This window comes from Cervus canadensis, chromosome 11 (assembly GCF_019320065.1).
Source record: "Cervus canadensis isolate Bull #8, Minnesota chromosome 11, ASM1932006v1, whole genome shotgun sequence".
Lineage (NCBI taxonomy): Eukaryota > Metazoa > Chordata > Mammalia > Artiodactyla > Cervidae > Cervus > Cervus canadensis.
The window spans coordinates 45,518,243-45,590,331 of NC_057396.1; the positions used below are offsets into that span (position 1 = coordinate 45,518,243).

At 40.1% G+C, this 72,089-nt stretch overlaps 4 protein-coding genes and 1 pseudogene across 4 annotated transcripts; 3 read left to right on the forward strand and 2 right to left on the reverse strand.

Annotated features, from left to right (window-relative positions):
• The first annotated feature begins 9,548 nt into the window (after window positions 1-9,548).
• LOC122449194 (olfactory receptor 51S1) lies at window positions 9,549-10,519 on the forward strand. The gene is given in 2 exon segments (XM_043480707.1): window positions 9,549-9,687; window positions 9,690-10,519. Coding segments are annotated over 2 exon segments (969 nt in total).
• Window positions 10,520-16,143: 5,624 nt separating this feature from the next.
• Window positions 16,144-17,284, reverse strand: LOC122450637 (annotated as a pseudogene).
• A 10,030-nt stretch (window positions 17,285-27,314) lies between these two features.
• Window positions 27,315-28,421, reverse strand: LOC122450339 (olfactory receptor 51F2). Its single transcript, XM_043482622.1, has one exon. The coding sequence runs from the start codon at window positions 28,336-28,338 to the stop codon at window positions 27,388-27,390; it is 951 nt and encodes a 316-aa protein (XP_043338557.1). The 5' UTR covers window positions 28,339-28,421; the 3' UTR covers window positions 27,315-27,387.
• Window positions 28,422-43,676: 15,255 nt separating this feature from the next.
• LOC122450418 (olfactory receptor 52R1-like) lies at window positions 43,677-44,621 on the forward strand. The gene has a single exon (XM_043482750.1). The coding sequence runs from the start codon at window positions 43,677-43,679 to the stop codon at window positions 44,619-44,621; it is 945 nt and encodes a 314-aa protein (XP_043338685.1).
• Window positions 44,622-68,210: 23,589 nt separating this feature from the next.
• Window positions 68,211-69,169, forward strand: LOC122449312 (olfactory receptor 52R1-like). The gene has a single exon (XM_043480838.1). The coding sequence runs from the start codon at window positions 68,213-68,215 to the stop codon at window positions 69,167-69,169; it is 957 nt and encodes a 318-aa protein (XP_043336773.1). The 5' UTR covers window positions 68,211-68,212.
• The last annotated feature ends 2,920 nt before the right edge of the window (window positions 69,170-72,089 follow it).

Below are 72,089 nucleotides of genomic sequence, written 5' to 3' on the forward strand. Positions count from 1 at the left end.
CTTTTTCCCTTTGGTAAATATAATTTTTTTTTTTTTCTGTCTCTGAGTCTGTTACTGTTTTGTAAAGAAATTAATTAGTATTCTTTTTATTTTTTTTAGATTCCACATACATGTGGTACTTTCTGATAATCTTAAATGGTCTTCCTGTTTCCACTTTTGCCTGCTAAATCCATTCCTACTCTACATGGCAGGTAGATATAACTTTTTAAAATCACAAATCATGTCTTTACATTTCTCTACTTTGAAAACACCCAAGAGTATTTCCTTGGACTTCAAACAAAAACTTAGTCTTGCCTCACTGCTTGAGAACTTGCCTGAAACATGCTTTGTCCATATCAGCACATGGCTATTTCATTCTCAATATTTAGATTTCAGTTTAAATATAACCTTCAGAAATATCCCCCTTTCTATAGTATTCAGCCACTCTCCATTCATTATCCCATGATCCTTTTCTGTTTGTTTTATAGACCTTAGATAGAGCCATCTGGAATTGTCTGAATTGTTCTGAATTGTTTATTCATTTATTGTCTATCACTCTCCCGGCTGGAAGATCTGTGAAACAAGCAACCTGACTACTCTTATTTACTCCCTTGTTTACTACTGTAGCCTATAATAATATCTGATATATATCAGGTGCTTATAACTCATCTTTGAGAGAAAGCCACTTTGGACAACAAAGAGGGAAGATTGGAGACCTGACAATGATGGGCACAAACAGCACATAATAGGAGTTACACATATTCTGGACACTTCACTAACCTTACATACAAACTCTTTTTACTGATGAGGAAACTGAAGCTTGGAGATGTGAAGTGGCTTGTCCTGTATTATAGATAGAAAGTAGAAAAGCAGGGATTTTTACCTAGACAGGTCTAAATATGAAAGTCATAATGCCATATTGTGGGCTCCTGAAATATGATAGCAGATGACAGACATGTTGATCTGAGATAAAGAAGTATCTACGAATGGTTTAATTCTGTCACTTCCTCCAAACTATTAGGTCAGATTCACTTGTCACATTAGAAAATAGTTATCCTGAACATTAGGAAGACCAGAGCACAGAAATATGGGACCATTTCTATGGTTTAGAGATGAGAGAAGAGACAACCCTGATTCCAAAGGCATGAAAGTATAGAGAATGGTACATTGAATTGAACAGGGAACCTATGACAGGACTGGCTATGGGACAGTGGGTGTTCTGAGGAGGTAAAACTGACTTTATCAAGGTCCTAGTTCCAATCCCCAGGGATTAAAAAAAGCTTCAGTTGGAGAGTTTGAGGGCAGCCTCCAGGTCCAATAGATCACACCTACTGGAATTTTCTGGAAGAAAATGAGAGGAAGGATGCAGTAACTTGAGTCCAGGAGAAATTTAGTTGTACCCTGGGGATAAAGACATTAATGCACAATCTCTTCAAGAGGAGTAAAAGTAACAGGAATAAGCCAGTATAAACCCACAAGCTGGAATCTGGTTACCCAGGTCTGCCTTAGGGATTATAGGAACAAAAACATCCCTGAAAGTCTTCAGGTAGGGGAGGAGCAGTGGGTGGCATGACACACGTGAGTCCCTAGGTTCTTTACAGAGATTTGTGCTAATTATGCCCAAGGTGTGAAGGAAAAGCCACAAGCTGGTGTGGGGAGTGGGGGTGCCTGATACTTGATCCCCCAGACAACAGGATGTTTGTAAAGAATGAGAAATGGCAGGGAAATGAGAGAGAGCAAATATAGGGAATACAGAGAAAAAGACTGAGCCCAAATGACTTGATTTGGGCCAGAGGAGTGAGGGGACCCAGTCTAACTCATTGCTGTATTTCAGAGATCTGACTTTATGTGTAGCAGAGTGTGGTTGGGGATGAGCATCAAACCATAACGAGGATAAAAGGTCATTCAACAGCCCTCTTTGAATGGATCAATTATTTGAATCGATTCAGCCACTAGCCTAAGTTACAAAGCAAAGTGACTAAGTGACCTTTGTAGAGATGGAACCTGTACCCTTAGGGCCATTAGCACCCTGTGGTACTCCACTGAGCTCATGGCAATTAGTCAAAACAAAGACAAGCATCAAATCCAGAAGGTGTCCCTATGGACTAAACCTGGGATACTCTCTTCGGCTCATTATCTGCTCTTTGAAAAAAAAGGCTTGGGAGAGGTTGTAAACTGCCGAAGAGCAGAAAGGCCAGGACAAAACAGGGCATCAGGACCTAGTGGGCCTATGAGCTCAGGGTTAGTGTGGGGTGGAAAGAGATTTATTTTACAGGCTGTGAGAGCAAGACTTGATGCTGGGGATGGAAGGATTCTTCCATTCCAGCTACAGTTCAAAGGTTATCATGATGCTTCCTCTGGGCAGAACTACAGACCCTTAACTAACTACAGCAGTCTCAGGATCCCCATGGGGCTCTGGCAACAAGAGACTGGACCCCTGTGCTCTACTTTCCTGTACCCCACACCCCACCCACTCCCCCAGAAGCTGTACAACAAGGGTCGCATAAGGAGTACATCTGAGGCAGTCCAATAGAACCCCAAAGTGTGTGAGGGTCGCTGGGAGAACCAAGTGAGTGAACCGCACAAAGGGAGAAGCAGGTGTGAAAAGGACCATAAGACTTGAGGTAAGAGTGATAAAGTAAATGGGAAGAGGGTAGTAACTGGGGAGATGAAACAAGAATGAGGAAAGCAGAGGGTGAAATAGGTGTGAAAGTTACTATTTCTGAGCCTGAGAGGGCAGAAAGAAGATAGGGTAAATAATTTGACCATTTGCGTAAGTTACTTCCAGTTTTGAAGCATGGGAATGTAGATTTGGGTTGGAGAATTGGGATGGAGCAGTAGAAAGGTTAGAAAAGCACAATGACATTTAGAGGGAGCTATGGGCTCAGAATCTGGACAATTAGAGCAATTTTTATTTAAGCAGACTCTTTAAAACAGCTCATGGAATTCAACAAATTTATTTCATGTATAATGGAAAGATACCATTATTATATGAATGAAAAACATAAGAGATAATATGTCTGTATACAGCTCACAGAGCAGCAGCAAGGCATGGAAAGTGTTACAATAGTGCTCGAGTTTATGCTAGAGGGATGCGTAGAGTTAGGAGAATAAGAAGAAGTGATCTGTTTGCAGGGAGTAATATATTAACATTAGCAGGTCTATGGGAACTGGTAGCAGATGAGCTCTTATAAGAATAAATTGTTTCCTGAAATGGATAATGGTGTGAAGGTAGAAATAACTGTCCATGCAAAGGCATGGATTCTGAACCAGCTTGCAGTATTCAGGATTGGGTTAAAGTCTTGGAGACTAGACATAAAGGACTCTCACAGTTACCACCATACTTTAGAGATAGGAAGTCACTTGAAGCAAACTTTGAAGACCAAATATATCACTGAGAGATGTCTTAAAATTAATATGGTATAGTTTGTAAAACGCATAACCCACAAGGACCTACTATATAGCACGGGGAACTCTGCTCAATATTATGGGGCAGGCTGGATGGGAGGGGAGTTTGGGGAAGAATGGATACATTTACAGGTATGGCTGAGTCTCTTTGATATCCACCTGAAACTATCACAACATTGTTAATCATCTATACTCCAATAGAAACTAAAAAGCTATTGGAAAAATTAGTGTAGTATAGTTCTAAGCTTACTGGTGGCCAAAATCTGAATGGTAGAGCATGAGGAATCTTGAAAATTCAGTAGCAATGTATGCTATCCTCTATAGCCAGGCTTTCTCCTACCTTACACTCCTGATAAGATTACCAGGGGTCCTTTTCCCCAGATTCTTCAGAGCAAAGCTAAATCCCATGGGTGTCCTCACAAAGACACAGTGTGAGAAAAAATCTGAATATACGGAGTAGCAGAACTGATCCCTACCTTGTATTCCAACTAGCCACAGATTTGAGATCAAAAATAGAGAGCTTATTACCAAAAGTTAGGCTCTATAATTTACCAAATCATTTTTGTTCTCTGGATTGTTTTATTTCTCAATCCCACATGTGACACCCTTTATAAAATGTTTCTTATATGCCTAGGTCTCTTGTGTATTCAAATTTCATAACGTATCTGATTTGATCTCTTACTTTGTCATATGGATATACCACCTGTCCCCAGCAGATTCATTGGTGCTTGGCCCTGAAAATATCTCTTTCTGTACAGTCAAGGTTAGTATGGAGACAAGCAGAGGTCTCTCAGGAAATGGTGGGGCAATCATCACCTTGGAGAAAAGTCCAATCCCTTAGCCATTTCTTCCTTCGGTGATTTATCCCCTATGACCTAACTTAGCAATTTCTCAAATTGGCCACTTCTAATTCTGTAGCATTCATCTGCAACTGAAGACCCTGTCTGACACATACATTCTTCGATGCTGGTCTGGTAAGTAGCAAAGAGAATTATAGTGAGAACCCTACAACCAGTCTTGGTCTGGACACAACTGTAAATTGAGAACATTTGTTCATAATTCTCTGCCATCTTTATATGGCTGCTCCAATCTCTCCATTGCATGTGTGAGTGCATATGTATATGTCTGTGTTATGTGTGGGCATGCGTGTTGATTACCAGATGTGAGTGTCCTTTTGTGTGTGAATAGTGTAAATGGGAGACAATATAAGTGCTTCTTGTATACCTGTTAGGTATGTAAGAGAGGACTTTGACGATTCTGAAAAGTTCAGCTGGTAAAGAATCTGCCTGCAATGAGGGAGACCTGGGTTCAACCCCTGGGTTGGGAAGATCCCCTGAAGAAGGGAACGGCTTTCCATTTCAGTATTCTGGTCTGGAGACTTCCATGGACTATATATAAAGTCCATAGGGTGGCAAAGAGTTGGATATGACTGAGCGACTTTCACTTTCATTTTCATTCCTTAGTGGATTCGCCAAATACGGTGGCTTAAATATCCCCAAAACAGAAACCTGTCCCAAGCATATTTCTACCTTACATCCATCAAGCATAACCCACTACCTGACCTGTTTTAACGAACGGGGATGTTCTGTGAAATGTATGGTATGTAGCAGGAACCGTCCTTCTCCTGATTGCAAGCTGCAACACTCAGAAGCTCCATCTAGTGGTTAGAGAGGCAGAGAACCCAAGAAACAGGAGGGGAAGGTGTGAACTAGAAATAGGTTGGGAAGAAAGCACTCCGCTGAAAGAAAGAATAACATTTTGAAGAAATTTATATGAGATCTGCATTAGGGGTGGATGGGAAGATTTTGAGAAAGGTGATAATTATGGAATAACAAAACCAAGTGGGCATTTCAGAAAGTGATCAAATCCAGAAGAAAATTTAGAGAAATAGAATAGCAGAAGTGCAAAATAGTAGTACAAAAGACTTATGAATCAAATTTATTTGCAGCTTAATATAAACTATTAATAGAAGGGCTCTATAGGTGGCACAGTGGTAAAGAATTCACCTGCCAATGCAGGAGACACGAGAGAGGTGGGTTTGATCCCTTAGTTGTGAAGATCCCCTGGAGGAGAAAATGACAGAAGCCTACTCCAGAATTCTTGCCTGTAAAATTCATGGACAGAGGAGCCTGGCAGGCTACAGTCCATGGGGTTGCAGAGTTGGACATGAGTGAGTACACTGAACACCCACACATAAACTAGAAACTGGAATCGCTATAATGAATAAAATAAAGAACCATAGCTTGAGGAAGTAACAGTACATTGAGGAGGAAGGCATAGAAGGAAATATTAATAACTGAGAATGTTAGAGACTGTATTAGAGAATGTGCCAGAGTGTGACAGGAGAGGGTAAGTAATCTATCCCCAGCCCTGGGAGAAAAGGTGGTCCGCAGGGGTTCAGGGGAGAAACAGTATCTGTGCTGGAACTCCATGGTATATATGAGGCATGATGATACAGAAAGAGAGAAGAAAACTGCACTTATGTATTGTATTTTTGAAGATGTGAAAGTCAGTGACATACCTGAGAAGTCACAGTAGGGCTGGAAGGCTAAAATGGGTGAGTAGAAATAGAACAGAATTGGATTAAACAGTAAACGTTGTTTGGGGCCAGATGGTAAGGGGTTTTGGACTCTGTTTTAAAGCAGTAGAAAACCACATGGATTTGAGGAAAGACATCAAGGCCACATTATCAGACAGCAAACTGGAAATAACACTGTGTGATCTGTATGGTGGAAGGATTAAAAAGCAGAATTGGTAGCAGGAAAACCAATAGAGATAATGCAAATATAAGCTTCAGCAAAGACCACAGCATTATTGATGAGTGAAAGAATTGGATTAGAGAGAAATATCTGATAAGAAACAATGGAGCTTACCAAGTAATTGACAGTTACTCATTTGATACAAGAAGCTATCAGGTTGAAAAAATAAAATATTAGTCTTAAGGCCAAAGTCATCTTTGAATTCCTATCCTCAGTCCAGTATTAGTCCCTTTTTCACAGCCATTGCTACTCTTATCAAATGGACTGAATGCAAATCCTTCCAGGGCTTCTAGGCATTTAAATACAAATATAGCTATCAGGGAGACAGAGTACTTTAAGAGCGTTTTAAACTGATGCCATTGTATAGAAATCACTATACATTTTTTAACTCAACAATATATTTTCATTCTTAACGATTAAGATTTTTACTTATCACGACCATCTCCCTGATTAATTAGTTATCAGACTAATTAATTGAAGAGTTATAAAAAACTCTACTTCTTTTTTCCTTTTGCAAACAAAAATCTTTTTTATGCCTCTTTATGCATATGAGAATTGTTCTGTCTGATTAACATTTCAAGAACTAGAACTACCAAATAAGGTTCTTGTTTTAATGAGTTCTGCCAAATTGCTCCCAAAAGGGCCACACAGTTTTATAATCTTGCAGCCTTGATTAAGAGCAGGCCCTTAATCTTTTCCAGAATATAATTTTATCAGATTTTATGATTTATTCCATGTGATGGGTAGGAAAACTTTTATTATTTTGAAAATGTGTATTCTTTTTGTGACCATTGAGACTGATTTTATTGTACATTTGTTTAGTATTTGTATTTATCCTTATAAGGAAAAGAATTCATATTTTGCCAAATTTGATATTAGATCACTCATCTTTCTTATCTATTTGTAGTTTTTAAACGTATTTCACATTCTAAACTTCATTCAGTAATGTAAACTGCAAATATTGTTCCATTTAGGGACACTCTGTTCCATTGTTTCCCTAATCTTTTAACCTCATATAAAATACCACAGTTATATTAGATTTTTTTTTTTTTTGCTGTGAAATTTTTTACTTTAAGAATGAATCATGAGATCTAACCTCTTAAATTTTTAAGTTGGTAACTCTAGGTACAGAAGATTTCTAGAACTTTTTCATCTGGCATAACTGAAACTTTTTATTCATTAAACAGAATTTTCCCCCTCTCCTGGCAACCACCGTTCTCCTCTTTGTTCCTCTGAATTTGACTATTGATATACTTCATATAAGTGGAATCATGCAGTATTTGTCCTTCTGTGACAGGCTTATTTCACTTAGCATACTGTCTCCAGGTCCATCCATGTTGTTGTATATTGCAAGTTATTCTTCATTCTTAAGGCTGAATAACCTTCCTTCTAGGCTTCCCTATTGACTCAGTGGTTAAAAAAAAAAAAAAAATCCGCCTGCTAATGCAGGAGGCACTGGTTCCAGCCCTGCATGAAGAAGATCCCCAGGAGAAGGAAATGGTTACCTGCTCCAGTATTCTTGCCTGGGAAATCACAGGGACAGAGGAACCTGGCAGGCTACAGTCCACGAGGTCACAAAAAGTCTGACATGACTTAGTGACTAAGTAACAATAGAAAAAGCCTTCCTTGTGTGTATACCTTCATTTATCCACTGATTGACATTTAGGTTGTTTCCATATATTGACTATTGTGAATAGTGCTCCAAGGAACATGGGGGTGCAGATATCCTTTGAGATTCTGATCTCAATTTTTTTGAATGTATACCCCAAAACAGATTTATGGATCATTTAGCAATTCCATTTTTAATTTTTTGAGGAACACTACTGTTTTCCTTGGTGACTGCACCATTTCACATTCCCAGTAACAGTGTACAGGGGTTCCAATTTCTTCATATCCTTGCCAACTCCTATCTTTTTTAAAAAAATTATAGTCATCTCAACAAGTGTGAGGTTATTATATAATTAAGATTTTATTTGCATTTCCTTGATTATTACTGATGTTGAGTATCTTTTCATGTATCTGTTGGCCATTTGTACGTAATCTTGGGAGAAATGCCTACTCAATTCCTTTTCTGTTTTTAAAATGGAGTTATTCCTTTTTTGCTATTGAGCTGTAGAAACTCTTCATGCATTTTAGATATTAGATTTATTAGATATATGGTTTAAAAATATCCTCTTCCATCTTGTAGGTTACCTTTCTATTCCATTGATTGTTTCCTTTGCTATACGGAAGGTTTTCTGTTGATACGGTGCCACTTTCCTAATTTTGCTTTCATCACATGTGCTTTTAGTGTCATACTCAAGAAATTATCACCAATTCCTATGTTATGAAGCTTTTCCCTTATATTTTCATCTAGCAATTCCAGGTCTTATGTTTAAATCTTTAAACCTTCTTGAGTTGATTTTTGTTTGCAATATAAGAACAAAGCACAATTTAATATTTTGTATGTGAATACATTTGTTAAGATCTGATTTGGATTATTTGAATTTAAAATGCTTACAACATCTAAGTAGAGATTTGGGTGAGCTAAATATAGAATGATCTGGGGATATATTTATGATTCATCAATTTATAAAGTTTAGTTGAAGTCAGGAGGAATGCCACTGAGGAAAAAGGAAATAACCAAATAAAGATTCTCAAAAATACCAGTGTATAAATCGGATGGGACAGGGCATGGAGAGCTAAGAATATAAATTCTGGGAGGTAGAATTAAAAAAAGGAGAAAGTGTTTCATAAGAGCCAAAGCTCATTGAGAAATACATCAGCTTAGGATGTGTAAGTGCCCCTAGATTTAGTAATAAAGGAATAATGGATGACTAATGAGAGCAGTTAAAGTGAACTGAAATGTGTGTTAAGGCAGCACAGAAGTCAGATTGCCTGGGACTGGGAGGAGCAGAAAACATGTTTAGGGACTTCCCTGGTGGTCCTGTGGCTAACACTCCATACTCACAATGCAGGAAGCCTGGAGTTCAATCCCTGGTCAGGGAACTAGATTCCACATGCGGCAACTTAGTTTGCATGCTGCAACTAAGATCCTGCATAGCCAAATACATTTAAAAAAGAAAAAAAGAAAACATGATCATAGGAGTATAGACCCCCTTCTGGGTGTTTTCCATTAAATGAGCGACCAAATTAGGAAGAAAGCTACAGTGAAAAACAGGGTTGAAGAAAATGGGAAAATAATTTAAGAGAGAATCGGAGCTTTGTGGACAGCTATAGAAAATGCTCCAAGGCAAGGGATGACTATGGCATAGATACTAGAATGAGTATGTGTATGTGTGCTGAGGCAGGAGAGGGAGGGGGCAGGCAGTTTTAGAAAGCCTTATGCAAATGTGTCATAAGCTTAAATAAATCTTTCTAATCAGTTTTCAGTTTCCAGAGTTCAAAGTGGGATCCTGAAGTATGTCAACATTCCTCACCCACTCAGCTCCCAATACCAGCACTTCGATGGCCCCCACCTTCCTGTTGGTGGGCCTACCAGGCCTGTCGGCTGTACCCTCCTGGTGGGCAACACCCCTCATCACTGTCTACCTTCTCTCTGCCCTGGCAATGGTGCTATCCTCTGGATCATTACCCTGGAGCCCACACTGCACCGCCCAATGTACTTCTTCCTCTTCCTGCTCAGCATGTCTGATGTTGGCTTGGCCACAGCCCTGATGCCCACCCTGCTGGGCCTTGCCTTTGCGAATACTCATGCTGTCTCTGCCTCAGCCTGCCTCCTCCAGATGTTCTTTGTCCATGTCTTTTCCATCATGGAGTCCTCTGTCTTACTCACCATGGCCTTGGATGGGGCACTGGCCATTTGCCGCCCTCTCCACTACCCAACACTCCTCACCAGTGGTGTCATCAGCAAGATCTGTGTGGCCATTGCTTTCCGATGCCTGGGTCTCCACCTGCCCCTGCCATTCCTCCTGGCCCACATGCTTTACTGCCGTCCACAGGTCCTGACCCATTCTTACTGCTTGCACCCAGATATGGCCCGTTTGGCCTGCCCCGGAGGTGGGGGAGCGGTCTACAGCCTTTTTGTGGTCCTGTCAGCCATGGGCTTGGATCCTCTGCTTATTTTCTTCTCCTATGGCCTAATTGGCAGGGTGTTGCAAGGTTTGGGACCCAGGGAGGATCGCTGGAAGGCTGGCCAAACCTGCGCTGCCCACCTCTCTGCTGTGCTTCTCTTCTATGTGCCCATGGTCCTCCTGGCTCTCATTGATCGTCTCAGGATGCCAATCCCTCAGCCTGCCCATACTCTTCTCTCCTATGTCCACTTCCTGCTTCCCCCATTGGTAAACCCCATTCTCTATAGTGTCAAGATGAAGGAGATTAGAGAGAGAGTCCACAAGAGGTTGCAGCCCAGGAAGGTAGGTTGTGCTCAGTGAGAAGGATGTTCCCTTCATGTTTGGTGGTTACCTGACACAAAGGTTTCCATGACTGAGAACTCAGTTCATCATGCATAAAATGTCATTCATGTACACAAAAGTGCATGTACACAGATATGTATTCCTGACCCTTGAAGTGTGCATGTGCATATTGATGAAAGTTTATGAGCCCTAGAGAAGGGGAGTGGTCTATTGTAACCCCCTATTAATATCACGTCCATGGCACAGAAAGGGTCAGAATCTAAGTCTTGTCACAATCGTTCAGGTGTGTGGGAGCGTGCTTTTTCTGCATGCCCACCAGAATTCCCCTTACCATTATTCTTAAATTTCCATCAATTTTATTAGTGACGATAATATCATTTTACTTTACATCAGATTTTCCTAATAGAAACAGTGTCTTAGCCAACAATATCTGTTGGCTATTTTGTTTCCTCCTCTATGAAGTCTCTTCAAAAAGCTTTCATCCATTTTTCTGCTGGATTGTTTATGGTTTTAAAAACAAATGTGCAAGAAATCCTTTATATAAAATCCTTTTTTATACCTTTGCCAATATAGTATTTACCTTTTCTCATTATTTAAGCATCCAAATCTTAAGTAAATACAGTTTTACACAATAAAATCCATTTTATATATCTTTATAATTTTTGTGTTTCATATGTTGCTTTTAAAACAAGTGTCTTTAACCTGTTCTGCACATATTCTCTTAAGCCTTTTTTAAAAGAACTATATAATGACTTTTCTTTCTAAGTTCAATGTTATATTAACAAGGTAATTATGTACTTGTGGTAGCATCAACTATTAAATACATTCTCTTTTTCTCACTGAAATAAAAAACTATGTTTGTCATCTTTTTGGCTTCCCTGGTGACTCAGATGGTAAAGAATCTACCTGTAATGGAGGAGACCTGGTTCAAGCCCTGGATTGGGAATATTCCCTGGTGAAGGGAATGGCAACCCACTCCAGTACTCTTGCCTGGAGAATCCCATGAATAGAGGAACTTAGCAGACTACAGTCCATGGGATCGCAAAGACTCAGACATGACTGACTAAGCAGCATATATGTCATATTTTAGGTGTGTGCATGAATATGGACTTCGCTTTAGAAATCTTTTTATGAAGTATGATATATATGTGAAAAAGCTGACTTAAATTCAACATTCAAAAAATGAAGATCTTGGCATCTGGTCCCATCATTTCATGGCAAATAGATGGGGAAACAATGGAAACAGTGAGAGACTTTCTTTCCTTGGGCTCCAAAATCACTGCAGATGGTGACTGCAGCCATGAACTTAAAAGATGCTTGCTCCTTGGAAGAAAAGCTATGACAAACCTAGACAGCATATTAAAAAGCAGAGACATCATTTTGCCAACAGGCAAAGTAAAAGCTGTAGTTTTTCCAGTAGTCATATACAGATGTGAGAGCTGGACCATAAAGAAGGCTGAGCACTGAAGAATTGGATGCTTTCAAACTGTGGTGCTAGAGGAGACTCTTGAGAGTCCCTTGGACAGCAAAGGAGGTCAAACCAGTCAATCCTAAAGGAAATCAACCCTGAATATTCATTGGAAGGATTGATGCTGAAGCTCCAATACTTTGGCCCCCTGATGTGAAGAGCTGACTCTTTGAACAAGACTCTGATGCTTGGAAAGGGCAGGGGGAGAAGGGGATGACAGAGGATAAGATGGTTGGATGACATCATTGACTCAATAGACATGAGTTTGAGCAAAATCTGGGAGTTGGTGATGGACAGGGAGGCCTGGTATGCTGCAGTCCATGGGGTTGCAGAGTCAGACACAAATGAGTAAATGAACAACAACAATGTATGTGTCATATATATTCACATATCACTGATCTAATAGACTAGCTTCATAGTGTGATTTGGTTAATACGCAGTATAGAGTGATCCTCTCTCAAAAACAATGAAAAACTTTGAAATTCTAATAAGAATTACATTTTAATAGATAAATATAACCAAATCAGCATTCATAAGTTTCCACATACAAGAATTTATGTATTTCATTTATTAATACCTTTTTTACACTTTTTAATAAAATTATTCAGTTTATTTAAATCTATTTCTATGTAGTTTTTAAAATGCATGATTGTGTTGCTATTATAAATAAAACATTACCCCATTTCTGTGTGTGTGTGTGTGCTTAGCTGAAGGAGGAAACAGACAGAACAGGCTCCATCTTGAAATCAGGACTCCATCTTGGGCCAGACTGTGGACTTTAAGCTATATGCCCAGTATCTGTGGAAACGACATACCAGCTGGAAAACCAGACCCCCCGGATGGAAGAGCCCCAGGGCCCATACCTAGACTCTCCGTTGCCTAAAAGAATACCCTAATTATCTGTGTAGCCAAATAGAATCATAAATTCTATTATGCTTTTTGAGGTATGACCACAGGCCTATTGATAGTTGTCCACTGTTAACTACCTAGGCTTAAGGCATACAAATCACGGGTTTAAGGCATACGAATCATGGCTTAACTTTGTATCTTTCTTTTCCTTTGTTCATGGCTTAACTTTGAATGTATCTTTCTTTTCCTTTGTTCAGACTAGTTTCAGGGAATTTGGGGAGGTAGGTTTGAGCACATACACTTAGGGTATATAAGGTTTTCACAAAAACTGGTCGGGGTCCTTGGCTAAGAGGAGACGCTGCCTTGGGCCCACCAGTGTAATAAACTGCACTCCACTATCTGCATTGTCCTTCTGAGTGAGTGAGTTTCCCAGAATACATGGCTACAACACAGCCATGTCTGACTCCTAGCAATGCCAAGGACTATAGCCTGCCAGGCTCCTCTCTCCATGTGTTTCCCCAGGCAAGAATACTGGAGTGGGTTGCCATTTCCTTCTCCAGGGGATCTTCCCAACCCAGGAATCAAACCCATGTCTCTCGAAGGTTCTTTACCACTAGCACCACCTGGGAAGCCCTTAACATGTAACCACCTTGGGTGGTAAGGAGGAAAATTTTCTGTGGCCTGTACGGGGATCAAACCCATGACCTTGGTGTTATTAGCACCACGCTCTAATCAACTGAGATAACCAGCCATTTCTATCTCCACATATATATTGCTAGATTGAGAAAAACATTTTTATCTTGCATTAGTATGTACTTACCAAATTATCATAAACTTTTAGAAACAATTTTTTAATTTTTGTATTTTATTTGTATTTATTAATAGCATTCATAAGTAAAAATAGATAACAGGTAATGTTCCCCTAATAGTCATATAAATTATTTCATTTTCTTATTTTATTAAATTCATTGGAATCTCCAACCCGTTATGAAAGTTTAAGAGTGAACATAAAATGCTGTTTCTCATTTTATTTAAATGGCATTAGTGTTTCACTTACTGGCACAATGGTTGACTGCTAGATCTTTGAATAAACTTTATAATGCTTAAATATTTCATGTATGTTGCATTTAAAAAAATTTAATAAGCTTACTTAATGAATCCTATTAAATGTTTTTTCAACATTCACTAACACAGTAATTTTCTACTTTAATATGTTGAACAGTTGAAACATCTTTGTTACTTGTGATTACAGAAGAACACATTTTAAATGAAAAGTGAAAAAATCAAATTTTCAGATCAAATCCATTTAGTGACAAGATAAGAACACACAGTGATACATTAGAATATATTCTAGGAATACAGAAGCAGTTATAGCCTCATATTTTATCAAACTATTCTTTAAGATATATATTCTCTTGATTAACTAATTAGATGTCAATCTCTAAATTTCACAAATGAGAATACTGAGGGTGAGATTTTAAGAATGGCCCAAGTCTATAAAATTAGTTACTAAACAGAATTTATTTTCAGGTTTGTCTTAATTTAAAACCCCTGCTACAAAACACTCTTTTAAAATTATTAAATGGAGAAACAGCTTGGTCTTGAAGAACAGTGATGAGGTCTCTAAGAAACTTTTTTTTTTTTTCCCCCAAAGCCCACTCTTTCCTCCTCCCTGGAACACCTACCTCCATCTTCCAATTTATTTACCAAGAGTAGAATGTTGGATAGAAAGAATGTGGAGTCCCATAGGCCTGGCTTAGAGTCCTCAGTTCATTATCCCTGAGTGACTTGGCACTAGCTGTCCCATGTTTGCAAAATAGGTGTAATAGGATTTCATGCAGTCAAGTCTCTGTATCATAATGCCTGAACATATAAAATATTTAATAAATGATAGTTTTTTTGAGTTAATCATGGAAATTAAAATAACTATATTTAAACTTTGTATGCATATTCAATCTGAATAAAGAACTTTACATTTGGAAGTTTCTTTAAGTTCCCACCACCTCATTGTATACACGAAACTACTGAAAGCGTTTGAATGGCCCTTTGTAACTTGGTGGTAGATGAGCTAAATGCAGACTCAGACTGCCTCCATGTGTTTATTACTTTACTAAGAGATGGGAGCAAAGAGCTCTTCATTTACAGCAGGGCCTCAACTGCTCTCGCCTGCCTCTCACTCTCTCCTGACCACTGGCCACACCCGCATCAATCCTGTAGCATCTTTGGTTTTCAGTGCTCACTATTACCATTCGTAGCACTGTCCTCTCTCTGAAAATCATTCCACACCAACTTGAATGATAAGTTTCAGGAAGAACTCAAATGTTCTTTCTCCTCTCAACAGCACATACGGGGATAGAGATATTAATAAGAACTTCTGGAACCATAATTTGCCCTCTCATGTTTATTACACTTCTTTATGCTAGCCATTTTACCCACACCCTTTCATTTAGCCTATTCTTTTAGTTCAAATTGAGATACACCTGCCAAACATATACAGTGGATGAAGTATTTCATCTTGAAGAGACTTTTAAATTTGAATCATTCATAACTCTTTCCTTATGGAAATTCACGTGTCAATGAAAGAGATGTATGAATGTTGATGATGCATATAGGTCTCCATCCTTTGTGCCCCAAGGATTTCCTCCTACAATTTCCCCCCAAATTGGCTTTAGCAAAAGACACACTCTTAGGTTTCCCTTTCACATTACCCCAGGAAAATATTTTGTAATTTTCAACCATTAATGTACACACCAATCACCTAGAATCTTGTTAAAAGATTCTGACTTAATAGGCTTGAAGAAGGATAAGATCCTATGATTCTTATTATTTCCCAGATGCTACTGAGGCACATCAGTGCACCACCCTTTGGTTAGCAAGGAAGAAAACTTACTTAGACAAACCTAGTCACATTGGAAAAGGTTTAATGTAAATCACAAGGAGGAATCAAATGCTGAGAGGCAAATATAAAGATGCTAAATGGTCCAGAACCTTGCAGAATTCTCCCAATTACAGTTCAACTCCTACTTAGAAGCTTCTCTGATGTTAGACATCCTCTTTACTCTTTTACCTGAGGATAGATGTCCTCAGTCTCCCCCAACAACAACAGGATCACTACCTACTTTATAAATTGTAAATGTCTTCTTCCTTAATATCAAAAAACTGTGGTGTGTGACATCCCTGATAGATATTAATTGATTACTTAATTAATTGTCTAATATAATTAAGAATTCTAAAGTAAATGGAAGCATCTCCTATTTGGAAGAAATGTTGTCCTACTCCTAAGACAATTTGATGTAGAGAAAATGGAACTTCCACCTTTGCCTCATCATTTAGACTTCAGACCCAGGTTTTCCAATTTTTCCAGAACCTTCAGTCTAATCTGCTGAGTTTTTACACAGTACAAGATGGGATTCATCAAGGGTGGTACCAGCAAGAATGCATCAGCTATCAGAATCATAGCCAAAGGGGACATATGCTTGGGAAAGTGATGCATAATAGCCAAGGTGATGTTGGGCACATAGAAGATGAGCACAGCGCAGCTATGGGACACACAGGTGTTAAGAGCTTTAAGCCATTTCCCATGAGATGCAATACCCAATACAGTCTTCAGAATAAACACATAGAAGACAGCAATTAACATACTGTTTGACTTCATACAGAGTGCAACGAACAGACCATGGTAGAAGTTAACTCTATTGTCAGAGCACGCCAGCTTCATGACGTCCTAGTGGAGGCAGAAGGAGTGGGATAACAGGCGTTTATTACAGTATTAGAGTCTCTTTAAAGTGAAAGGAAGGGGAAGAACTAGGAGAATGCTTTTAAAAGCAAATGCATGAGACAAGCGCTCGGGCCTGGTGTACTGGGAAGACCCAGAGGAATCGGGTGGAGAGGGAGGTGGGAGGGGGGATCGGGATGGGGAATATGTGTAAATCTATGGCTGATTCATATCAATGTATGACAAAACCCACTGAAAAAATAAAGAAAGAAAGAAAATAAATAAATAAATAAAAGCAAATGCTAGTCCATTGTGGAAAACTCTGGAGCTAGTAAGGATGGAGCTGTATCTCAGGGGGTTGCGAATGGCTACAAAGCGATCAAAGGACATGATCAGGAGTACAGAGGACTCCATTTCTGTGAATCCATGGATGAAAAATTCCTGAGCAATGCAGGCATCAGCAGAAATCTCCATGGTGTTGAACAAAAAGATCCTCAGCATGGTGGGAAGAGAAGAGAAAGACAGGCCCAGGTCCGATAATGCCAGCATGGGGAGGAAATGGTACATGGGTTCATGCAGAGAAGGCTCTGTCCTGATGACAAATAGAATGGGTGCAGTTGCCCAGGATAGCCATGAGGTACATGAGGCAGATAGGGATGGAGATCCAAATGTGCACACCCTCAAGCCCTGGGATCCCAACCAACAGGAATGTGGAGACTGCAGCTTCTGAGGCATTGAGAGGAAGCATCATAAATAGGTCTCTTACATATCTGCTCCTGGTAGATAAATAATCATATTATTATTCTCTTAGTTATATTTACTGAACACAACTCACTTTAGTTGTCAGTTAAATTAAACACAGTTCACATTTAGCTGTCAAGAAATAATGTTATATAACTTTTTCTATGTAAAGAAAAATGAGTAAATTTTAAAAGGTTCTTCATTTTTGTCTAAGACCTTTATACTCTTCGAGTCTATCTTTATTCCCTTATATACTTCTAAACAACTCTAGAAGTGTGTGTGTGCGTGCTAAGTCTCTTCAGTTGTATCCGACTCTTGGAAACCCTATGGACTGTAGCACGCCAGGCTCCTCTATCCATGGAATTATCCAGGCAAGAATACTGGAGTGGGTTGCCATGCCCTCCTCCAGAGGCTCTTCCCAACCCAAGGATTGAACCCAAGTGTCTTCTGTCTTCTTCATTGGCAGATGGGTTCTTTACCACTAGCGCCACCTGGGAAGCCTGTCTATAGAAGTAGTAGAGTGCTTTAATAACTTTTTTATTTTTTAAAGCCATTGCATTTGGAGGTTTATGGATCAAGTAAACTAAATTGGAATATATTGCAATCTGGAAAAGCTATAACATCATGGATGTGGTCAATGGTCATTTACTCAAACAAACCACAGATGCTATAGTAACAGGAGTTAAAGGAGGACTAAATCTTATATTATTGTTCATGGCACATGCTTATGAAAATATAAAATCAATCTACCACAATCCTGAGGGTGCATTGTGTCTCAGCCTTTCAGATGTGGTTAATATTCCCTTGGCATGCGGTACATACCACAGTAGTTATTTGTTGCTGCCTAAAGACTCACATCCTTTCATGCAATTGCTACTGGTCCTGCTCAGAATAGCCACAGACTTTGCTCTTTTTTCCCTCTTCCAAGTTCTTTTCCCATTGTTCTTGGCTTCTCTGTGAATGCCCTTAAAGTGGTGACTTGACCTCAGGTTCTTATCTCTGCTGTTTAGACTTGGCCCTGCTCACGCCGCTGGCATCATCATCACTGACACCTTGGCTGACTCTCCTTTTAACAACTCTATACCAGAGAAGCCCCAGTGGTGCAGCTACAGTCTGCCTTTGTGGGGGAATGGAATTCAGAGGCAGAGAGAAAAGGGATAACCCCTTGTCCATTCTTACTCAATGAAACCCTTCAAAATGGGTAATTTCCAAAGTTCCATGTCTGAGGTTTTTATTGACAGGCTTCCAACCTAATTCAGGTAACTAAATAAATGAGCTACTGTTGATAATATCATTTTTTCAACTGTTCATTATGCAAATAGAAAGATGTACCCCATCCCACTTACAGACCCTAATCTTTTCAGCTATCAACACTGTCCCAAACATAATTTGATCCCTTGGCTGGAGAACCTATGAAACATTTTTATCTCTAGCCACCTGAAAGGCATTGGGTTGATGCCTATAAATTGCAGAGTTTTCCTTGGAAAACATAAAAGCATCTTAAGGAAGTTTAGTTTGAGTCTTCAGGACACCTGCCAGGCTCCTCGTTACCTTATCCCAGAACAATGGTGGCAAGGTTTCAGATTATTCAGGTTCGGCAGCTTCTTTGCTCCAGCGACCTGCTGGGAATCCGCATCCTTATTAATGCTCTCATACACCTCTCTAGGAAGCACAGGCACATCCTCATGGGAATGAACAGATACTGTACCCCTGGGAATACTGACTCCGCTCCCTTGATCACTATCTGTCAATAATAATCTCTCCTAAGAAAATGCAGAGAGCAAGTTTCTGTCTCACAGTCAGATTTAACTCCTGTGAGCCTGTTCCCACATCAGGTACAGGCTTTGGGAATGCCAGTCTCAGATGTTGGTAAGGCAGCCCATATCCAGCTGTAGCTCCAAGATAAAGTATATACTTAGCAGACTCAATGTGAGACTATCACAGACCTTATGTAGAGTTCTGTCCACAAAACTTTATTTGGTCATCACAATGTTTAATTTTAGCTTTAATGTGAATGCATTTAAGTAGTTTATGAACTCTCAAATTTATCAAAGATTCCTCCTTTTTTCATCGTCTTCACATTTACTGGCAACCAAAGGCATTTGATCTCATGAGCAAAAAGCTAAGGGTCATAAGTAGTCCTCATATCTTGGACCCTCAAGTTTAGAAGAGAAAATCAATTTTTATCTAGCCCTCAACTTTGAAGATTGAAAGTAGATAAAAGGTGTAATTTTGATAATATTTTATGGGATGGCATGATTTTTCAGGCAGAGAGTAGAAAATAAGATCTAGTAAAACATCTTACTCTTGAAAAAGTAAGAAGAGATAAATGAATCAGTTTTGATGAGCCAACAATGATGACTCTGTCTCCAGGTTAGTTGAAGAGTGGATGTGCTGGGGATGGGGCTACAGTCATCAAATTGGGTCAGGAACGAAATTGAACAAAAGATGCCTGTAAACTATTAATTTTGGTTTTCCACTCCCCTCCAAAAATGTTCATTCCAGTTGAAGCACTATATAAAGTAATGTAAATGTCTAGCCTTGATATACATATCACTCTAGGATCATAATGCAATTATATGGCTCAAGTTCAACTATGTTAGTTCTTCCCATCACTTTTTGACAGGTATCTGCATCATTTTGAGCTGAAAATCCATTGGTCTCCAGGTAACAAAATGGGACCAGGAGGAAAAGCAGCTGGAACAAAAAAAAAAAAAAGTGTGTTTTGTTTATTTGTTTGTTTTTTCAGGGAGGAAGGCAGGAGAATTATGGACCTATGGGGTCTATATTTAAGTAAAAGGTGCATTTATCTAAGTAAATTTAGGTAAAGTCAGGTAAAATATGAAATAAAATATATTATTTTCTTCCTATTTTCTTCCAATCCAAATTGCTGCGCAATCCCTGCCACTTTCATTTATTTTTTCCCCTTGTTTCTTTTTTTCTTATTGTTAATATTATTATTTTAATGGAAAAGTCCATGAAATTAACAATAAATATTTCTGATAAAAGGGACTGCTCTGAGTGGTCTTTCTGAGACCACTTCTGTATACATCATGTACTCATAGCACTTTCCCCATTGCCCTGGAGCTACCTTCATTCTTTTTAAAGCAGGTTGCCTATGAAAACCTTTTTCTGGATCATTTTTCTTCTCTGGGGTTTAAAATACAAAGGAACAGAAGTTTATAACTATATGACTCTAACTGACTTTATAGGGCTTCCGTGGTGACTTAGTGGTAAAGAATCTTCCTGCCAATACAGGAGACAAGGGTTTGATCCCTGGGTCAAGAAGATCCCCTGGAGGAGGAAATGGCAACCCACTGCATTATTCTTGCCTGGAAAATCCTATGGAAAGAGGAGTCTGGCGAGCTCAGACATGACTGAGCAACTAAACAACAGTTGACTTATGGGGATTTATAGGGGCAATACAACTTGCACAAAAAACAAAAAACGATTAACTTTACAGTACAACAGGCAGGATGGCCCAAACCTCACTCTGAAACAACCAAATCTTTCAACCTACAAACTCTCCAGGCTAGAATATCACAGTCTGAGTTTGCCTTGAAAGTCAGTTTTTTACAGTGTACAATTCAAATCGTTCAGCCTCTTTGTATAGTCACTGGTGCAGTAAGCAGCCCCATCATCCATTTATTTCACACAAAGAAAACAAGATATTAGACTGCTTTGGGCCTGCACCATGCACCTCTGCTTCCTGCCACAGGACTGACCCTGAGCAGTGAGATTTTCATGAGTACTATTAGGTGTTCATGCTGCAGTCCATAAGGTCACAAAGAGTCATACATGACTGAGTGACTGAACTGAACTGAACTAGGTGTTGCTGCAGTCCATAAGGTCACAAAGAGTCATACATGACTGAGTGACTGAACTGAACTGAACTAGGTGTTCATGAGGGCTTCCCTGGTGGTTCAACAGTAAAGACTCTGCCTGCTAATGCAGGAGATGCAGGTTTGATCTCTGGGTCCAGAAGATCCCCTGGAGAAGGAAATGCCAACCCACTCCAGTATTCTTGCCTGGGAAATCCCATGGACAGAGGAGCCTGGCAGGCTACAGCCCATGGGGTCACAAAAGAGTTTGACACAACTTAGTGACTAAACAACAACAATAGCTAAGTGTTCATGAATCTGCAACCCAGAAGTATGGGACAATCAACAACAAATAGGGTCGCTTTTTACCAAATAGGATCCAATGGAGAAATCTTCCCCACTTTATTTTCCTGGATAGAGTATCAAGAAGCATATCTGATAAGGCTTCAGAGATGGATCTGCAGGATTTGCAATAGTCACCCATAATGGTATCTGGCTTAATACTGATTTGTCATCTCTCAGCTCCAGATTTCTTTTTGCCTGCTCCATGATGATGGTGCTGGATTCTGTGACTATTTCTCTTCTGTTAGTTGGCACAATGTTAAGACTTGTCACTACAGGGTGGTGGGGGAACACCAGAGGAAGAGGGGTTTTTTCTTCCTGTTTTCTGTGTTGCTTGCAGGCCAGACTCACAGAACATGTTAATTCCCCATTGCCGGGCACCATGAGGCTTCTTCAGTGCTCAGTTCCAGCAGCGCATAGCTTCCTCCAGCATTTACACCCTGAGCTTTCTCCAGCTCTCCAATGGGACAGCAGGGGTATAACCAGGGGCCCAGCCAGAATGGACCAGCAACCCAGCTGAAACAACTTCCCTACGTCTTCTGATTAGCCTTGGCTATGTGGCTGTACATTGAGTCACTACAGGCTGAGCTGTCTAACAACCTGGCCACCGAAACCTCCTCCCAGAAGGGCATCCTGGAACTACCTCAGGCTGAGCCTGAGGCAGCCTCCCTGTATTCTAGTTCAAGTAGCACCTAACAGTCATAGGCTTCTCTGGAATCTAGAGTTCGGAGTGTCAACTAAAAATAAAATAACAACCTAAAAGTTTGAGAGTTGTGGGGTTTTTTTCAGCAGACATACTGAGTACCTCAAACCCATGAGGCAGCATCTCAAGTAACTGAGAAAACTGCTCTGAGTAGTTGGGGGAGGGGGGAGCAGGTAGCTAGGATATATAGGAATTTTGCAACAAAGGCAGGTAGTCAGATCAAAAGATTACTGTTAAAAATAGACTAGTCATCTCAAGTTACGGAATTTCATAGTTTTCTATATACAGGAAGATACAAGAGTTTGGGCATGTACATGTCAAGTATCTGGGGCCATATCTTGGGTTTTCTCATCCTGAATTCCCTTAGGGCTCACCCCACTGTGAGTGGCTGCAGTCTGGTAGCTGCTAGATTGCAAGTATTCCTTGTTTCCTTTCTGAGTTTTCACTGCTGACTGTGACATCCTTTGTTTGCCATTCTGGCAGGGAATATGTTATTTTTTAAAAGGCTTGGCAACTTCCTGTAGAAGCCCTTCCTTGACTTTCCCAGAGGGCAGATTTTTGGCAAGCCTCCCAAATAAGTCACTTTAGTAATCTCACAGGCTTAAATAAAAGAGAGGAAGGTTCTTCCTTGAATGCCCCACTTCAATTCTAAAAGTAGTGATTACTCCTTATATCTTCTTCTCTCATAGGTTCTTTATATTTCTCTTTTAACTTTTACTAGCCAATTTCCCCACTAGTATACTTCTTAGTAACAGAATTCTTTATATTAAAATTTCTCTTTTCCAAAAAAAAAAAATAATAATAAAATAAAATAAAATTTCTCTTTTCAAATCACTGTGTGGTCTCTGTCTCCTGTTGGACCCTTAACAACACAGCATCCAATTTAAAATAAATTTATTACCCTTCCCTCTTTGACTTCAGTTGTTTCTCATGCATGTTTGCTGAAATCACATTATCAATAACATGGTCGGTTTATAGCCAAGAATCTATTGCCGGTGGTCAATGGACTGACAGTGATTTCTGAAATGCAACAGTATCACAATTACTAAGACTCTCACTTGTGGTCAGTTGGATGAGATTCAGGTGGAAGGTGTGATGTTAAGTTACATGATGACTGTGGATCTTCAATCTAGTCTCTCATTTTTATCAAAAAACATTTGCTATCAAGATTATGGAATGAACTGACGATATCTGCACTGAAAACCTTAGGTAGGAAAATTATTCAATTAGGACAGAGGCGACAATTCAGGGCATGTGTGGAAATCAGAGGGCCACTATAGGAACTTTTAAAGAAACCTTTATCTCCTGCACCCAAAGATGATACAGTTTGAAAAAGATCCAGCAGATGGTGTAACTGAAAGAGTAACAGAGTTTCAAGGCAGCCCAAAAGTTCAGTTTTGATACATTGTCTTTCATTAAGTCAGAACACTGAAAAATACAGGGAATTAAAAACTGAGGAAGTAATGTGATCCTCACTCCCAGAATATGGACCTTTGCATGAATAAGCCCCAAAATCTCAAAATCTTTTAATATTTCATGCCAGAAGAAAGAGCTGTATTCTCATTTTACAGAGGATAATTGTTTTATCATGTCTTGACACCTCACAAAACCAAGCCTGCGTACAGTGCCTTACAAGATGGTGCTTCTCCCATGCAAGATCTGCCCCTGTAATTTCTCACTGTACCCAAGCCAATAAGCAAATATATCTCAGCAAACATGAACAGGGTACTGTTATTAACATTTTTGGAGAAAATGGCTTAACCACTTAAGTCACTATAGAATCTACCTAAACATACTGCTGCTGCTGCTGCTAAGTCACTTCAGTCGTGCCCGACTCTGTGCTACCCCATAGTTGGCAGCCCACCAGGCTCCTCCGTCCCTGGGATTCTCCAGGCAAGAATACTGGAGTGGGTTGCCATTTCCTTCTCCAATGCATGAAAGTGAAAAGTGAAAGTGAAGTCACTCAGTCATGTCCCGACTCTTAGTGACCCCATAGACTGCAGCCTACCAGGCTCCTCTGTCCATGGGATTTTCCAGGCAAGAGTACTGGAGTGGGGTGCCATTGCCTTCTCCACCTAAACATACTAGCTAGAATCAAATGAACACTTGTAAAACTGGATCTTGAAATTGTTAGATTTGAGACTGCAGAGGAAGTGACTTGTGGTATAAGTTGACATAGAGAATAATTTATTGACATGAGGACTTTCATACATGATTGGAGTTCACCATTACATCAAATAAGCCTGCAAACTATGATAATGCACTGCTGAGATGGTTGCTTGAAACTTTAACATGATGATTTACCTATAGAAAATTAGGTAGAGATGCCATATCTGCTTGGCAAAATATATAGAAATCTAATGGAGGTGAAAATATTAGAATGGATTTATCATGTAGGACCAGATAATTTACCACATGACTATTTTCTCTGGAAGGAAACAAAGGATATTCCCTCAATGAGGCAATAAAGAATGTATTTGTAAGAGAGTATCTGATATCTTTGAATAGTTCAGTAGTAGTTGCTGTTCTCTATAGTCTGGACTTGGCAGTGACAGCTGCTTCTGTGGAGCAACTCCCCACTGTCAATGAGAATAGAGAGATTTTGAGACCACATGGCAATACTTAACAATCAGAAGTAAACTAAATAACTGCAGTAGAGAGTAGCAAGTCTTGAATGACAATCAAGGTGGCAGCCTCCATAATGATCTGTTGCATTGCTGCTGCTACTGCTAAGTCACTTCAGTCATGTCTGACTCTGTGTGACCCCATCCCTGGGATTCTCCAGGCAAGAACACTGGAGTGGGTTGCCATTTCCTTCTCCAACGCATAAAAGTGAAAAGTGAAAATGAAGTCACTCGGTCATGTCTGACTCTTCGCAACTCTATGGACTGCAGCCTACCAGGCTCCTCTGTCCATGGGACTTTCCAGGCAAGAGTACTGGAGTGGGGTGCCATTGCCTTCTCCTCTGTTGCATTAGATGGTAGCTAAGTGAACAGTGACTAGGTATTACTTGAAATACATTTAAAACAGAGAGCTTCTGACCATCAGACTGAAATCAACCACTCTAACAGAAAGCTATGACTCCTCAGATTTAAGTCACTTCACATACTGGGTAGTCATCAACTGGATGAGTCTTTGTTCCCTTGATGAAATAACCTGCCATGTCATTATAGGTATGCAACTACAACAGCAAAAAAATACCCAGGTCTTTCCCCAAATAGACATATGTTGATTTACAAAAGTTCTTGTTCACTGGGGAAAGACAAATACCCAGATTCTTTGAGGACTATTGGATATAGGATGTAATATCTCACTGATAATAAGAAATCAAACATACCATCATGTTCTTGTTTGGTTAAAGTATGAGATTATTGAAGCAAAATGATTGATGGAATTCTGGACCAAGTTTATCTCAGAGTGAACCTGATGATCTTCAGCCCTACCTGTGGTTATGCCGTAGATGCCTGAGTATATAACTGGCAAGATTACATTTAGTAGCTGGTGAAATCTCATGTTATTACTCTATCTGGGACATTTAAACCATTAGGGTAGGAAAGACAAAGTGCAAGGCCCCATTCACATAATTTATTTATACAAAGCATAAATAAATTATGTGAATGAATGGTTGTCCTAGAATCCTATGGAATCTCTCACTGGTTTTATGGGTGGATTGGTGGACAATTTTGTGCTGAAAGAAAACTATAGTCACTCGGTCCTGTCCGACTCTGTGACCCTGTGGACTATAGACTGCCAGGCTCCTCTGTTCTCAAGATTTTCCAAGCAAGAATACTGGAGTGGGTTGCATTTCCTTCTCCAGGGGATCTTCCAGGCCCAGGGATAGAACTTGGGCCTCCTGCATTGCAGTCAGACTCTTTATGGTCTGAGCCACAAAATATAATACAACAGCAAAACAGTCCCACACATGGTGGTCATAAAAAAAAATTATGAAGAAAAATTCTCATAATGCACAGTTCTCTTTGTTGTCAACATTGTGTAGAAAGAGAGGTTATCTGATTTATGTGGATATACATGGACTTCTGTAATTTTCTGAAAGGTGTGGATAGTTGGTCATGGGATAGAATAAGCAACCTTGAAAGAAGAGAGAAAAGGAAGTCTGTAGAAGATGTATGTGAAGTACATCTTGAAGAGGTCATAAAGAGTGAAACTCTTTTATCTCATGCTGAAAGTGAAAGTGTTAATTACTCAGTCATGTCTGACTCTTTGCGACCCCATGGACTGTAGCCCACCAGGCTCCTCTGCCCATGGGATTCTCCAGGGAAGAATACTGGGGTGGGTTACCATTCTCTTCTCCAGGGTATATTCCCAACCCAAGGATCAAACGTGGGTCTCCAGCATTGCAGACAGATTCTTTACCGTCTGAGCCACAAGGGAAGCCCCTTATCTCATGCTACCACCCACCAAATCTCATGCTACTACCCACCAAACTGTACACACCTAAGTGGAGGAACTCGATAACCAAGCAGAGAGAACCTACATAGAAATATCACTTGGGCTTAGCTCCACTGCTGCTAGTCCAGTGGGCCCATAGATGGAGTCACAATGGCAGAGCTGGAAATAAAGCATGAGCCAAAAGTATGAGCTCTTTTTTCTCAAGGCTGATCATGGGGAAACAGTACAATCCTCACTCCTGGGATGTTAGAAATGTTATTATAAGTTTTTAATGTTCAGCTAGTAGCAGCATAACTGATCCAGAGCACTTGATATGACGTTTTACATTCACAGGTCCCTATAACATAATAAAGGGCAAAGATAAATTTACGTACATAAGATACAATGTTAAGTTACACTGATGTATATTTTAGGATCCACTCTATAGTGCATCTGTTTTGGAAGCATGCAGAGAGTTGAGAGTTTTAAGAAAAAAAGTTCAATTATTAGAAGTGCTTTTTGTATATCATTCAGAAAAGAACTGGCTTATTAGTAAAGCTTCCTACATAAATCTGAGCTTTTATTATTGCAGACAGAGTCTGATGAATATTTTATTCAGGCCTCATACTACTTTCAAATATATATATTTGTTTACATACATTATTTCACTTTATCTTAAAAACAATAATTTAAGTGGTATTAATATGAACTTACAGAATAAGAAAGCAAAGCAAATATCATACAACCTATAGGTTGAATAGTTTGTACTGTTGGAGGCATATCTAGGCATTTGTTGGACAGTTACACCATTCTACCAAAGCATTCATTCAAAGCACTTAGCTCTGAGACAACTGAAGATTAGATTTGGAGTTGCTTCTGAATTAAGACCTTGATAACAGCCTTTTGAATCTGCTTAGTCTTCACACTGTAGATGATAGGGTTGAGCACAGGAGGAATAAGCAGGAAGATATTGGCCATGATGGTGTGGACAAAGGGAGGTGCTGAATGGCCATAGCGATGGACAAGAGAAAGGCTGATGAGAGGGATGTAGAAGATGGCAACAGCACTGATGTGGGAAATGCAGGTGTTGAAGGCTTTCTGCCTGCCCTCTATGGAGGCAATGCTGAGGACAGATCGGATGATCAGGACATAGGAGAGCAAGATACAAGGACAGTCAAACCCTGTTGTGGAGAAGAGTGCAAACAGACCAAGGATGCTGTTGATTCTGTTGTCTGTGCATGAGAGTTGAATGAGATCAACATGGTAGCAGTAAGAATGTGAAAGGACCGTAGAACTGCAGAAGGACAGCCTCTTGACAAAAAGCACAACTGGCAACATGACAGCAACATTTCTTGTCAACATGCTCATCCCAATCTGGGCGATCCTGGCATTGGTGAGGATGGTGGTGTATCTCAGTGGGTCACAGATGGCCACAAAACGGTCAAAGGCCATGGCCAGCAAAACCCCTGACTCCATGAAAGTAAATCCATGGAGAAAGAACATCTGGGCAATGCAGGCATTTAAGTTGATCTCTCGGGCTTCAAACCAGAAGACCCCAAGGGTAGTGGAAAGTGTGCACAAGGATAAGCTCAGGTCTGTGGCTGAAAGCATAGAGAGGAAATAATACATGGGCTCATGAAGACTCTGTTCACGGAGGACCACAAACAGGATCATGCTGTTCCCAGAGAGGGTGACAGCATACAGGAGACAAACAGGGATGGAGACCCAGATCTGGGCTGCTCTCAGTCCTGGAATACCCGTCAAGAGGAAGGTCAGAGGCTGAGCACTGGTATTGTTGAGGACCCACATAATGAGGGGCTGAGAAGACAGGGATATTTGAATAATTAAACATAATGCATGATAAAAATGTAGCTTATCACTTAGACACTCTGAGAGTCACTAAATTACTACTGCTGGTTTAGGAATTTTAGTATTTTATGAGTTTTATAGAACCACAAATTTCTTTCCCTGTCCCTCAGTATTTCTCATTTTTGAGAATTGAAGATTCCCTGGATTATTTTACATCAAATTTTCTTAAGTCTATAATTGTCTTTGGTGGCAACAATAACATAGTTCAATCTTTCCTAACTATAAATAAAAGTCCCCAGTAGAATACCTAAACAATATGCTGATAAATCTGGTTTCCAGGATTTTTTTAAAATAATTTATTGATCATAGAATAAATAACCAAAAAATCAGCTCATATTTGAAATGTGGATATTATTAGGTTTTCCAGGGTATATAGAAGTATGTAAAGAATCTGACCACAATGCAGGAGACCTGGGTTCAATCCCTGGGTAGAGAAAATCCCCTGGAGAAGGGAATGGCAACCCACTCTAGTACTCTTGCCTGGAGAATTCCATGGACAGAGGAGCCTGGAAGTCTATTGTCAATGGGGTCACAAGAGTTGGACACAACTGAGTGACTAACACACATATGTCTAAGGCATCCCCAAGACTTACGTATTTATATGCATGATGATGGGCCAAAGAATCACACTAAGAAAAATTAGTATATCTCTCATTTGTTGAAATTTCCCTGTGTTGTTGACAAATTCTAGTAAGCATTATATGATTTTACCCATACACTAACTCTCGAAGGTAGGTAGTATGTATAAATGTATATATGGCATATGAGGAAATGAAGACTTAATTAAATAACCCCCAGATTAATCTTTAAAGATAAAGATAACAATTGTTGAGAGAAACCACATATTTAGGAAAGGTGGAGGAAAGAAGGAAAGTATAAAAGGAAGGAAGGGAGGGAAGAAGAAAGGAAGGAAGAAAGAAAAAAAAGAGAAAACTTTCCATTATTTTAACACAGTCCAATAACACCTCATTATGATAAATTTGGCAAACTACTGCTAAAATGGCTTCCCTGGTAGCTCAGTGGTAAAGGATCCTCCTGCAATGCAAGAGACATGGGTTCTATCCCTGAGTCGGGAAGATCTCCTGGAGAAGCAAATGGCAACCAACTCCAGTTTTCTTGCCTGGGAAATCCCATGGACAGAGGAGCCTGGTGGGCTACAGTTCATGGGGTCTCCAAAGAGTCGGACATGACTTAGTGACTAAACAACTACTACTGAAACACAAAGAACGACAAAGGCTAACATTTCTTAAAGACAAACCATGAGACAGATGCTATTATCTTCATATCCATAATCTGATCTAATAATCATAACTATCCAATCAAGTACAAAAAATGTTATCTTTAATATATAAATGGGGAAACTGATGTTTAAAGTGATTAAGTTAATTTCCCCCAAATTATGGAGTTAGACATAGAAGAGCTGAAGTTGGAACCTTCACGTATGACCCCAATGCACGTATGACCTCATTCAATGAGGCAGAGGCACACAGAGAAGGGGTCTCTAGCATAGTCCGAAAAATGTGCATGACAAATATTTTTTAGATGTTTACTTTCAGACACCTAAAATGTTAATTCCATGTCAGTTGTGTGGGTATGATGCTGCTTAGGCTTCTCAAGAAAAGAATCTCATCATGAATAGTCCTGTGTGCAAAGGTCCCAGGGAATTAGATATTAAGGATACACCCAGTATGGAAGACAATGCCAAAGTATAATAGAACCGCCAAAGTCAGTTGAATCATTTTGGTGACCATCTTATTTATCCACCACTTACACATTATTCTGACAACCCTTTCTTTCTGAAAATTTTCTCTCTATATATATTATATGGCAAAAGTCTCTATTATTTTTCTCCTGCCATTCAATAACTTCCCCCTGAACCCCCAGCAAAGGATTCCATATCAATAGCAACATTCATTTATTAAAAATCATCTCTATGATAGAAAAATATAAATGAGAAAAATAATATTTTAAACTGAATAAAAATGAGAGAAACACATATCAGAACCTGTGAGGAATGCACTGGAGTGCAGTATATTAACCTGAAAAATATACATTTATTAGAAAACAATGATGGGCTTCCCTGGTGGCTCAAATGGTTAAGAATCCACCTGCAAGGAGAGACCTGGATTTCATCCCTGGATTAGGAAGATTCCCTGGAGGAGAGAATGGCAACCCACTTCAATATTCTTGCCTGGAGAATCCCCATGGACAAAGGAGCCTGGAGGGCTACAGTCCATGGGGTTGCAAAGAGTCAGACACGACTGAGCGACTAAGCACAGCTCATATTGGTCAAACCCTCATTGTTTTAATGAAACTTTCTTTTATTCAATGCAGAAAGAAATGATATAAAATATTTTTTGTTTTCAGCTTAAGATGTTAGGAAAATATTTAAATAAAAGTCAGAGAAAAAATTAATACAGAAAATGAGCACAAATTAATGCATTAACAATAAAACCAAAGTCAATTATTTAAAAAGAAAATATGTGAATTTTCTCAAGAAAGTTTTAGAAAAAGCATGACTAACTGGATGAGAAATGATAAGAACAGAGAAGTAAAAGTTTATAATAGAGTAGTATGCGTAAGTACAATACTATATTTGGTAACATATACAAAATAGATAACATTTATAGAAAAGCAATCACCAAATGAGCCTATGCTATCCATGGTATGACTACACCAACAGAGCAAGGGAAGCAAATGATGATTTTCTCAAGAGATGAGGAGGAAATCAGAAAATTCAATGGCAATCTGTGATAAAATTCTTAATATTTAAAATGCAAATAGTGTTCCAAATGAAAGGTTTCTTTCAGAAATTTGGAGCAAATGTATTTAATAAATCTGTGAAAAGCAGATTTATTAAAGTTAGTGACAAGATAAAGATTTTTTTAGGGAGGGGAAAATTTCCCCCCTACCCATACTGAGTTTTTGGCTAACCTAGTAATTAAATTGACACCAGGCAGATTAACAGATGAAGCGCACACACACACATATTAAATTTGATTTCTACATGTGAAGTGTGGAGGTCTCATAGAAATGGAACATAAGAAGTGGCCAAAGTTGGCAGCTTTATACTCTTAAGACAAAGAAACAGCATATTTGTGAGGAAATGACCAAAGAAACTTAGGCTTGGGTGCTTAATTAGTGACACATCTAAACAGAGTTTTGGTTTGGGGTGGTAAATTAGTAAAGAAGTAGTGAGGTCTGTCTGTACAGCCTTCTGGTCTCTGATGATAAGGTCCTCTCTTTACCCTATAGTACAGGGAAGGTTTCACGTGGGAGATTTATTTCCCACTTTCAGAAAGAAGGAAGACAGTCAGAGTGTCCTTCTTGCACTGGTTGTTTCTAAAGTAACTTTTAATTCAAAATAATCAACATGCCATTGTAATGTATTTGGGGATGGGCTAACCTGAGCCCCAACGATATTTGTTAACACAACTACTATTCAACATTTAATGGAACAGTCTTCATAAATGAAATAAACAAGTAAATAAAAGGAGATAGTGTTACCTTTGAGACAAAGCAAAAATGTCTTTATTTAGGTTTTAATTAATCATTTAAAAGAACAGACTGAAAACTCTTAAAAACAGAATCTGCCAAAGTGATTGTATAGACGATCAATATCACAAATGAATAGCTTTTTTCTGCCACAGAAGTTAACCACTGAGAGTAAAGTCACAGATATAGAAAACAAATGTTACCAGAGGCTAAAGGTGGGGTGGGGAAGGGATAAACTGGAAGATTGAGACTGATAAACTATCATGTGTAAAATAGATAACTATTAAGAAACTGTTGTATAGCTCAGGGAACTCCACTCAATATTCTATCATGGCCTATATGAGAAAAGAAATTTTAAAAGTGTGGACATATGTATAACTGATTCACTTTGATGTACACCTGAAAATAACACAACATTGTAAACCAACTACACTCCAATAAAATTTTTTTAAAAAAGAAATTAACTGCTGGGGAAATTTTATAAAGTAAGGATTTATTTATAATAGTTACAAAGCTATAAAATGCATTTGTATGACAGAAGTTTGTGTCTGGCAGAGATAGGGGAGGTCTGTAAAGATTTACTGAAGAACATTAAGTCCTTTATTCCTTTCCTAAAAGTAAGAATGAATATTCAACAGTAAAAAGATGTGAATTTTCCCATTAACACTCCCATAAATTCAGTGTTATCAGTCAATAACACAAAAGTTTTTAATGGATAGTGACAGATGTATTATAAAATGTATTAGGTACTATAAATGTGCAAATATATTTGGTATGATATTGAAGCAACAAAGATGGGATATCCTTTGATATGTCAAAATGTAACGAAAAACTATTATGATTAAAAAAACGTAATGGTCAAAGGTTTAAAAATATATACCCCCCAGAATAGAAGAGTATTTCCAAAAAATGTATAAATGAAGATATATAATATAATGACAATGGCATGTTACATCACCAGGAAAAATTTGATATGATAAATAATACTTGGTCAGTTGGTTAACAATTTATAAAAATATGAAAGGATCCCTATTTCACACGTCTCTGCACTTGGGTTAAAAATTTCAAGGCCGAAAAAAAGCTATAATAATTAATACTAGAATAAATAAGGGACAATGCATATTTTTTAGGGAGTGCCTTCTTAAATAAGATGAAATGAAAACAGTTAAGTAAAATACCAATACAGAACACACTATGTTAAACTTAAATACAACTGGTTACAAAAGATACATGTAAATAAAATAAGTTTTACAGCAAATATACATATTAGAATGCCAAGGCCAGAGAACACTACTGCATCTGAATTAAAGTAGATGGTGCATGTGTTATTTATTTGGTGACAGTCTGTGGTTAGATAGATGGTGAAAGAGTTGGGAACAGGAATAATAACACAATAAATTTTTGTGTCCAGAGGTTTTGATCTGGATGTTGGGATGTATTATTCTGGCCCGGTATAATAATAAAGATGAAGGTACAAGTCCTTGCTCCTACATTGACATTAGTGAGACGTAGGACCTTGGTGACCCATTCCCATCTAAGATTCCTTACCTGTAAACCTTGGACTTAAAAAATATTCTTGGCTCCAAACTCCTAATTTTTCTCATGTACACACTACTATATATAATATAGTTAACCAACAATGACCTACAGTATAGCACAGGGAACTGTACTCAATGTCTTATAATAACCTGTAATGGAAAAGAATCTGAAAATAATATTTATACATATGTATATAACTGAATCATTTGCTGTACACTAGAAACCAATACAACATTGTAAATTAACTATATTTCAGTTAAAAAAATAAAATCCCAGGTCTGCCAATATCCAGCTGTTTCTATAATTATCAAATGCCAAGATATATTTGAAGTACTTCTTTCTAAACATAAAAGGTTTCTTAGAAGCTCAGACTATGAGGATCCTGTAAAAAGGTGGAACTGATGCCAAGTGAAAGAATTCAAAAAATTTACTTTCTAACAAATAGGGAGACAGAAATCAATATATTTGAAGTACTTCTTTCTAAACATAAAAGGTTTCTTAGAAGCTCAGACTATGAGGATCCTGTAAAAAGGTGGAACTGATGCCAAGTGAAAGAATTCAAAAAATTTACTTTCTAACAAATAGGGAGACAGAAATAAAATTTAAAAGCTGTGTGAAATAACAATAAAATATACAATAAATATCAAATTTGGGCCACACAGAAGTACAATTCACTCAATTTCTTGATAGAACTGAATTTCATGCTTTTCCTGTAGACATATATGTGCTTGCAAATGCATCCCTTAACTTTCACAAGGTGTAGCTTTGGGGCTGTCACTCTGATCCCCTCTACTCTCCCTCCTCAGGTGTGCGTTCTTTTGCCTCCCCTCATCCCTCCTCTGCTCTGCCCCTTGCCCATCTGATGCGGTTTTCAACAGTCCCTCTTCTTGGTCCACACACCTTCTGGTCCTAGCATCTTACCTGGCTCCCCACAGAGGGGCAGCTGCCTTTTCCTCTATCACCCAGCCAACTGTACAGTGGGTAGCTCTCGGACCCAGCCTTCTGAGGAGCCCAGCATGTGACTCAGCCCTGCTGCCAGGAGCCCCTTGGGGCCTGGAGAGAGTAAAACTAGATGAGCAGCATAATCCTAGGTGGAAGACTAGAATTTCCCAGGAGGCTCACCTGGAAAATACTAAATAGTATGTTTTAGATTGAAGAAAATCTAAATAATATGTTTGCCATCTCTCTTTTAGTTACTTCACCATCTTTATAAAATGTTCCATGAATGTAAACAGTCTTTTTTTTCCTCCATTAATTTTCAGTTTTGTTTATTGCTATGCAGGGTGCAGACAAGAAATGCCCTTATCCTTATCTCCTTTTGTCATTCCCAGATATTAATATAATCACCTACACCATAATATTTGTCTGAATATTTATATAAATTTATATATGGTCTTATGAGTTTGAGTAAACTCCGGGAGTTGGTGATGGACAGGGAGGCCTGGCGTGCTGTGATTCACGGGGTCGCAAAGAGTCAGACACGACTGAGCAACTGAACTGAACTGAACTGATAGTCTTATAGCTATTATTACATATACTATATTTGTGTTTCAGTTGTTTGAACTCTAAAGCAAGTCAATTTTGATTGAAATATGATTAAATAAACATTATTCAACACAGAATCTAAAACCCAAGAAATTTTCTGTAACTAAACACGTATCTGGCTTCCTAGGTGGCTCAGTGGGTAAAGAATCCACCCACAGTGCAGGAGATGCAGGAGACACGAGTTTATTCCCTGGATCAGGAAAATCCCTGGAAAAGAGCATGGCAACCCACTCCAGTATTGCCTAGGGAATACCGTGGACAGAGGAGCCTGGCTCTACAGTCCGTAGGATGACAGAGTTGGACATGACTGAGGGGACTCAGCATGCAAACACACAGCACTGTGAAAGGAGGCATCCATTCAACACAGTAAAATCACTATTTTTTTCCTTTGGCTCTGATTCAGTTACCCATATTTATGTCACATTTCTGTTTAATTTACACTGGACCATGGATTTCTGGGATAACATTTTGCTTTCTCCAGAATTCAAGTTATCTTCCATTTTGCCCGCTAGTAATTTAAAGGGATAAAGACAAGCTTTCAACATTCAGAGATTACGACTGCTGATTTCAGTCTGAGATGGGAAGAAGACATGTTGCTTGTTCTGTATCCTCCAGAGAGGCTCTAGAAAAGTAGGAAGACTTCCTCCATACACAAACCCTCCAGGAGGGAGGTTGGATCTGAACCCTGTACTACTCCAGAATTATTGTTCTGGGTCTTAGTTTAAAATACCCCAAAGTACAAAAACAGAGTCTCAACTTCCCTGAAGCTATTCATTAGCTAAATCTCATCCCATTTCTGTCTTTATCCCTTTGGGCTTGAGCAACATGGATTGAACTGATATTTCATTTTGTGAGTCAGTGTGAAGGCACCAGATTCTGTAGGAATTCAGGAAAAAGTGCAGAGAGAAAAGACAGACACCTCTCTAGGGATCTCCTTTCCTATTTCAGACTTGGGTGGCAGGTCAGCATTGCTTCTCCATTGTCCACCCAAGGGAAAAAAAAAATCTGTGATCTGAAAGTTGGAATCAGCAGAATAGAATGAAGAAGCTGAGAGGCATCTCTTTGGAGGGAACTTTGGTCTGTGAAAAAGACATAAGAGAGTCTGGAAAATAGATGAATTAGTGGAGACAAACTGGTTTTGAAAGGGGCTACAGCAAATGAGTAGCTGAACCCTGGTTGAGAATAGTCACCACCCCTAAAGGAGTTTATGGAAGAGGTGAGTTTTCTGTTAAGGCTCATGGGCAGAAGGCAATAAAGACACCATCCTAGAGAAGGCAGTCTATACCCAGAGATGCCAGAAAATCAACTTGGAATCTTGTTATAGAGGCAACCAGTCCACTGAAAAGCAGAGTTCTGCATTCAAATGCAGATTTCCCTATAATTTGCAGGTCCCCTTTGTATCTGGGTTTTTCATGACAGGGCAGGCAAAAATCTCTGCTGTGTGCTACCAGAGTGAGTGTGCCAATCAGTCACTATCTAGCAGAGGCAGTGGTGTGGGCCACTAAGAGCACTGGGTGTGGAGTTATGCACTCGGCACTAATTTACTGGGTTTCCCTGTGGCTCAGCTGGTAAAGAATCCACCTGCAATGCAGGAGACCTGGGTTTGAGCCCTGGGTTCGGAAGATCCCCTGGTGAACGGAAAGACTACCCATTCCAGTATTCTGGCCCAGAGAATTCCATGGACTGTATAGTCCATGGGGTCTCAAAGAGTCAGACACAACTGAGTGACTTTCACTTTCAAATTTATTATGTGGTCTTGGGCAAATCACCAGTCACATCCACAACTGGGTGTTGTTTTGCTTTGGCTCTGTCTCTTCGTTCTTTCTGGAATTACTCCTCCACTCTTCTCCAGTAGCATATCGGGCACCTACTGACCTCGGGAGTTCATCTTTCAGTGTCCTATCTTTTTGCCTTTTCATACTGTTCGTGGAGTTCTCAAGGCAAGAATACTGAAGTGGTTTTCCATTGCCTTCTCCAGTGACCACGTTTTGTCAAAACATCTCCACCATGACCCGTCCGTCTAAGCTCAATCAAGATGGCAGAGTAGAAGGACATGCACTTGTCTTCACTCATCTTCTCTTGCGAGAACCCCGAAATTATAACTCACTGCTTAATAACCATCTGTAGGAAAATGTTGGATCCCACTAAAAAAGATACCCTATGTCCAAGGGCAAAGGAGAAGCCCCAGCAAGATGGTAGGAGGTGTGAAATTGCATTTAGAATCAAACCCCATACCCGCCAGAGGTGCTCAGAGGGCTCAAACAAAACTTTGTGTACACCAGGAGACCCCACAGAGACTGAGCCAGACCTGCCTTTGAGTGTTTGAGTGTCTCCTGTGGAGGTACGGGTCAGCAGTGGCCTGCAGCGGGGGCAGGGGCTCTGGATGCAGCAGACCTGGGTATGGCATAAGCCCTCTTGGAGGAGGTCGCCATTAATCCCACCATAGAGTCACCAAAACTTACACAGGACTGGGGAAACAGATTCTTGGAGGGCACATACAAAACCTTGTACACACCAGAACCCAGGAAAAAGGAGCAGAGACCTCACAAGAAACTGACTCAGACTTGCCCATGAGTATGTCCAGGGGCCTCTGATGGAGGCGTGGGTCAGCGGTGGCCTGCTGAAGGGTCGGGGGCACTGAGTGCGGCAGTGCGTGTATGGGACCTCTTGAAGGAAGTCGCCATTATCTTCACTACCTCTACCATAGTTTGGGCCTTGCCCATCAACAGAAAACTGAATTAAAGATTTACTGAGTATTGCCTCACCCATCAGAAAAAAAACCCAATTTCGCCCATCAGTCAGTCTCTCCCATCAGGAAGCTTCCATAAGCTTCTGATCCTTATCCATCAGAGGACAGACAGAATGAAAATCACAATCACAGAAATCAAATCAAACCGATCACATGGACCACAGCCTTGTGTAACTCAATGAAACTATGAGCCATGCCATATAGGTGCATGTCTCAATGTCCAAATTTTCCCTTTTTAGAAGGAGATTGGTCATATTGACTAGGAAGCCACTCTACTTCAGCATGAAATTATTATTACTAGTTTATTTGCATTTCATTTTATTATTTATTTATTATTATTATTAGATTTAATTACATCTGCAATGAGCTTGTTTCCAAAGAGTTGGACATGACTGAGCGACTAAGCATAGCACAACATGAGCTTATTTCCAAATGAGGTCACATTCAGAGGTACTAGAGGTTAGAACATCAGTATCTGAATTCAAGTCCTTACTGTTGAAGTCAAATCCACCCTCTGTACCCCAGCATGAAACTAATTCTCAGACAGAGTTTTAGGTGAAATAGAAAATAATAGCTTTATTGCTATTGTAATGCCGTCATACTCTGTCTCCAAATCTGGAGGGATTATGAAGAACTTTATAGTAATGGTTCAAAGATGACATGGTCATCTATTGGACAGTCTTCTGATTGGTTGGTGGTGTGCTAATAAGTGGAAGTCAGCATCATCAACCTTCTGGTTCCAAGTGGTCTGGGGTCTACATGTTTGTGGGAAGCATACAATTAATTTCTCCCACCTGGTGGGATGTTCAGATCTGCAAAACAGTTCAAAGATATTGTTATGTGTATCCCTTGAGAGAGGATCAGGACACTGCCCCAAGGCTTCACTATTTTGTGTGTGTGGTGGGCGGGGGGGGTGTTATTTTGACTGTTCCTCCCTTTGTCTCTGTATCACCTCCCTTCCGTAGCTAGCAGCTGTTGAACCCACTCACTGGAATTCAGGGAGTCAAGGATACTGAATGAAGACTATTTCCTGTAACTAAGAAATGGTGTTGCAGAAAGGGGATACCTTCCAGAGCCCACTGGTTGGTGGCTCGATGGCTTAATGGTAGGCAATATTCTGTTCTTACTGAAATGGCAGGTGACATTGTTTTCTCCACATGTATAGTGAACTCGCCCTCACAGAGGCCTGTTATCACACTAAAATGTATACTTCACGCAAGTAATTATTTGTCCTTGCACGTATATACAATTTAACATACAAACATCCTCAAGAAAATCCACTCTTTTACATACATATTTATTACTATCACTCAGATATACACATCAGTATACATGACAAATGAACACACTTGCACATTGCACAAAATATCCCTTCAGTTGTAAATATACATACTCTGGCAAACAATAAAGTACATGCATATAGATAAAGTTACACTCATACAATCAGTGGACATGAATTTGAGCAAATTCCGGGAGACAATGAAGGACAGGGAAGCCTAGTGTCTTGCAGTCTTTGGGGTCACAAAGAGTCAAACCCATCTTAGTAACTGAACAAAAACAATCTCAGCAACACACATTATTATGTGTGCCTTCAAGTGCACTCATATAGAGAATGCACACGTATAGAGAAGAAGGGAGATTTAGGGGTTAATGCTGCTACTTTTAGTCTCCAGGCTTAGAGGAAGTCAGTTCAAGTAAGAGGCAGTGGGACCTAGGAGGTTGGAGAGAATTGGTGCTTGGGGGAAAGGAAAGTGTAAACACTCACAGGTTTTAAAGAGGCTCCATTTGGTGTTCTCGGTTATAAGCTGTTTTCCAGAAGCCATTTACAGTTGTGTCTGGTAAAGTTAGAGTTGGTGAGAGATAAAGCAGAGCTTTCAGTGAGGGGTGCCTTGGGCCCCAGTTCTCTCTGCCCATCTCAGGGAGCAATAGGACTCACAGTCTATAGGAGCTAGAGGCATGGTATGCTCTGTGCAGAATGGGGCTCACTCACTGGGGGCTCCAGGTCCAGAGAGCATGACTGCTGATCTCCAGCCTGAGATGGCGAGAAGACTTGCTGCTTGTTCTGTGTCCTCCAGGAAAACTCTAGAAAAGTGAAGGACTACCTCCTTACACAATCCATCCAGGAAGGAGGTTGGATCAGGACGCCATACTACTCTGGAATTATGGTTCTGGGCCTCAGTTTTAAATGCCCCGAAGTAATAACTGCTACTGCTGCTGCTAAGCCACTTCAGTCGTGTCCGACTCTGTGTGACCCCATAGATGGCAGCCCACTAGACTCCTCCGTCCCTGGGATTCTCCAGGCAAGAACACTGGAGTGGGGTGCCATTGCCTTCTCCATCCCAAAGTAATAAAACAGAGTGTAAAATTCCCGGAAGCTGTTCCTTAGCAAGATAGCCCATTTAGTCTTTATCCCTGTGGGTTTGACCAACGTGGATTGAACTGATATTTCATCAGGTGAGTGATAGTGAAGGTACCAGATTTCAGAGGAACACAGCAGAAAGTGCAAAAAGAGAGGCGCCTCTCAAGAAGCTCCCATCTTCCACTCAGACTTGAATTTCAGGTCATCTCTGCTCTTCCACTGTTGACCCAAGAAAGAAAATCCAAGACCTGAATGTCAGAGCCAACAGAATAGAAGAATAGAGTGAAGAAGCTGAGAGGAATCACTCATGAGGGACCTTTGGTCTGTGAAAAGGCCATGGGAGAGTCTGGAAAATAGATCTATCAGTGGAGAGAAACTGGTTTTGAAAGAAGCTACCGTATATGAGTAGCTGAACCCTGGTTGAGAAGAGAGTCACCACCCCAAAAGGAGTTTATATAACAGGTGAGTTTCTACTAAGACTCATGGGCAGATTCAATGAAGATGCCATTCAGCAGTCTATACCCAGAGATGCCAGAAAATCCACCTGGAACCTATCGTAGAGGCATCCAGTTCAATGACTTAGTGGGGTTCCAGATTCAAATGCAGATCTATCTGTAATTCACTAAACAATTTCACAGGTTCCCTTTGTATCTGGCTTTTTCATGACAGGGCAACAATCGCTGCTGTATCCTACCAGCATGGGTGTCCCAATCAGTCACTACCTAGCAGGGGCAGTGTTGTGGACCACCAAGACCACTGGGTGTGGAGCTGTGCGCCTGGCACTAATCTATTGTGTGGTGTGGGGCAAATCATGTAGCTACCCTCGGTTCTGTTTCTCTCATTGTAAGTAAAGATGCAGAGGCTTTACGAGAGAAACAATAAAGGTAAAAGTGTATAGTGTTGTATCTACAAAAACAACAATATCTTTCAGAATTAACCAAAAAGATTATTATTCACTTTGATAAATTTATATCCAGCGTCATCACCAGTACCCACTGCAACAGTGAGGATGACTCAAGTATGCTTTTCCAAGTGACCTTAAGCCTCAGTGACTATGTCCTTGCAAGTGAAGAGTGGCACACAGGAGGTGAAAAGAGGGAAATGAGGGAGCCGCTAGAGTAAACACAATATATGACTGTTTGAGAACACCAGGCCAGGTCAAAGGGGATACAACACAGCCCTAGTGCCCAGATAATGTATGTGTTTCTGAATTTCATTTCATTTTTTGTTTATGATTGATGACTTTGTTTTTAATTGCTAAGCCTTGTGTGTATCTGTCTTAGTTGCCCAGTCATGTCCGACTCTTTGAGCCCATCAGAGTTGTGTCCGACTCTTTTGAAACCCCATGGACTGTAGCCTGCCAGGCTCCTCGGTCCATGGGCTTTCCCAGGCCAATGACACTAGAGTGGGTTGCCATTTCCTTCTCCAGGGGATCTTTCCCACCTAGGGTTCGAAGCTGTGTCTCCTGCATTGGCAGGCAGATTCTTTCCCACTGAGCCACCTGGAAAGACCCAAATATCTACTATCTACGAAGGATGGTAAAGTTTTCAATTTAGAGCAGGACTTAGGATTTTAGTTCCACTTCTTTCACAATGTTACAAACCTAGATAAAATCAGAAAGAGGCTAGGCTTATTTCAGATCATGCATAAACCCTTCTTAGGAACCACAGAGTCGTGTGAATGAAACATTTGTCCATACCCAGAGGTGATTTGATAAAGGGAGTTTGAAAAGATTCTCTCCTTGACTATGTCTTTCTGTTCTGAAGGAAGTAAGAGCTAATGCTTTCAAACAAAGACTCGTGTCAACTGAGATTAAATTGTGTAAAGATATTGGGTAAGAACCAAGTGTGTTTTTTGCCATTGACTCTGAGATAGACAGTGGTCAGCAGTGAGATCAGACTCAAGCATCAATCCTTGTGATACCAGCAAATACCAGCAGAGGATGATGTTCCCAAAGTCAAACCCTGGCCAGCAGGGAAACGGCTAGTATGAGAAATGGACATAACTATCTTCTGGGTTTGGAGCCAATGTGGAAGGCTCTGTCAGACATTTTAAGATATGGAAAATTGGTTCATGACTCCATTGCTACTGAATAATGACCTTTATTTGTTAGTTTCTTCAGTCAACATTGATTAAATTCCCTTTCTTTGCAAAGCAGAGGTTCTAGGAAGAGAGCACAGCTCAGGGATAACTTCATGAAATATATCACTTAGGACAAGGATTGAAAAACTATACCCTACACCAGCTCCACTTTGCAGCATGGTTTTAAAAATAAAGTTTTGTTGGAGCACAGCCACACCCACAAGTTAGATATTGACTATGGCTTCTTTCATGCTACAATACCTATGCTAACTGGTTTTAACAGAGATTCTGTGGACCACAGAGCCTAAAATATTCATGATTTGACCAAGGAAAGTTATTTCATTCTCCAACTGAGGAGTCATACACTAAATCCATTATAGGTGCCCAATTGGTCAGTCCTTTACCTACCAACCCAAATCTTCACAGCATTTGTCTTAGAGTTAAAAATAACTCAATAAATACACTGCTATGGTCCTTTAAGTCAAAGTGTTTTCCAGAGTGACTTCCTACTTTGAAAAGTGACCCAAGTGTTGCTGCTATTTTAATTCAGGAGCGTGAGGCCCCAGCACGGAGACTGTTGTTTATAGATCTCCGTCTACTTCATCAGGATGTCTGTGTATACATCTAAGTACTCCTATAGAAGGGAAAAATAGGGGGTTATCATATAAAAATTCAAATACATTCAGGCTCTGAACACTCGCAATACAGGTCAGTCCAAATGTGTATGAAATTCGGAGAAAAACAGGGCATGCGGGGTAGAAGCCTGGCTCAGCCCCTAACCAGCCTGGTACCCTTGGCTAGGGTGCTTGCTCCACTTCCTAGAGACCAGCCCTGTCCTGGGGGCGGTTAGGGGGAAGACATGACTGGACTTCCTCCTGGAGCCTCGAGAACACAGTAGGATCCTTGGCCTTGGGAGTCTAAGAAGCTTTCAACAGGGAGATGATGGGGTCAGCTGCATATGTATCCCCACTCAGAGAAGCAGGAGCCCTCTCCCGGCTGGAAGAGCAAGGACAGATCACTGCTTCCCACATCCTCAGAGCATGGGTCCTCCAGAAACTGATTCCTCGTTGTGGTGTAGTGAACCAACTGCGTCCCTGAGTTAGGGATTTCCAACAGTGATGAAATGACCTATGCGAAAGTTTAAGCAAATTAGTTTTCAGTTTTTACTAGAACACAGGGACAGAATTAGTATGGCATTATTTTTCAATTTTCCTTTTATATATTCTTATTTCAAAAAAATGTTTTCTTACAAAATATCATGGTTGCAACTAGTGGTGTGTTCTGACCCCATATTCAAGAACATAAATGTACATAATGAACACAGACTAGCATCATTTTATATTGCAAAATTTTACAATAGCTGAAGTTGTTCTGCTTTACCATTAAACTTTTACTTTATTATTCAATTCTTATATCCAAATATAATAAATAATAATAAAGATTTATTTTAATGCTATCTCCTGCAGAGAGTAGATACCGTCCCAGTGGAGAAATATAAGCCAGAGTGCAATGCTGACTCCAGGGAACAGCTCTTCTGATCCGGTGTCCTTCATCCTGCTTGGGATCCCAGGATTGGAGAATTCCCAGTTTTGGGTTGCCTTTCCATTCTGTGCCATGTATGTTGTGGCTCTAGTCGGCAATATCACTCTCCTTCATGTAATCCGAACTGATCCCACCTTGCACGAGCCCATGTACCTCTTTCTGGCCATGCTGGCTACCACTGACCTGGTCCTCTCCACTTCCACACAACCTAAAATGCTGGCCATATTCTGGTTTCACAATCATGAGATAGAATACCATGCCTGCCTCATCCAGTTGTTCTTCATCCATGCCTTTTCTTCTGTGGAGTCCGGGTTGCTCATGGCTATGGCCTTGGACCGCTACGTGGCTATCTGCTTCCCACTGCATCACTCTAGTATCCTGACTCCATCTGTCGTGGGTAAACTGGGGGCAGGTGTGATGATGAGAGGGCTGCTGTGGGTGAGTCCTTTCTGCTTCATGGTGTCCAGGATGCGCTTCTGCCCTAATCGGATCATCCCCCAGTCATACTGTGAGCACATGGCTGTGTTGAAGTTGGTGTGTGCTGACACGAGAGTAAATCGTGCGTATGGACTCTTTGCAGCCTTCTCTGTGGTTGGCTTTGATGTTATTGTCATCAGTGTATCCTATGTCATGATTCTGAGAACAGTGCTACAGTTACCCTCAAGTGAAGCCCGGCTCAAAGCTTTTGGCACATGTGCCTCTCATATCTGTGTCATCTTGGCTTTCTACATCCCGGCTCTCTTTACTTTTCTCACCCACCGCTTTGGACATCATGTGCCCCGAGTCGTACACATCATGTTTGCTATTCTCTATCTCCTGGTACCTCCCGTGCTCAACCCCATCGTCTATGGAGTTAGAACCAAACAGATCAGGGACAGGGTTATTCAAGGATGCTATGGAAAAGACCCCTGAGTCAAAGCATAGGGCTTCAACCACCCCAATCACCCCTCTGACCTGGGAATATAAATGCAGAAGTTCACCAGGATGTCACATATCGTCACAAAGTCATCTCTGTGAAAAACTGGCTCAGAGATCAGCCACCCTCCCGAAGTAAGGGGAACACTTTTCAGGATACCCTGAAAGTAATGACTGATAATGAATACAAGTTTTACCTATGTTTGATAGCTAACAGTGAATGATGTTGGATTTGTGATCTCCAAAGAAGAGGATTTAGCTTCAGGATCAGGGATCAGGCTTGATCACTCAGAGCTCTTGTGTGACAGTTTTATTACAGCGAAAAAGGACAGAGAAACCTTCTAACATAGACATCAGAAGGGGGCAGAGAGTGCCCCCCTCGTAGCCTTAGCAATTGGTTATTATAGTAAATCAAAAGAATGTCTCAAGGTCGTAAAGGTCTTACCAGACTCACTCCCGCAATATACATTTTAAGAGGTCAGTATTATTCCGAGGGTTCTTAAGAAGGGGAAACATGTCCTCCAGCAGGATACATTGTTGTAACATAATCATTCTTACAGAGTTTAAGGAAAAACTCCTTGAGCAAGATGAGTTGATTTTTCATGTAATCATTAGCTCTGTGCTTAAAGAAAAAAAAAAAAATGTTTTATGTGACTAAGATGAAGGAATGTAGGGGGAAAAAAACAAGTTTCTCCTTTTCTCCTCCTCAAGAGCCCCAGACCTGTTTCTCCTCCTCGGGGACCCCTGACTTCTTATCAACCCTGCTTTATTTACTATGCCAAAACCCTTGATTGTGTGGATCACAACAAACTGTGGAAAGTACTTAAAGAGATGGGAATACCAGACCACCTTACCTGCCTGCTGCAAAACCTTTATGCAGGTCAAGAAGCAACAGTTAGAACCAGACATGGAACAACAGATTGGTTTCAAATCAGGAAAGGAGTACATCAAGTATGTGTATTATCACCCTGCTTATTTAAATTATATGCAGAGTACATCACATGCACTGCTGGGCTGGATGAAGCACAAACTGGAATCAAGATTTCTGGGAGAAATATCAATAACCTCAGATATGCAGATGACACTACCCTTAAGGCAGAAAGTGAAGAACTAAAGAGCCTCTTGATGAAAGTGAAAGATGAGAGTGAAAAAGTTGGCTTAAAACTCAGCATTCAAAAAACTAACATCTTGGCATCCATCCTGTCACTTCATGGCAAATAAATGGGGAAACAATGGAAACAGTGACAGACTTTATTTTCTTGGGTTCCAAAATCACTGCAGATAGTGACTGCAGCCATGAAATTTAAAAAAAAAAAAAAATGCTTGTTCCTTGGAAGGAAAGCTATGAAAAACCTAGATAGCATATTAAAAAGCAAAGACACCAGAGAAGGCAATGGCAACCCACTCCAGTACTCTTGCCTGGAAAATCCAATGGAGGGAGTATCCTGGTAGGCTGCAGTTCATGAGGTCTCAAAGAGTCTGACACGACTGAGCGACTTCACTTTCACTTTTCACTTTCATGCATTGGAGAAGGAAATGGCAACCCACTCCAGTATTCTTGCCTGGAGAATCCCAGGGACGGGGGAGCCTGGTGGGCTGCTGTCTATGGGGTCACACAGAGTCGGACACGACTGAAGTGACTTAGCAGCAGCAGCAGCAGGGTAATAGAATCTCTAAAACTGAAAATATTACGGGCCCAAAGAGGTCTATTTAAACAGCTATGTCCTGGCAGACCTAAAATGACATTCATCATTCCCACCTCCTAATTTTATGGCTGAGGACTCTGAGGGGTGAAATGACACACTCGGGTACCACAATTAGGGGAAGAGCTGGAATCAGGATTCTAGACTCCTACTCCAGCCCTTTCCATGACACCTAATTACCAGCATTCATGGCCCAATTTCTTTATAGCACCAGAAGCTTCTCTGTGATTTTGAAAATTCTTTTAGGATGTGTAGGAACAGTATTCAAAATTAATATGGGGATCCAAAATGGAAAATACTGAAATGTAAACCTGTGCCATGAGCAGCTATATGCATCTTTTCCATTTTTGTAAAAAAAAAAAAAAATCAAAACCTTTTTAATACACTCTTCTCTGCATCCTTTCCCAAGCTTCTTCCACTGCCTCTGTAAATTTACGATTCTCTGTTACTTTCAAGATTGATGGCCTACCTAAAAAAATTTTTTTAACTTAAAAAAATAAAAATAAAAAGCAAAGACATCAATTTGCCAACAAAGGTCCTTATAGTCAAACATGTGGTTTTGCCAGGAATCATCTATGGATGTGAGAGTTGGGCTATAAAGAAGGCTGAGCACCAAAGAATGGATGTTTTTGAACTGTGGTGTTGGAGAAGACTCTTGAGAGTCCCTTGTATAGAGTGGAGATCCAACCAGTCCATCCTAAAGGAAATCAGTCCTGAATATTCTTTAGAAGGACTGATGCTGAAGTTTAAGCTCTGGCACTTTGGGTACCTGATGTGAAGAACTGACTCATTGGAAAAGACTCTGATTCTGGGAAAGATTAAGGGCAGAAGGAGAACATGGCAACATAGGATGAGATGCTTGGATGGCATCACTGACTCAGGGGACATGAGTTTGAGCAAACTCTGGGAGAAAATGAAGGACAGGGAAGCCTGGTGTGCTGCAGTCAATGGGGTTACAAAGAGCTGGACACAACTAACCAACTGAACAACAAGAACAGGATATTTGCACAAAGGAAATTGCCCTACTGCAAAAGTGGCTCCTGGTCCTAATTGGATGCCCTGTCAGATCTTGGATGATGATACTAAACGAGGCTCCTATGTCCTGTGGGTTAGCATAGAAACTACTATTTGTCTTTAGCATACCCTAACAACTGTCTGAAGCACTGCGAATTGATTGGAACTTACATTCATCCTGGAGACCATAACCAACAGGAAGAACTGAAAAAATGAGTTATACACTGAAAAGGAGAATTGCTAAAATATGTCAAAAAACTAATGTAACTTGAAATGAGTCTTTGCCAGTTACCCACTACATATCAGAGTGGCTCCCAGAAGTAGGCTTAAATTAAGCCCCTTTGAAATATTGTATGATAAGCTATTTCAAGTGTCTGACCAGAAAGGGTATCTGTAAATACTCTGAAATACCTATTTCCTGCTAATTATGTTGAGTCTTTGGACATTATGAAAACCTCTGTTCTTGAGTTTTGCTCTATTATACTAACCTCTGATCTTGAGTAAAGGGCTCACGCTCATGCCCTTTCAGTGCCTCATAGAGGGGCTTTAACATGAGCCTATAGTTTGGGATCCAAATCCAACAGAACCCTGCCATTCCCTGGTACCCTCTCAGTTGTCTGCAGGTCTTCGGTGCCCTCAAGCCTGGAACTGCCTGCTTCCTGTCAGGTGAAATGCCCTCACTGTCCTTGGGAGAGGACAAAGCCCAGATAGATGCCTTGTTTGCATATCTGGGCCTTTTTCTAGGAAACTTTTTATCCACAATTAGCCAAATAGTTCAGGGTTCTGACGGTATTTTGTAGACATTTGTCATATGTAAGGTTAGCTATGAGCCAGTTGTCCACATATTAGAGTAAAAGCCTTTCATCCAATATTAAGTTTCTAAGCTTCCAGCTGCCTATGGAACTGAAGTAGCCTTATATTTTTTCTAACTCAGTGATGGAGTCCTCCTTAAAACTTAGAGAGAACAGCGGGCTGAGGATCAACTGACTGCAAGGTATATTGGACCATACAAGGTATTATTCACCATGAGCTCATCTGTCAAATTGCCTGAGATAAAACCTTGGATTCACCATACTTAGATTAAAGCTGTACCTCTATCTTTGAAAACAAACCCACCTTTGGAGAGGCCTGGGGAACAATGGGTTTGTGAACCCTTAGAGGACTTAAGATTGCTCTTCAAAAAGGATATGTTGAGTTTACAATTTCCTTACAGCTGGAGAAGGACAGATCAATCAACTTCTTTAACCCTATTCTACTGACCCACGCAGCATGAGGTTCAAGTAGTTGAGAGCTATACTCTATTAAAAATTCTAAACATTATTTCCTGCCTGTCATTTAACACTCAGGCAGAGGGGCAGAATTCCCTGAGGCAGGTCATTATATATGATTATAATAACAGAAGCAACTCTCACAGGTCTTCAAAGATGCTCCAGTGTGTAGAAGTGAAGTGAAGTGAAGTGAAAGTCACTCAGTCGGGTCCAACTCTTTGCAACCTCATAGATTATACAGTCAGTGGAATTCTCTAGGCCAGAATACTGGAGTGGGTAGCCTTTCCTTTCTCCAGGGGATCTTCTCAACCCAGGGATCGAACCTAGGTCTCCCGCATTGCAGGCGGATTCTTTACCAGCTGAGCTCCAGTGGGTGGTTTCTGTTAAAAGCTGAATTCCAGAAACTGTTTAGAGTTATTTCTGGTCATGGTAGAGTTGGTGAGAGATAAAGCAGAGCTCACAGTGAGTAGTGCCCTGTGTCCCAGTCTTCTCTGCCCATCCCAGGGAGCAGCAGGGCTCACAGAGGCTTCAAAGAGTTGGATGTCAAGGTGTGCACTTTGCAGGACAGCCTGACTCAGTGTGGGGTCCAGGTCCGGAGAGTGACTGCTGAGCTAGAAAGAAGACTTGTTGCTTGTACCATGAACCCCAGGAAGACTCTGGAAAAGTAGGAAGACGGCCTCCATTCACAAAACCTCCAGTAAGGAGATTGGATCTGAACCCCACCCTTCTCCAGCATTATTGTTCTGGGCTTTAGTTTTAGCTACCCTAAACAGAGTCTAAGTTTCCCTGAAGCTGTTGCTTAGCAAGATCTCAGCCCATTTTAGTCTTTATCCCTTCAGGGTTGAGCAACTTGGATTGAACTGATATTTCACCTAGTGAGTGAGTGTGAAGGCACCAGATTCCCTAGGAATTCAGCAGAAAGTGCAGGGAGGAAAGAGAGGTGCCTCTCAAGCGCTCCCACCGCCCACTCAGACTTCTGTCGCAGATCAGCTCTGCTCCTCCCCGGTCCATCTGAAAACAAAATCTGAGAGCGGAAAATCAGAGCCAGTGAAGAATGAGGAAGCTGAGCTGCTGCTGCTGCTAAGTTGCTTCAGTCGTGTCCGACTCCTAGCGACCCCATAGACGACAGCCCACCAGGCTCCTCTGCCCATGGGATCTTCCAGGGGTTGCCATTGCCTTCTCCAGAGGAAGCTGAGAGGCATCTCTTAGGAGGGAACTTTGGTCTTTGAAAAGGCCAGCGGAGAATCTGGGAAACAGAATCAGCAGAAAGAAACCGGTTTTTGAAAGCAGCTACAGTAAATGAGTAGCTGAACCCTGCTTGAGAAGAGAGTCACCACCCCTAAAAATGTTTGTGGAACAGGTGAATTCTCTATTAAGGCTCATGGGCAGAAGCTGATAAAGATGCAGAAAGCAGTATGTAACCTGAGATTCCAGAAGAGCAGCCTGGAACCTATTGTAGAGTCATCCAGCCCAGTGACTTAGCAGGGACCAGGTTCAAATGCAGATCTATCTGTAATTCAGTATACAATTTCACAGGTCTCCTATGTATCTGACTTTTTCATGACAGAGCAACAATCTCTGCTGTAATGAACCAGAGTGGGTGTTCCAAACAATCACTACCTAGCAGAAGCAAAGGTGTGGAGGACCCAGAGTGCCTGGGTGTGGCATTGTTCACTTGACACAAATTTATTATGTGGTCTTGTGAAAATCATGTAACTGCACTAAGCTCTGTGTTTCTCATTTTAAAAACAGATGCAGAGGTTTTGTGAGAGAAACAATAAAATGTACAAGTGTATGGTTTCATATCTACAAAACCAGCAATGGTTTCCACATTCAATCAAAGAGATCATTGATTACTCTGATAAATTATATCTTTAGCCAGACTCTCCACCAGTGCCCAGTGCAGGGATGAAGATGGTGTAAGTTATGCTTTTGTTCACAAGCGGAGAGTGATATACAGGAGGCAAAAAGGAGAGAGAGAAGAAGCCTGTAGCTCAAATAGAATATACGACTGTTTGCAAAGGTCAGGCCAGGCAGAAGGAAATAAAACAACACCCTAGATAGTGGGTGTGTATTTCTGAATTTCACTATAAGCCAGATAGGAGCATATGTTTTGAGCAAGCCTCTCGTTATTACCTAGGTAGAATGGTAAAGTTTCCAGATTATAGAGTAAGACCTATAAGGTGAGCCCCAGCTCTCTCACAATGTTACAAATGTAGAGAAAATCAGAAAGAGGCTTGGTTTATTTCAGATCTTGCAGAAACCCTTTTTAGGAACCTTTCAGGCTGGCTGACACATTTGTCTGTAGGTTGTTAAAGGAAAAAGTTGAAAAGAAGTTATTCTTGCCTATATGTTTCTGCTATGAAGCAGGTAAGAATCAATATTTTCAAGCAAAGACTCAGGTCAAGTGAGATTAAATACTGAAAAGGTGTTGGATAGATAAGAAACAGATGTTTTTGTGTCATTGACTCTTCGGTGGTGGTCACCAGAGGGATCAAAGTGTATGAACCCACAGAATACCGGCAGTGTGAGGTACTCACAGTCCTTCCAGAGCCAGCAGGACAACCACTGGTATGAGAGGAGGATGTAACTCTCTCGTGAGTCTGGTGACAAAGTGAACGTTTCTGTTAGAACATTTTAAGGTATGGTTAATTGCTTAGTGATTCCATAGCTACTGAGTAATGACCTGTATTTGTTACTTTCCTCAGCAAATGTGTATTGAATACCTCTTCTGTGCCATGCCAGGTGCTAGGAAAATCTAGCACCAAATCCATCTTGCAACCTATTCCTATAAATAAACTTTTATTGGAACAGAGCCATACGCACATATTTATATATTGACCATGTCTGCTTTGATGTCATAATGACTAAGCTGGAGTTGCAACAGAGATTGTATGGCCGACAAAGCCTAAAATGTTTATGATCTGAGTTTTTTCAGAAAAAAAATTTACTGATCCTCCAAGTAAGAAGAGTCACACCATAAATGCATTACAAATGCACGATTGGTCAGTCAGCTATCTTCCAGCCCAAATTCTCATGGTAATTGTCATAGGGTCAAAACTAACTCAGTATCTGTAAGTACACTGCTATGGGGCTTTAAGCCTGTCTTCCTACCCTGAAAATTGGCCCAAGTGTTATGTTGTTTTAATTCAAAAGCAGGGGCTACAAGATAGAGCCTATTATTTATAGACCTCTGCCTGTCTCATTGGATAGCTGTCTGTCCATATATCTGAGTATTTCTACAGAAGGGAAAAATGGTTTGTGAAACTGTTAGTTGCTCAGTTGTGTCTGACTCTTTCTGATGCCATGGAATGTAGCTCACTAGACTACTCTGTCCCTGGAATTTTCCAGGCAAGAATGCTCCAGTGGGTAGCCATTCCCTTCTTCAGGGGATCTTCCTGACTCAGGAATAGAACCCAGATCTCCTACACTGAAGGCAGATTCTTTACCATCTGAGCCACCTACATATCTTTGTACAACATTTTCTAAAACTCTATAAGTAAATTCCAAAGCTGAGGACAATACAGAACTTTAAAACCATTTTCAGGGAAATTTTAAACTCCTTTGTAACAAGGTATACCAATCTATACTTCTACCAGCCATGTAAAAGGAATTTTCACCTTGGGGTCTGTGGAAGACAATATTCTTTTTAGATGTTCACTAATTTGATAACTGAAATTTTTTTTTTACTGTTTCTTCAGATGGTGAATATAGGCCAACCTTGTGGCCATTATCAGTCACTTCTTTCTGAGAGTTCTTATCCAGGGTATCCTGAAAATTGTCCCTCTTGATTCATGAGGGTGTCAGTCCTCTGAGTCAACTGTTCACAGCCATGACTTTGTGACCATTTGTGACATCCTGGCAAAATGTATGCATTTATATCATCAGCGCCTTAACAGTGGGGACCTTGGGGTGGTTAAAACCCTGTGCTTTGAGTTGGGAGTATTTTCTACAACATCCTTGAATAACCCTGTCCCTGATCTGTTTGGTTCTAACTCTACAGATGATGGGGTTGAGCATGGGAGGTACCAGGAGATAGAGAATAGCAAACATGACATGTACTACTCAGGGCACATGACGTCCAAAGTGGTGGTTAAGGAAAGTAAAGAGAGCAGAGGTGTAAGAAGCCAAGATGACGCAGATATGGAAGGCACACGTGCCGAAAGCCTTGAGCCGGGCTTCACTGGAGGGTAATCCCAGCACAGCTTTCCGAATCATCACATAGGATACATGATGACAATAATATCAAAGTCCTAACACCAAACCTACTCATATGGCTGATGCCAATTCTTAAAGTTAATATATATGTATGGAAAAGGATTTGGGAAATACATCCAAATGACATAACATTTAAGAATAATGGTGAGATTTGTGATATTTTGATTTTTTTTTTTTTGGCACATTTAAGTATCTTTTAAAATTATCAATGACTGAGGAAGTTTAATTTCAGTATGAGAAAAAAAGTATTTGAAATAACAACAAAAGTGTACAGAAGTTAATTTAGTGCCAAAGCCTAGGAAGTGCAGTGGACAATTTTAGAACATGAGGAATTTTGGAATAAAATCCAGAAAGTTTGAAAGTCTAGGTGTAACATTGTTGCCAGAAATCGCAACTTCTTGAGACTCCTAACAATAAGAATTAGGTACACTAAAAGCTGGTCTCTCTTCAAAATTTGCTGATGCCCTGATGACAATGGATTTCAAATGAAGAAGTTCTGGGAAAGAAGAAGGAAGAAGAATCTCTTTGAAGATAACTATGTTGTAGGGTTCATAGTAGCAAGAAAGTACCTAGAAATTTAATTATTTATTAATATTCAATTCCCTTTTAAATTAAAATTTTAAACTAATTTAGAAAACTACATGTCCTTTATTGTTTTCTTATTTTTAACTTTATTGTGCCACATGTAATATACAAATAGTTGCGCATATTTAGGGCATACATTTTGACATAGGTGATTTGGACATAGGCATACACCAGTGATGCCGTCACCACAATCAAAGTAATGAACACACTTATCACATTTACTGCATTTGTATTTTTGTCCTCACTTACTACTCTCTTGTCAAAGTGAGTGATGAAGAATGTTCTAAAATCCAGGCTCTTACTTTACTAAAACCAATGTCAGATGAAGGTGCTTTAAGAGAAATCAGGAGTATGTTTGCTTTCTCAGAAGAAGCAGCTATTGGAGTCTAAAAGTACCTCCAGAAATAAATGGGTATTCTGAAGGACCATTGTCAAAATTCCCAAATTTTAGAGTTGTAAGGAATCATGATTCCATTATCAGTAAATCAGTTAATGAATGTGTGTCTCTATTTCATTTTAAAATTAGCTTTATGGCTGCATAAGTGGGGCAGTAAAATGCAAATATTTTAATACATAGTTTAATGATTTATGACACATGTCAATGTCTGTGTGGTTACCCACCCAATTAAGATATAGAAAATTTCCATCCCTTCATAAAGAGTTTCATTAGGGACAGAGTGAAGGGATAAAGTAGGTCATGAAATAGTTAATCCCATTAGGGGATTGTAAGTAGAAAAAAATATGGGCGATCCCTGTAAGTTAATGATTACTCAAGGAATCAGGTTTACTTGGCCACAAAACCATGCAGGCTTGTTTAGCAACAAAACCATGTGACAGAGCGTGAGACTTGCCCCCAAAACAGTAAAACAGTAGTGACATGAGGCCCACATCCTGCCCAGTGAGCTCAGGAAGTGAGGACATGCTTTTTGCACACACAAAAAGCAATACTTTGTGGACCTAACTTGACCATGTAGGTATAAGAAAACTCTTCTGCTTAAGCTGGAGAAGGAACTGATGATGGAAGCATGGTATCAACTCAAGAAAGGCAAAGATGTTCTCCCCTCCTCACTTGTTCTTTGATTATAAAACTATAGCCCAGTTAGTTTCAGGGTTATGGATTTTTGAGTTTTACCAAAAGAATGCACTGATAATAGCAAACATCCTCTTCAAACAACACAAGAGAAGACTCTACACATGGACATCACCAGATGGTCAATATAAAAATCAGATTCATTATATTCTTTGCAGCCAAAGTTAGAGAGGCTCTATCCAGTCAGCAAAAACAAGACCGGAGCTGACTGTGGCTCAGATCATGAACTCCTTATTGCCAAATTCAGACTTAAATTGAAGAAAGTAGGAAAAACCACTAGACCATTCAGGTATGACCTAAATCAAATCCCTTACAATTAGATAGTGGAATTGACAAATAAATTCAAGGGACTAGATGTGATAGACAGAGTGCCTGAAGATCTATGGATGGAGGTTTGTGACATTGTACAGGAGGCAGTGATCAAGACCATCTCCAAGAAAAAGAAATGCAAAAAGGCAAAATGGTTTCCTGAGGAGGTCTTACTAATAGCTGAGAAAATAAGTGAAGCAAAAGGCAAAGGATAAAAGGAAAGATATACCCATTTGAATGCAGAGTTCCAAAGAAGAGCAAGGAGAGATAAGAAAGTCTTCCTCAGTAATCAATGCAAAGAAATAGAGGAAAACAATAGAATGGGAAAGACTAGAGATCTCTTCAAGAAAATTAGAGATACCAAGGGAACACTTCATGCAAAGATGGGCACAATAAAGGACAGAAATGGTATGGACCCAACAGAAGCAGAAGATATTAAGCAGAGGTGGCAACAATACAAGGAAGAACTATACAAAAAAGATCTTCATGACCCAGATAATCACAATGGTGTGATCACTCACCTAGAGCCAGACATCCTGGAATGCGAAGTCAGGTGGGCCTTAGGAAGCATCACTACAAACAAAGCTAGTGGAGATGATGGAATTCCAGTTGAGCTATATCAAGTCCTAAAAGATGATGCTGTGAAAGTGCTGCCCTCAATATGCCAGCAGATTTGGACACTCAGCAATGGCCACAGGACTGGAATAGGTTAGTTTTCATTCCAGTTCCTAAGAAAGGCAATGCTGAAGAATGTTCAAACTACCACACAATTGCACTCATCTCACAGCTAGCAAAGTAATGTTCAAAATCTCCAAGCCACGTTTCACCAATACGTGAACCGTGAACTTCCACATGTTCAAGCTGGATTTGGAAAAGGCAGAGGAACCAGAGATCAATGTGCCAACATCCGTTGGATCATTGAAAAAGTAAGAGAGTTCCAGAAAAACATCTACTTCTGCTTTATTGACTAGACTAAAGCCTTTGACCATGTGGATCACAACAAAATGTGGAAAATTCTCAAAGATAGGGGAATACCAGACCACCTTATCTACCTCCTGAGAAATCTGTATGCAGGTCAAGAAGCAACAGTTAATACCAGACATGGAAAAACAGATTGGTTTCAAATCAGGAAAGGAGTACTTCAGGGCTGTATATTGTCACCCTGCCACCCTTATGGCAGAAAGCAAAGAACTAAAGAGCCTCTTGATAAAAGAGAAAAAGCAACGTGAACAAGTTGACTTAAAACTCAACATTCAAAAAGCTAAGATCATGGCATCCGATCCATCACACCATGGCAAGTAGAGGGGAAAACAATTGAAACAGTGACAGACTTTATTTTCTCAGACTCCAAAATCACTGCAGATGGAGACTACAGTCATGAAATTAAAAGACAGTCGGTCCTTGGAAGAAAAGCTATGACCAACCTAGACAGCATATTAAAAAGCAGAGACATTACTTTGCCAACAAAGTAATGTCAAAGCTATGTCCCTGTAGTCAAAGCTATGGTTTTTCAAGTAGTCATGTATGGATGTGAGAGTTGGAGTGTAAAGAAAATGAGCACTGAAGAATCGGTGCTTCTGAAGTGTGGTGTTGGAGAAGACTCTTGAGAGTCCCTTGGACTGCAAGGAGATCCAACCTGTCAACCCTAAAAGAAATCAGTCCTGAATATTCACTGGAAGGAGGGATGCTGAAGCTGAAGCTCCAATACTTTGGCCACCTGATGTGAAGAACTGACTCATTGGAAAAGATCTTGATGCTGGGAAAGACTGAAGGCAGAATGGGATGACAGAGGATGAGATGGTTGGATGGCATTACTCAACGGACATGAGTTTGAGCAAGCTCCAGGAGTTTGTGATGGACAGGGAAGCCTGGACTACTGCAGTCCATGGAGTCACAAAAATTTGTACGTGACTGAGCGACTGAAATGAACTGAACTGAAAGTTTCAGGGTAAGGCATTTCTCACCCACCCAGCTGTAAACTTCACAAATGTCTTATTCTAATAAATCATTTCTTATCTATCACTTTGTCTCTCGCTGAATTCTTTTCTACGTTGAGATGTAAGGGTCAGTAGTACTGGAGCTCTTTAGAGCCCTGCTGAATAGTCACCAATTTCAGTTTTGTTGCCTCTTTGTAGTTAAACTCTCCCATCCATCCTAAATGCACAAATTCTGATCTGATTTCTTTCTTGATATTTTTCTCTCTCACTAAAACTTGAGTCTTGTGTCTTGCTCAATATAAAGCTCTTCAGATTCATCCATACTGTTGTGTGTATGAGTGATTCATTTCCTATTATTGCTCAGTAGTATGCTTTATTTTCCTATGTACCTCAATTGGAATATCGTTACCCTTTCTTCTTTGCTTCAGTCCAAGTTTACATACAGTCTGGTAAATATATAAAATATGATATATTTATGTTTCAGTTGTTGGAACTTTTAAGCAGATCAATTTTGATTGAAATATTAAATAACACTATTCAACAAGAATCTGGAATACATGGTGTGACTAAAAAAAAAAAAAAGAAGGACATGTTACTCTCTTACTAAACACCTATTGCTATAAAAAAAAGGCATTTGTTCAAAACAATAAAGTCAATTCTTTTCCTTGACTCTGATTCAACTGACCATAATTATGTCACATTTCTATTTAATTTGCATCGGGTCAAAGATTTCTGGGACAGCTTTCTGTTTTTGCTGGAATTCAAATTATCTTCCATTTTGCCCACTTGCAGGATAAAGACAAGCTTTCAGTATCATCTCACTTAATGACTTTCTCTTAATTATTCATAATGTTACTAAATTTTAAGATTTCATTATCATACAAACATCCTCAAGATCTTGTTAAAATGGAAGTTCTGATTCAGTAGATCTGGAGTGAGGCCTGAGTCAAGAATTTCTGACAACACTTCTGCTCTGAGGCCATATTTTTTTGTGCAAGACTTTAATACATTCTGCATTTTTAAAGGCATGTTGGAGTGCTGCTTTCCTGAGATTACTCTCCATGGCACCCTTGAGTAATTTCTACTTGGTTATCAGCTGTTGAACTCTACTGGATGTATGTCTCATTTTGCTGAAGTACATAATCCAGTTTTATTCAGAAAAATATAGATGTGATGCATAAATGATAACTTTTCTATGTGTTCTTGCCTGTTTAAAATATCTTTTTTTCTCTTGCACTTCATTGATAGATTGACTGTATATAGAATCATTAGGCTTTAAATAATTTTCTCTGCACATTTAAGGTTTAGCTTAATACAGTAACTAAAAATAGAGCTAAAATTCTGGTTCTGTATGTCTGCACTATAAAATGTTAACCTGTCTGTGTCTTAGCTTCTCTACCTGTACAATGAGGATGTTGATACCTATCTCATTCGGTCTTACAGAGAATTCATGACTACATAGTTTATAAACCTCTAGAGTGCAACCTGGCATATAGAAACTATTAAATTAATTTCACCCATTCATGTCTAAGTCTGGGTAGACTAAAATTAACTTTTTGGTTTTTCTTTGTAGGTGATTTTTTTCCTCTTATTTTAAAGCATTAGGCTCCATTCTTTATCTTGACACTTTGAAATTCCACTATTATTTCCCAAATGCTTTTTCAGTTCTTTTTTGTTTTCTTCATTGCTGAGTATGTTACAAAATTTTTATTATGTTGCAAAATTTGTTTAGTCTTCAGTTGACAGGTATCTGGGTTTCCACATTTTAGCTGTTCTGTATACAGCTACTCTAAACGTATTAACGTTTTCTAAATTGAAGTATGGTTGATTTACAATGTTCTGATACTCTGACATCTTTGATGTAAATATAAACTAGTTATGTGGGGAATACAACTTGAAGTGGAACTGCTTGGTCAAAAAGATGTGAAACATAGTTAGAAATAGTTAAAAACATTTCCTGATGGGGCTGCACACAGTGCCTGAGTGCCTCCAATGCCCCACAATTTTGCCAACACTTCGTGTTGTCAATGTATTTCATTTTAGTTATTCTAATGACTTTGTACAGGCAATTCTTTCTGGTTTGAATTTTCATCTTCCTAATGAATAATAATTTGGGCACATGTTCGTTCGTGCCATTAGAGGTTCATTTACATTCCTTTAGCATAAAATTTTAATGAGCTTTTTGTTTTCTCTATTGATTGCAGTATGTTATTTCTCAGATATATGCACTGTGAATATTTTATTCATCTGTGGATCTCCTTTTCACTTATATCTTTTTCAGTAAATTGATTTTTATTTTGATGAAGTTCAATTTTTTTTTCTCGTTGGAATCCACTTGTGTGCGGAGACATTTTTTTCCTTTCCACAAGTTCATGACAATGTTATCCTATATAATTTTTTTTCAGAATTTTTTATAGTTTCAGCTTTCAAATTTAGGTTTATATTATATTGCAAATAAAGATGATTTACACTGTGGTAAGAATTAAGGTTCATTTTGGTTTTCATACAGATATCCATCCAGTGGTTCTATCCACATAAAGATATTTTTATGTCTCTGAAGTTCATTGATTTCTCTGATTAAGTCAGTTAATTATGTTTGGGGCTATTACTGACCTCATGATTTTCCTTCACAATATATTGATCTATTTTTCTATAAATACAAGATCACTCCCAGGATATGTGGAACACTAAGCAAATATGTTCTGTAGGGTCTCACTTAGGAAAAAAAATTTCCTTAGAATTCTATTTAAAAAACCACTAGCTTGTGTTAAATGAATTATTTATAGATGACAACTTAGAATAATGGATAAAAATGCATTTATTTTTGTGTTAGTTTTCTAGGGTCACCATTATAAAGTACCACAAACTGAGTCACTTGAACCCAGAAATTGATTGGTCATGTTAGAAGTTCCAGAGCTTAGAAGTCCCTGATTAAGGTATCAGAGGGCTGATTCCTTCTTTTGGCTGTGTAGGAGAAACTGTTCCTTGAATCTCTCCTAGTTTCTGTTGGTTTACTGGAAACATTGGTGTGTAAACATATTATCTTGATCTTTGTTTTCATGTCTATATGACATTCTCTTTGTGTGTATGTCTCAGTGTCCAAATTTTCTTTCTTTTTTTTTTTAATAAGGACACTAGTCATATTGGATTAGGAACCCACTCTACTTCAGCATGACCTCATCTTAACTAATGACATTTGCAATGGTCTTATTTCCAAATGAGGTCACATTCTGAGGTACTAAGTGTTGGAACCTTGCTATCTGAATTCAAATTCTTACTGATGAAGCCAAATCCAGCCTCTGTACCCAAATATCAAATCAATTTTGAGATAAAGTTTGGGGTGAAATAGAAAAGAATAGCTTTATTTCTCTGCTAGGCAAATGGGGTCACAGTGGGGTAATGTCCTCAAAACTGTGTGTCCAAATTTGGAGAGGTTAGTGAGTACTGATTATAGTAACAGTTCAAAGAGGTCATGATCAGCTTGTGGACATTCTTCTGATTGGTTGGCGATGTGGTAAGTGAGAGTCAGAATCACCAACCTTGTGGTTCCAACTGGTCTGGGGTCTCTGTGTTTGTGAGCAGCATACTGTTAATTTCTCCAACCTGGGAGGAGTTTCAGTATCCACAAAACAGCTCAAATATATTGTTACATATATATATATCTGCACACCTGTAATCAAGATGTGATGGTGCAGGAAGGAGGAACCCTTTCCAGGGCCCAAGAGAGGGCTCTTGTCTAACACTTAGAAATGAATTATCTAAGCAGACAAATGTGCTGACAAAGCAAGAGACTTTATTGGGAACTGGAGCCTGGGTGGAGAGCAGCAGCCTAGTGAACCCAGAAGAACTGCTCTGTCACATGGTTTGCACACTCAGGGTTTATGGTAATAGAGTTAGTTTCTGGCTTGTCCCTAGCAAATCATTCTGACTCAGGGGCAGAGCCCCACCATGCCCCTCCCTGGGAGAGCACTCACTGCCCAGCCAAGATGGATCCCAGGGAAAAGGATTCTGGGAGGATGCAATGACATATAGGCTGGTGGCTCATCTCTTCTTCTGACTTTTCTCAAGTTCTTTAAGTTGGTGGTAGATTGTTAGTTCTGCGTTCTTTACCAGGACCTCCTCTTGTGAGATAATGCATGCAGGTGGTTACTATTGGGCCTGGCTAGTGTGGGCAGGTTGGGTCTGTAGTTCCCCAACCTTTCTGGTCACAGAAAGTTTTTTATGCCCAGGAATTCCACAGGGTCATGGAAGGTATTACTGAGTACTATAGCCTGGATATTGCCTCTCAGCTCCGAGAAACTGTTCCAAAGAGATAAGAGAGGAGACGGGATATATAGGACTTCTGCTGAAGAAAAAACAAACATGTCCTTGAGCATCAAAAGATTATTGCTAATCATACAAAAGTGAGACATCTCAAGTTAATGATTTTAGTGCCTTTCCAAGAGTCTGGAATCATTAAATTGATTACTTTGACAACGTATCTTAACTATCTAGGACCAATATTTAGCTTTTCTCTCTCTTGAATCCTCCTCATGGCACATGGAGAGAAAAGGGACTGCATTGGCTGTTAGCATCATGGCTTAATGTCAAGCTGCATTTTTTGCTTACTGATATGGCAGGGGACATTTTTTATCCACAGGTGTCAGTTACCTTGACCTCACAGAGCCCTAATATCACACTAAATATGGATACTTCCTCTAAATGATTATTCATACTTGCATACAAGATTAAATACACATAAATTCTTAAGCAAATCCACTCCTTTACACATGTATTTATTTCTCTCTCTCAGATATACACATCAACATACAAAATGAATAAGCACACTTTCACATTGCACAAAATATCCTTCAGGTCTAAATATATATACTCTGCCTGCACACATCGTCAGTCATGTCTGACTCTTTGTGACCCCAGGGACTGTGGCCCGCCAATCTCCTCTGTCCATGGAATTTTCCAGGGAAGAATACTGGAGTGGGTTGCCATTTCCTACTCCAGGGGATCTACTCAACCCAGGGATTGAACCCAAGTCTCCTGTGTCTTCTACAATGCCAGGCAGATTCTTTACCACTATACTACCTGGGAAGCCCATACATAATCTGACTAACAATAAACTACAGTAATACAGATAAATTTACACTTAGGTTATCTCAACACACATTCTTTTATGTACATTCAAATCCCATGTCTTTGGATTTGTGTGTACATGGGAGAAAGGAGAATTAGGGGTTAATGCTTCCAGCTTTAGTCTCCAGTCTCAGAGGAAGCCAGTGTGGGTAAGAGGCAGTGGGACCCAGGATGGATTCAGAGAATTAGTATCTGGGGGAAGGAAAAGGCTAGGCTTTCATAGGTTTTTAAATAGGCTCTAGCAGGTGGTCTCTGTTAAAAATCTGATTTCCAGAAGCCACGTAGAGTTACTTCTGGTCACATTGGAATTGATGAGTACCAAAGCAGATCTCACAGTGAGGGGTCCCCAGAGCCCCATTCATCTCTATCCATCTTGGGGAGCCATAGGACTCACAGAGGCTTCAAGGAGCTACAGGCATGGTGTGCGCTGTGCAGAACGGCTGAACTCACTGGGGGCTCCAGATCTACAGACCATGACTGCCGATCTCCAGCCTGATATGGGAGGAAGACTTGCTGCTTGTTCTGTGTCCTCCAGGGAGAGTCTAGAAAAGTAGGAAGACTTCCTCCAAACACAGTCCTTCCACAAAGGAGGTTGGCTCTGAACCCCACACTCCAGCTTTATTGTCCTTGGTCTTAGTTTAAATACCCCAATGTAGGAAAGCAGAGTGTAAATTTTTCTGAAGCTATTCCTTAGCAAGTTCTCAACTCATTTTAGTCTATCCGTTCAGGTTTGAACAACATGGACTAAACTGATACTTTTCCAAGTTAATGATAGTGAAAGTATCAGGTTCATTAGGAACGGAGCAGAAAGTGCAGAGAGGAAAGAGACGTGCCTCTCAAGGGCTCCCATTTGTCACCTTAGACTTGGGTCATAGGTCAGTTCTGTTCCTATAGTGTTTACCCAAGAAACAAAATCTGGCAGTGAGAAGTCAGGGCCAATAGAATCACATGAGGAAGCCGAGAGGCATCACTTATGAGGGAAATTTGGTCTGTGAAAACGTCATTGGAGAGTCTGGGAAATAGATGAATCAGAGGACAAAAACTGGCTTTTCAAAGTGGCTACAGTATAGGAGTAGCTGAACCTTGGCTGAGAAGAGAGTCACCATCCGTAAGCGAGTTTGTACAACAGGTGAGTTATCTGTTAAGGCTCATGGGCAGAAGTCAGTAAAGATGCCATCCTAGAGAATGCAGCTTACACCCAGAGATGCCAGACGATCGATCAGAAACCTATTCTAAAGGCAACCAATCCAATGGTATAGCAGGGTTTCTGGTTTCAAATGCAGATCTTTCTGTAATTCAGAATTGTAGACAATTATATATACAATTTCACCTGGTGGCTCAGATGGTAAAGAATCTGCCTGCAATGCAGAAGACCTAGGTTCAATCCTTGGGTTGGGAACATCCGCTGGAGGAGGGCATGGCAACTCACTCCAGTATCCCTGCCTGGAGAATCTCCAAGGACAGAGGAGCCTGGCAGGCTACCGTCCATGGGGTTGCAAAGAGTCGGACACGACTTAGCGACTAATCACTGCACAGCACATATGATTCCACAGGTTCCCTTTGTATCTGACTTTTTCATGACAGGCCAACAATCTCTGCTGTATCCTACCAGAGTGGTTGTCCCAATCAATCACTACCTACAGAGGCAGTGGTGTGGACCACCAAGATCATTGGTTGTGAGTTAAGCATTTGGCACTGAATTATTGTGTAGTCTTGGGCAAGTCATATAACTACTCTGAGCTCTATTTTTCTTATTGTAAATAGAGATGCAAAGTGTGTGATAGAGAAGTAATAAAATGTAAAAGTGTATAGCATTATATCTACAATAATAGCAATGCCTTCTACAATTGATCAAAGCAATTAACACTCACTTTGATGAATTGTATCTCTAGTCAGCATCTTCACCAGAGCCCAGTGCAAGGGTGAGATGGCCCAAGTATTCTTCTCCAGGTGACCGTCAGTGTCAGTGACTATGTCCGTACAAGCAGAGGGCGACACATAAGTGGTAAACAGAAGGTCAGGAGGGAGCCTTGTGCTCAAAGAGAATATATGACTGTTTGGGAAGGTCAGGCCAGGCAGATGGGGATAAAACAAAATCTAAGTGCCCAGATAATGTGTGTGTATTTCTAAATTTTCTTTCTTTTTTCAATGATCTGTGATTTTGTTTTTAAACCTAAGCCTATGATCAGATAATTTACAGATTTTGGGTAATTATATATCTCTTCTAGTTTAATCTTTCTAATGAGTAGTCAAAAGCACCTTTATCAATCACATATATACAGTAGTTCAACAGTTGTGTTACTGAAAAGCATCCTTGTTTGAAAGATAATCCAGAGTTATAACAGTCAAATTAGACCTTATGAAGAATTCACAAGCAAAGTTTGTAACATATTTTGTCTCAGTGAACTTAAAAGCACCTGATCTTAAAGATCATCTATAACAGTGGTGTTAAATGCTCTTTATTTGATGATAAACATAAACCACAATAAGATGTCTTTCATTAAATAGAAGGAAATTTTTACATAGAAAATTTTAATTAAATTGGCATGTGTGTACACTCTGTTGCTAAGGCATGTTGGACTCTTTGAGACCCCATGGACTGCAGCCCACCAGTCTCCTCTATCCATGGGATTTCTCAGGCAAGAATACTGGAGTGGGTTGCCATTTCCTATTCCAGAGATTTTCCCAACCCAGGGATTGAACCTGCATCTCCTGCATCTCCTGCATTGGCAGAGGATTCTTTACCACAAGCCACCTGGGAAGCCCTTAAATTGGCATAATTTAAAAAAACAAAAAGATAAAGTGAACATTGTCAGTGTATCTTCAGCCCTTGCCTTGACAGGCTAACGCGAGCACAACTTGAAATCAGGTGAAGCTTGCTCTGTTCTATGAAACAGTGAAGGGATCTTCTCAATATTAAAGTATATTAATATAACCAATTATAGAAATCTGAATATAAAGTCAGTCTTCCATAGGGTTTGAGAAAGCATTCACCATTTCCCTGAAAAGCTTAACATTCCTCAATCAAGTTCAATCATCTCTTTTAGAAGGGGAAACAGTGATAATACTTGCTGAACCAGAACTACTAGCAAAATTCAAAAATCTGACCATATTCATCCAGCCATAGCTTGTCTGATTTATGCATTAGTCTCTTTTTTCAGATAAGCAATCAAGTTTTCCCTTTCTCCCTTCTTAATGCCAACAGAGATCATTTTTGTTCTAGGGCTGTATTTCTTGGAATTCAGCAAGTACTCCATCAGCATCTCTCCCCTGGTGATGCCTTTGTTCTTGTGGCATCTGTGTGAAGTGAAGTCGCTCAGTCGTGTGCGACTCTTTGCAACCTCATGGACTGTAGCCTACCAGGCTCCTCTGTCTATGGGATTTTCCAGGTAAGAGTACTGGAGTGGGTTGCCATTTCCTTCTCCAGGGGATATTCCCAACCCAGGGATCGAACCTGGGTCTCCTGCATTGTAGGCAGACATTTTACCATCTGAGCCACAGAATCTGTGTAAGATAATGCAACAGGCTGAATTGTCTTTCACCCAGGCAAACCGTGGAGTTTGACCCAGTCTTATGCTTGCCTCCCTTCTTCTCAGTATGACACTGGGCACACTTCTGAAGAAAAATCTTCTTCCTTGATTCTCAACATCTCCCATATTTAAGCTGTTCTGTCTCCTTATGCGACCAAGAGGTTCCTGCTCACAAGCAGAACATCCTTCTCTCTGAGTGTCTGTATTGTCACCTTATCATAGATAAGAGTGTTTGTTTTGAGCGAACCTATAGCTATTATAGGGCTTCCCAGGTGGCTCAGTGGTAAAGAATCTGCCTGCCAATGCACGAGATGTGGGTTCAATCCCTGGGTCAGGAAGAGTACTCAGAGGAAGAAATGGCACCCCACTCCAGCATTCTTGTCTGGAAAATCCCATGGACAGAGGAACCTGGTGGGCTATAATCCATATAATCACGAAGAGCTGGACACAACTGAACACTCTCGGATGAACCATAGCTATTATCTGAGCCTTGCTTTTGGCTCAGTGGTAAAGAATCCACCTGCCAGTGCAGGAGATATGAGTTTGATACCTGAGTCGGTAAGATCTCCTGGAGAAGGAAATAGTAACCTATTCCAGTATTCTTGCCTGGAAAATTCCATGGACAGAGGAACCTGGTGGTTACATTCTATGAGGTCCCCAAAGGGTCATACATGACTTAGCAACTAAACAACAATAGCTATTATCTATGAAGGATGGTAAAGTTTTCAAGTTAGAGAAAGATAGTCTGAGCCCCAATTCTTTAATAATGTTAAAAATCTAGAGAATATCATAATTATTTCAGATCTTCCAGAAATCCTTTCTTTCTTTCTTTCTTTTTACTACTGGATCTGGAATGAAATGTTTGTCCATACCCAGAGTTGATTTGTTAAAGGGAGTTTGAAAGATACTTTTCTTCTCTATATACTTCTGTTATAAAGGAGGTAAGAGCTAATTCTTTCAAACAAAGGTCAACTGAGAATAAATAGTGTGAATGTGGTGGGTAAGAACCAGATGAGTTTTTCTGTCACTGACTCTGAGTTAGGTAGTGTTCACATGTGGGATGAGACAGTAGGATTACCCCCACATAATGCTGGCAAATACCAGCAAGGATGATATTCACAAAGTCCTCCCCTGGCCAGCAAGGCAACCTCAGTATGAGAAGTGGATATAACTTATATACTCGTGGTGTTTAAGTGGGGGTTCTGTCAGGACATTTTAAGAAATGGTTAATTGGTCAGTGACTCCATTGCTACTGAATAATGACCTTTATTTGTTAGTTTCTTCAGTCAGCATTGATTAAAGTCCTTTTTGTCACAAAGCACAGGTTCTAGGAATAGAGCACAGCTCAGGGATGATTTCATGAAATTTAACACTTAGGACAGGAATTGGAAAACTAGAGCCTGCACCAACTCCACTTTGCATCATGGTTTTGTGCATAAACTTTTGTTGGAGCACAGTCACACTCACAGGTTATATATCAACTACGGCTGCTTTCATGCTACTCAGCTAAGCTGATTAGTTGTAACAGAGATTGTATGGCCCAGAAAGCCTACAATATTGATGATCTGACCTTTTACAGAAAAGTTTGCTGATCCTACAACTAGGAAGAGCCATACACTAAATTCCTTATGCAATCAGTACACAGTTGGTCAGTCAGATACCTTTGAGTCAAATCCTCATAGTAATTTTCTTAGAGTCAAAGCTAACTCAGTGTCACTAAATAAACTGCTTAGGGCCTTTAAGCCAGAGTTTTCCAAACTGACTTCCTACCCTGAAAAGTGGCCCATGTATTGTATTGTTGCTATTGTTTGAATTTTGATGTAGGAGGCCACAGCATGGAGCCTGTTTTTTTAAATAGAACTCTGCCTGTCTCATCTGGATGTCTGCCTGTGTGTATATCTGAATATTTCTGCAGAAGAAGAAAAGGAGATCCTCATGTAAAATACAAATACACTGACTCTGAATACCCACAACACTGGTCAGTCCAAGTGTGTATATAGTCCAGAGAAAGACAGGGCACAGGGGGTCGAGGCCTGACTCAACCTCTAACCAGCCGGTGCCCTTGGCTAGTATGCTTGCTCCATCTCCCAGAGACCAGCCCTGTCCTGGGAGAGGGCAGAGGGAAAGTATAGGCCAACCTTCCTCCTGGGGCCTAAGGAGATGCTGGGGTCCTTAGCTTTGGGAGTCTAGAACCGAACAGCAGGGAGACAGTGGGATCCTCTACAGAGTCATCCCCTGCAGAGTCGTCCCCTGCATAGTCATCCCATTTGAAGAAACAGGAGCTCTTTTCTGGTAGGAAGAGCAAGGGCAGATCACTGCTCCCCACATCCACAGAGCCTGGGTCCCCAGGAATGGGTTCATTGGTGAGATGTAGTGAATCAACTGCTTCCCTGAGGCAGGGCTTCCCAAGTGTGATGGAGGGATCTACGAGAAAGGTTAAGTGAATCGGTTGTTGGTTATAAATAGAACAGAGGGAAAGAAGTACTATGACATTATTTTCCAAGATAGTTTTCCTTCAGCAGATTCTACTTTCGAAATTTATAAAATATTGTACTTGCAACTAGTATGTTCTGACCCTATTTTCAAGGACATAAATATGAGTGAAAATTAAGGTTAGCAATGTATTATATTACAAAATTTTATATATTAAAATAGCTGAATTCATTGTAGCTTACCATTAAGCCCAGTTGCCCTATATTCAATTCTTCCATCGAAAGGATTATCAATAATAATAATAATTTACTTTAAAGCGATCACCTGCAGAGACTAGATCACCTTCCCAATGGAGAAACACTAACCATCCTGTGATGTTGACTTCAGGGAACAGCTCTTCTGATCCGGTGTCCTTCATCCTGCTTGGGATCCCAGGATTGGAGAATTCCCAGTTTTGGGCTGCCTTTCCATTCTGTGCCATGTATGTTGTGGCTCTAGTCGGCAATATCACTCTCCTTCATGTAATCCGAACTGATCCCACCTTGCACGAGCCCATGTACCTCTTTCTGGCCATGCTGGCTACCACTGACCTGGTCCTCTCCACTTCCACACAACCTAAAATGCTGGCCATATTCTGGTTCCATGATCATGAGATTGAATACCATGCCTGCCTCATCCAGTTGTTCTTCATCCATGTCTTTTCTTCTGTGGAGTCCGGGTTGCTCATGGCTATGGCCTTGGACCGCTACGTGGCTATCTGCTTCCCACTGCATCACTCTAGTATCCTGACCCCATCTGTCGTGGGTAAACTGGGGGCAGGTGTGATGATGAGAGGGCTGCTGTGGGTGAGTCCTTTCTGCTTCATGGTGTCCAGGATGCGCTTCTGCCCTAATTGGATCATCCCCCAGTCATACTGTGAGCACATGGCTGTGCTGAAGTTGGTGTGTGCTGACACTAGAGTTAATCGTGCATATGGACTTTTTGTGGCCTTCTTTGTGGTTGGCTTTGATATTATCGTCATCAGTGTATCCTATGTAATAATTTTGAGAACTGTTCTGGGGTTACCCTCAGGTGAAGCCCGGCTCAAGGCTTTTGGCACATGTGCCTCCCATATCTGTGTCATCTTGGCTCTTTATATCCCAGCCCTCTTTACTTTTCTTACCCACCGCTTTGGACATAATGTGCCCCTAGTAGTACATGTCATGTTTGCTATTCTCTATCTCCTGGTACCTCCCATGCTCAACCCCATCATCTATGGAGTTAGAACCAAACAGATCAGGGACAGGGTTATTCAAGGTTGTTGCAGAAATGACTCCCAACTCAAAGCATAGGGTTTTAACCACCCCAAAGTCCCCACGGTTAAGGCATTGATAATATAAATGCATAAAGTTTGCCAGAATGTCACAATTTTTTTTTCAAATTTATTGAGGTATAGTGAAGTGAAACTCACTCAGTCATGTCCAAATCTTTGCAACTCCATGGGCTGTAGCCTGCCAGGCTCCTCTGTCCATGGAATTCTCCAGTCAAGAATACTGAAGTGGGTTGCCATTTCCTTTTCCAGGGGATCTTCCTGATCCAGAGATTGAACCTGGGTCTCCTGTACTGTAAGCAGACTCTTTACCATCTGAGCCACCAGGGAAGTCCGTATTGAGGTATATGTAACATACAAATAGTTGCACATATTTCGGTTCAGTTCAGTAGCTCAGTGTCCAGTTCTTTTCGACCCAATGGGCTGTGTGTGGCACACAAGGCTTTCCTGTCCATCACCAATTCCCAGAGCTTACTGAAACTCATGTCCATCAAGTTGGTGATGTCATCCAACCATCTCATCCTCTGTCTCCCCTTCTCCTCCTGCCTTCAATCTTTCCTAGCATCAGGGTCTTTTCCTGATACTGATGAGTCAGTTTTTCACATCAGGTGGCCAAAGTATTGGAGCTTCAGCTTCATCAGTCCTTTTAATGAAGATTCAGGACTGATTTCCTTTAGGATGGACTGGTTGGGTCTCCTTGCAGTCCAAGGGACTCTTGAGAGTCTTCTCCAACACCACAGTTCAAAAGCATCAATTCTTCGGCACTCAGCTTTCTTTATAATCCAACTCTCACATCCATGCCTGCCTACTGGAAAAACCATAGCTTTGACTAGCTGGACCACTGTTGGCAAAGTAATGTCTTTGCTTTTTAATATGCTGTCTAGGTTGGTCATAGCTTTTCTTCCAAGGAGTAAGAATCTTTTAATTTCATGGCTGCAGTCAACATCTACAGTGATTTTGGAGCCCTCCCCCCCAAATAAAGTCTGTCACTGTTTCCATTGTTTCCCCATCTATTTGCCATGAAGTGATGGTACCAGATGCCATGATCTTAGTTTTCTGAATGTTGAGTTTTAAGTCAACTTTTTCACTCTCTTCTTTCACTTTCATCTAAAGGCTCTTTAGTTCTTCTTTGCTTTCTGCCATAAGGGTGGTGTCATCTGTGTATCTGAGGTTATTGATATTTCTCTGGGCAGTCTTGATTCCAGCTTGTGCTTCATTTAGGCTGGCATTTTGCATGATGTATTCTGCATATGAGTTAAATAAGCAAGGTGACAATATATAGCCTTGATATACTCCTTTCCCAATTGGAACCAGTCTGTTGTTCCATGTCCAATTCTAACTGTTGCGTCTTGACCTGCATACAGATTTCTCAGGAGGCAGGTCAGGTGGTCTGATATTCCCATCTCTTTAAGAATTTTCCAGTTTGTTGTGATCCACACAGTCACAGTTAAAGGCTTTGGCGTAGTTGATGAAGCAGAAGTAGATGTTTTTCTGGAACTCTCTTGCTTTTTTGATAATCCAACAAATGTTGGCAATTTAATCTCTGATTCCTCTGCCTTTTCTAAATCCAGCTTGAACATCTGGAAGTTCACAGTTCACATACTGTTGAAGCCTGGCTTGGAGAATTTTGAGCATTACTTTTCTAGCATGTAAGATGAGTGCAATTGTGAGGTAGTTTGAACATTCTTTGGGATTGCCTTTCTTAGGGATTGGAATGAAAACTGACCTTTTTCAATTTTCATTTTAATAAATTTATTGTATTTGATTAATTTCATTTAATTAATCATATATTTAATGCTTACATTTTGATGAATTTGGGCATATGCATACATCCATGATACCATCACCACAGTCAAGGTAATATAAGCATGTATCACATATATATTTGTATTCTCAGTCACCTCTCTCTTGTCACAATCAGTGATGAAGAAGATTCTAAAATTCAGGCTCGTGTTTTTAAAGCCAATGTTAAAAAAAAATAATCAACATCAGATGAAGTTGTTTAAAGAGAAATCAGGAGTATGTTTGCTTTTCTGAGAAAAAACAGCTATTGGAGCCTAAAAGTGCTTCCAGAAATAAATGGGTGTTCTGAAGGACCATTGTCAAAATTCCCAAATTTTAGAGTTTCCTGGAATTTTGATCCCTTTACCAGGAAATCAGTTAATAGTTGTGAGTCTCTTCCTTTTTCTTTTAAAAATCACTTTATGGCTATATAACTTGAGACAGTAAAATGGGAATATCTTAAGACATAGTTTAATGAGTTCTGGCACATGTAAATGTCTGTGTGGCGACCTGCTCAATTAGGATATAGAAAATTCCCATCACTTCATAAAGATTTTTGCTGTGTCTTTTAGTTAAACACTCCCCTCCTCCCAAGCAGGCAAATCCTAATCTGAGTTCTTTCTCTCACTAAAACTTGAGTTTAGTTATTTTTTTTCTTTCACTAAAATTTTAGTCTGGTATCCCACTCAGTATAAAGATTTTCAGATTCATTCATATAGTTGCATGAATGAATGATTCATTTCCTATTCTTGCTCAGGAGTATACTTCATTTTTTCTACATACCTCAATTGTTATATTGTTATCCTCTGTCTTGCTTCACCTTCTACCATTCTAGTCTTTTACTTCCAAACATATCCACTTCTTACTGCTCTTAGGGCTTTGCTTTTAATCATACCAGTTCTCCACATGGTTTGCTTCTAGAACTTTCTAATTCTCATCATTCTGTAGTTTTCAACTAATACCACCTTATCAGTGAGTTATTTTTTAACCTGTGTATCTTGACTAGATTCTGCCCCTTATTATTTTCTTTCAACACATTTTATTTTCTATGTATCTTAGCCCAACTAATTTAAATAATTATTTAAATTACTTATTTGTTATTTATTCCTCTGACTTGAATATAAATTCATGAAAGCATAAAATAATTGCTTACTATTCTA

Coding starts and splice junctions, on each gene's coding strand:
- LOC122449312 (XM_043480838.1), top strand. CDS start 68,213: ATGTTGACTTCAGGGAACAGCTCTTCTGATCCGGTGTCCTTCATCCTG.
- LOC122450339 (XM_043482622.1), bottom strand. CDS start 28,338: ATGTGGGTCCTCAACAATACCAGTGCTCAGCCTCTGACCTTCCTCTTG.
- LOC122450418 (XM_043482750.1), top strand. CDS start 43,677: ATGCTGACTCCAGGGAACAGCTCTTCTGATCCGGTGTCCTTCATCCTG.